This window comes from Acomys russatus, chromosome 16, assembly GCF_903995435.1.
Source record: "Acomys russatus chromosome 16, mAcoRus1.1, whole genome shotgun sequence".
Taxonomy (NCBI): Eukaryota; Metazoa; Chordata; class Mammalia; order Rodentia; family Muridae; genus Acomys; species Acomys russatus.
In genome coordinates, this window is record NC_067152.1 from 21,947,504 (window position 1) to 22,018,472 (window position 70,969).

The 70,969-nt window shown below is 51.5% G+C and overlaps 1 protein-coding gene across 1 annotated transcript; it reads right to left on the minus strand.

Annotated features, from left to right (window-relative positions):
• Positions 1-25,898: 25,898 nt before the first annotated feature.
• Positions 25,899-42,589, minus strand: Ngfr (nerve growth factor receptor). Its single transcript, XM_051158374.1, has 6 exons — positions 42,383-42,589; positions 35,999-36,140; positions 32,641-33,000; positions 28,988-29,240; positions 27,091-27,251; positions 25,899-26,468 (listed from the first exon to the last, which is right to left on the minus strand). The coding sequence occupies exons 1-6, from the start codon at positions 42,455-42,457 to the stop codon at positions 26,173-26,175; spliced, it is 1,287 nt and encodes a 428-aa protein (XP_051014331.1). The 5' UTR covers positions 42,458-42,589; the 3' UTR covers positions 25,899-26,172.
• Between the last annotated feature and the right edge of the window lie 28,380 nt (positions 42,590-70,969).

Below are 70,969 nucleotides of genomic sequence, written 5' to 3' on the forward strand. Positions count from 1 at the left end.
CCAGATCCTGTGGAACCGGAGTCACAGATAGCTGTGAGCTGCCATGTGGGTGCCGGGAACTGAACCTGGGACCTCTGAAAGAGCCGCCAGTGCTCTTAACCACTGAGCCATCTCTCCAGTGCCCCATTACTACCATCTTAATTCAAGCAGCTGTGAGTCCTGTACGAGCACCTGAGCAAGGCCAGGCCTGTTGATGGTTCCCTAGCAGAAGGAGGCCATCAGGGGTCAGTAGACCCTCACTAGAGGTGCCAGCTATTCCTTTGCACTTGAACACTGGCCCCTCCCAGCTATCTCACATGGTCTGGGAAGATGCTAAAGTGTAGGAGACGGGTGGTTAACTGACGAGAGATCCCCATCTCTGCACCTGTGAAGCATTTGATGAAACACTTGTTTTAATCCCCCATGCTCCCAGAAGCAAGTCTTTAATGGCGCTTCTGAAGGTGTCTTAGGTAGGGTTCTATTGCTGTGAAGAGACACCACGACCATGGCAACTTGGGGCTGGCTTACAGTTTCAGAGGGTTAGTCCATTATCATCATGGCGGGAAACATGGCGGCATTTAGACAGACATGGTGCTGGAGAAGGAGCTGGAGCAGGCAGCAGAAGAAGACTGTCTTGCTGGGCATGGCTTTCGCATAAGAGAGACCTCAAAGCCTGCCCTCACAGTGACACACTTCCTCCAACAAGGCTGCACCTCCTAACAGTGCCACTCCCTAGGGGCCCAGCATCTATTCAAGCCAGCATAGAAAGTACTGCCAATAAATTCCTTGGTTCGCATGGAACCGTTTCTATGGTTTGTTGTTGGTGCCCAGTGTGGGGTGGAAAACTTTTCCCCAGGAAAAGTTAATACAAAAACTTTAAAATCATACTAAGCATTTACTCAGCTGATGTGAAATCATATATCCTCAATGCACATGTTTTTATCAACTTTCTAGCCATCAGGAACTGGAAGCAGCCAGGATGTTTTTGTAGGTGAATGAAAAGCAAACCAGGTACATTCATTCAGCAAATATTATTCAGTGATAGGGCTGGAGAGATGGCTCAGCGGTTAAGAGCACTGGCTGGTCTTCCAGAGGTCCTGAGTTTAATTCCCAGCAACCACATGGTGGCTCACAGCCATCTATAATACAGGCAGAGCACTGTATACATAATAGTAAATAAATAAATCTTAAAAAATATTATTCAGTGATAAAAAGACACGGTAGGGGGAATCAGAATGGGTATTTTTTTTTTCTTTTTCTAATTTACTATTTATTTATTTTGGTTTTTCGAGACAGGGTTTCTCTGTGTAGACTTGCCTGTCCTAGACTCACTTTGTAGAGCAGGCTGGCCTCGAACTCACAGTGATCCGCCTGCCTCCCGAGTGCTGGGGTTAAAGGCGTGTGCCACCACACCAAGCTTGGAGACCACGAGGGAGAACCCGATTGTGGCGATGTAGTCCAACTATCACAAAGAGGAACCGCCCCCACTGAGGAGGGCCAGAGCAAAGATGCCGGTCCATGTGACTTGAGAAATGAGCAGCTGCAAAGGGGAGAGCTCACTCATAAATGCTGGTGGCCTTTAGCTGACGGAGTATTTGCCATCAGCTGTGGGCTAATATTCTGATACTGCCCGCCCCCCCCCCCCACACACACTGGAGCTAAATAGTTAAGCAAGGGATTAGCAAGTGGCAGGAGCCAGGTTTCTTCCCGTGTGGTGGGAGGAAGGAGGCGATGGAATGGCTGATAGATTAGATGTAGATTACACAGCGACGTATTTACAACACACATTTCTATGTTGCATGCACTAGCGCGCACACGCACACACACACACACTTTCTTGCTCTGTAAGCTAAGGCCTAGGGTCCATCACATCCTGTAGGATATGAACATACTTCATGCCTACATCTTGGTTTCTAATAGTGAATTCAGCAAAAGGACCCAGGAGCCCTTAGAGAAATGGCTGACTTCCTTAGGATTTCAGCGAGATGATCCTGGAGTTCCTGTAAGCGCCAGGGATGAGCGCGTGCTAGAAGCCGGCAGACCAGAGCCCCACAGGGATGCTGCGAGGCCACAGGAAGTAACTGAAGGAGCTTCTAAAAGGAAGCTCTCATGGGTAATCACAGACGATTCGCCCCGCCCCCGCCCCCGCCCTCACCCCCTTCTTAACCTTTGAGGCAGGATCTCTCTGTAGCTTGGGTCGGCTTTACACTTGTGATCTTCCAGCCTCTTGCCCTCTTACTTGGGATTACAGGAGTGCACCAGCCACCACACCCTAGCCCAATAATGGAAAGATGAAAGCAACAAACTAAAGTAGCGTTGGGTGGAGATACTGCTTACCCATCAGGCGTGGAGGCCCTGGCTTTGACTCCCAGCTCTATGTAGATTGTGTGTGAAGACATAGCCCAGCACTCAGGAGGTGGAGACAGGAGGATCAGAAGTTCAAGGTCATCCTTGGCTGCATAATGTGTTCAAAGAATGGGCTGAGATGTGTGAGACCCTTTCAAAAAATTTAAGTAGTATTATGATAAATCGTATCCCATAGTATGAAATAAAACATCTATGAGTCCACAGTGACACAAACAAATGATGGGACAGGCACGGTGGTGCACACCTGTAATCCCAGCATTCAAGAGGTAGATTATCAGAGGGTCACAATTTTAAGGCTTGCCCAGCTTACATAGTGAGTTTCAAGTCAGCCTGGGTTACCTAGAAAGACCGAAAAACACTAAAATGAAATAAAACAAAACATAGTGAGTAAATGGAGAGCAGACATAGCTGGGGTAGAATTCCAGATGTGCTCTGTATAGTCTGTCGTCTGTGTCCATGATTCCACATCTGTAGATCCAACTAAGTACATGCCAGAAACATCTGGAGATGAGGCAAGCATGCCTAGGGGTTGAGGAGGTAACTCAATAGTTAACAACACCAAGGGCCCAGGTTCAATTCCAAGCACCTACTTGGTGACCCCCTCCTAGCTGTCTATAACTCCAGTCCTAGGAGATCTGACACTCTCCGAGGACATCACATGCACGTGGTTCACATGAATACAGGCATTCAGGCAAAACACTCATATAAATACACACAAAAATAAAACAGATAGGAGGCTGGAGAGATGGCTCAGTGGTTAAGAGCACTAGCTGCTCTTCCAGAGGACCTGGGTTCAACTCAGAGCACTTACATGGCAGCTCACAACTGTCTCTAACTCCAGTTCCAGGGGATCTGACACCCTCACACAGACATACATACAGGCAAAACACCAATGCAGTAAAATTAAATTAAAATAAAACAAATTAATTTGTGAAAAGTTAAAAACACTTTAAACAAATAAATTTTTGAAAAATTATAAAAATTTTAAGGAGACCCTGTTTCAAAAACAAAGAACTTAACAAATTTTTAAAAATTAAATTAAATAATGACAAAGAAGCTATGGACAGCAATACTACACACATGTAGGACTTGTATCCATAAATATATGAAGAAATCTGAAAATTCAACAACTAAAAAAGAAATATTCTATGTATTAACTAATCAATTTAGTAATTTTACAATTTTTTTCTTTTTTGTTTTTTGAGACAGGGTTTCTCTGTGTAGCCCTGGGTGTTCTGGGACTCTCTTTGTTGACCAGGCTAACCTTGAACTCACACAGATCCACCTGCCTCTGACTCCCAAGAGCTGGGATTAAAGGCATGTGCCACCACCACCTGGCCATAACTTATATATATATATATAATTGTTATACAGTATAAATATATACAATTTTTGCCAATCATATCCTAACAAAGATAAAGGGAAAGTAAATTTAGACAGAAAAAGGCTTCTTTGTTTTATTTTGTCTTGTTTTGAGATAGGGTCTCACAGAGGCTGAGATGGCTTTAAACTCCTTGCATAACCTTGAACTCCTGCCTCAGCCTCCTCAGTGCTGACATTATAAACACTCACCACTATGCTTGGCAAACAACTAAATGAAAAGGCGGCAAATATGTGCTGGAGCTGGAGCCCAGGCTTGGAGCAGTTGTCTGGCGTGCTCGGGGCCCAGGGGTTAATTCTTCCTGCTGAAAACACAAGTGAGCCAAAGATCTGAGTCAATGTTTTGCTAAAGGAGATATGCAAGTGGCAAATGGGTACAGGCACAGATGTTTAACAGCATTAGTCACAGCGAGATGCACCTTAAAACTGTGCCGAGACACCCGGAACACAAACTGGTATCAACAGCTAAAAACCGAGACTGTGCACCAAGCGTCGGCAAGGGGCTGGAGGGGCTGGGACTCCCATACACTATGCGGGGAAAGCCATAAGACGGCACAACCGCTCACTCCGGAGGACTGTTTCTTACGAGCTACACGCAGGCTCACCTATGACACAACCATTCCATTCCTAAGTGTTTTCTAACAGAAAAGGAAGCGTGCATGCCCACACAGAGACTGAGCTCGAATGCTCATAACGTTACCTATAATATCAAAGTCTCCCACAAGAGCTGCCACTTACTGTTCATCCCTTCGTGGATGCTGTGTCTGTCTTGTTTTGTGCAGGCTAGGCAAGGACCCTAAAAGTGAGCTGTATCCCCTGCTGTCTTTTTACTTTTACTTTTTGAAACAAGATCTCCCAAAGTTGCCCAGGCTGTCGTTGAATTTTCTTATGTACCCCAGACAGGCCCTGAACTTGTGACCTCCCCACCTTCAGCCTCCTCACCTGCTGGGATTACAGACCTGGGTCACCAGGCTCAGCTTTGATGGTGGTTCCTAATTCTTCCCTGCAGAGGTGAAGTCACTGCTTCCGTGTCCCTTCTCTCTGGCCGCCTGGCCACTGGGGGCTGTTGTTTTTGACACCAAGCCACTAATGTTTACTTTTCATGGTCTGTTCAAAAGTTGATCTGATCGGGGGCGGGGGCCTGGAGGTGGCTCACTGTCCTTACGGGAAACCCAGATTTGGTTCCCAGCACCCAAGTTGGACAGCTCACAACCACCTAACTCCAGTTCCAGGAATCCGAAGCTCTCTCCTGGCCCCTGTGGGCACTGGAATAATGTGGTGCGTTACATATACTTAGGGCCCCACATGAAAAAAAAAACAAACCAGATATGTCTTTTAATAATAAGCATTCGATGATGTTTGTTTGCTACAAAGCTGAGCGGTGTGCTTGATTACAATGTAACTATGGCAGTGAACCCTTTTCATTTTGTGGATGGGGACACTGAGATGGGAAAGCCTCAGAATTCTACTGAAGAACACACAGCTTATGAAATGGAGGGATTTAAAAGCCTTTTTCAGAGGCCTCAAACCTGGTTACCTTTGGAGGGAGGAGACTGAGCCAAGATAGTTGTCATTTGATTTCCAATAGGAAAGAGGTGGGTCAGTGAGAGCATTGATAGAAAGTGTATACAGGCCAGTATATGTTAGAGCAACTGAGTTAATAAAGAAATTACCTTTCAAAACATAAAGCGCCAGGCCCAAATGGTTTTACTGGTGAATTCCATCAAACATTTAAAGAAGAAATTATATTAGGTTTCTACACTGTATCCAGAAGATAGGAAAATGCAATTTGATGATGATGGTGGTGGTGATGACAACGAGGATGATGGTGATGACAGGGTCTAACTATGTAGCTCAGGCTGTCGCGGAACTTACTTTGCAGACCAGGCTGGCCTTGAACTCACAGAGACCCACTTACCTCTGTATCCCAAGTGCTGGAATTAAATGTGCACACTACCACCCTGGGATAGAAGAGGGAAATTATTCTTACTCCAGTAGGCCAGCATTACCCTAATAGCAAAATATTATAAGAAACTACTGGCCAACATCTCTATTGAACTAATATGCAAACCCTCTCAATAATACATTAAAAAACTGGATCCAGCCAGGTGTGGTGGAGCACACTTTTAATCCCAGCACTGGGGAGGCAGAGGCAGCTGGATCTCTGTGAGTTCGAGGCCAGTCTGATCTACAAAAGAGAGTCCCGGACAGCCAAGGCTACAAAGAGAAACCTTGTCTCGAAAAAACAAAAACAAAAAATTGGATCCAACAATACATTAGAAGAATTATACTCCACAGTCTGGTGTGATTAATACCAGGGACCCTCTTCCTGATTGGAAATCAATTGACGGGACCCATCATCCTAACAGACTAAGTGAAAAAAATCAATCATATGATTATATCAATAAATGTGGAAAAGGCATTTGACAAAACCTGATGTTTGGATTCAGGACACAGCTCTATGGTAGCATACTTATGCAGCTTACCCAAGTGTTTGTGTTTAATTCACACACACACACACACACACACACACACACACACACCTCATTTATAATTTTTAAAAAAGTCTGTCTAAAACCAGAGAACTCTTTCAACTTTTTTTTTCTTTTGGTTTTTTTCAACACAGGGTTTCTCTCTGTAGCCCTGACTATCTTGGACTCACTTTGTAGCCCAGGTTGGCCTCAAACTCAGAGATCCACCCGCCTCTGCCTCCCCAAGTGTGGAGATTACAGGCTTGCGCCACCACACCTGGCTCCTCTTTCAACTTTATAAAGAATATCTGTGAAAACTTACAAGTGAGGAACTTTGTCAAAGCCTTTGTTTTAGTTAGGGTTTCTATCACTGTGATAAACACCATAACCAAAAGCAACTTGGAGAGGAAAGGGTCACTTTACACTTCCAGGTAATAGTCCATCACTTAGGAAGGCATGCCAGGACCTCAAGCAAGGCAGGAACCTGGAGGCAGGAACTGAAGCAGAGGCCAGGCCATGGAGGAGCGCTGCTCCCTGGCTTCTTCCCCAGGGTTTGCTCTGAATGACTTTTCTACAACTCAGGACATTTTTTTTTTTTTAGTTGAGGTTCCTCTTCCCACGTAATTAACTTGTGTCAAAAGTTTTGCTTGACAAAATAAAACAACATCACAACAAAACAAAGCAGGACACCTTCTCGCCTGAACTAAATAAGCAAGAACATCCTCTCCCTTCTGCTTCCCCCTCCTTCCTTCCCTCCCTTGCTCCTCTACCTCCCCTCCCCCTCCTCTGTCTTTGACTTTCATAAGGACAGGGTGTCCTTCCCAGGTAAACTATCTGTGACACATCCAGACAACAACATAATATTCACGGCTTTAAAGAAAGAAAAAGAAAAGTCATATTACTAAGAGACAGAAGACAGAAGTCAGGGCTGGAGAGATGGCTCAGAGGTTAAGAGCACTGGCTGCTCTTCCAAAGGTCTTGAGTTCAATCCCCAGCAACCACATGGTGGTTCATAACCGTCTGTGATGAGATATGGTGCCCTCTTTTGGTGTGCAGGTACACATACAGGTAGAACACATAATAAATAAATAAATAAATCTTTTGAGAAAGAGAGACTCTCTCTCCCCCCTCCCGAGATCTACTCCAAATAAGCCTGCATTTATATACTTTATCTTGTCTTTTTTAAAGATGTATTTATTTATTATGTATACAATGTTTTGCTTGCATGTACCCCTGCAGGCCAGAAGAGGGCACCAGACCTCATTATAGATGGCTATGAGCCACCATGTGGTTGCTGGGAATTGAACTCAGGCCCTCTGGAAGAGCAGACTGTGTTCTTAACCACTGAGCCATCTCTCCAGCCCATGCTTTATCTTGTCTTGCATTAGCTCATATTGCCCCTTTCAATGAAGTTTATCAGCTAGAGTCTGTAGGATTCCAACTACGTGACATTCTGGAAAAGATAAAACTATGGATGTGGGGGGTGGGGAAAGGATCAGAGGATGCTGGGGAGGGAAGGGAAGAGGGGAAGGCTGGGAAGGAGGCATGAGTAAGTGGAAACAGAGTTTATGTACTACCATGGTGGTGGGTGCAACTCATCATACATTTGCTAAAACCCAGAGAACTACAACTGCCCAGAGAAGATCTCTCTGGGGATGGTGTGGACTTTATAGCTGTGCTGTGTCGCTGTTTCCAGAATTGAAACACTTCCTTCTGAAGGACCGAGGACTCAGAAGACTCAGCAAGCTCTGAAAGTGAAGGCGCAGGAGGCACTGCTCCCCAGGCTTGTATAAGCAAGAAGCAATTTGCTGAGCAATTGGGGAGATTCTTCTTGGAGCTGCCTGCAAGTTGAGCAGTGAGCTCCATGCATGCGGCTGGGGTGGATTTGTGTGTGTGTGTGTGTGTGTGTGTGTGTGTGTGTGTGTGTGTGTGTGACTTTGGAGCCACCGATGCTCTTGCAAGTACTTCCAACCAGCCCATTGGTCTGCATAGACTCGGGTGGGATTGTTTCTCCCGTTTGTTGTGCAGCACTTCTGGCAAGGAACATGGTGTTTTGGATGCATCTAAGTTTGAGGGTGGTAAAGGCGCCTTATGTGTCCAAGATCTAACTATGGAGGACAGATAGTATGTGGAAACTCTCTCTACTGCCTGCCTGCCCAGGTCTCCGGAGACCCTAAAACTTCTCTAAAAAATAAAACAAAAGTTATTAAAAATAAGCTAACCACAGAGCTCGGCGGGAAGGAGCGCTTGGTTTGTTTTGAGAAGGGTCATTCACTTAGAACACGGAGTCTCCCCGGGCAAGCTGGGCAGGCCTACACAAGGCAGCATCTACACAGGCCAAAAGGAAAACAGGTCTAGGAGAGAGGCCAGATAGTAGGCTTGGGAGCCAGCCCACGGGTGAGCGCATAAAGGTTGCTTAGCTTATGTAATGGTACAATTCCTGGGGAAGGACCATGAAGGACTTTCCCCCACACTACCGACTTCTGGCTGTGGCCAAGGAGAAGATGGAGGTGGTGATTTCATGTCCTGTTGCGGGCTCAAGATCCACCGCCCCCTGCCCCCATCCCAGCCCCGCGCGCCCTGCATCTTGCCCACTATGGTCACAGAGAGGCTAAGATGGTGGCGGCGGGGTGGGGGTGCCCTAGGAGCCACAACTGGAAGAAAGCCAACTGGTGTAGCAGCGAATTGGATGTAGGGCCTTGGGGCACCCTGGGGCTGTGGACTCAAGAGACAAAGGGGTACACTTTTTTCTTTTTAACCTGAGGCTTGTCAGGGCAGAAGGGCAAGGGGACAGAAGTTTGAGAGGGGGCTTGCTCAGAGGTGTTTATGGGGTGAAGGAACTAGAAGGGCGTTTATAGACTAGAGGGAGGAGGTAGCGCTCAGAGCGGAACAACGCACAGGTGGAAAGCCGCAAGAGCTTTTCCACCGGCTGCTTCAATCTAGTCTAGAAAATGCATTGCGCTGCTGTGAAAGGGGGAAGGGGCTCAAAAACACCTTAATTCCATCTTTGACTTGGTCAACAGCTCGATTTCCTTATGAAAAGTTTTTCTTGGCGGGGGGAGGGGGGGTTCAAGGAGACGCAGGGTCCCAAGACCTCAGCTTGCTTGGAGCCAGAAGCCAAGGGTCTGAAGACCTGGCCCCCGCTTAGGTCCCCATCCTGAATCCCATTGCCCCACTTTTCCCTGAGGCCACTATCCTTAGGACCCACCCCTGACTTCCACGCGTGGAGGGCGTGGGACTGGGTCACAATGCAGTACCATTGAGGGAGGCTGTGCTGTAATTGAATCCGGGGACCTTGAGACAGGCAGAGGCCAACGGCTTTTCCCAGCCTAATTAGATGTATGAGAAGGGGGAAAAAAATACACAAAACCTAGGAAACAAATCCATATGGTCTGTGATTCTTTGCTCAGGCTCTTTACCCTCCTGAAGTCGTAAATGTCGTGGGCTTTTTAGCACCAAGGGACTGGAAAGGGGGAGGGCCCACAGGCTAAGGTTTCTCTGCTGTAGCTGAGTCCAGAAAATGAGGTTTCAGCGCCAGGGTCCTTCCGCACCCCTACCCCAGCCCCTGGCTCTCTCTACGCCTGGCACACAGCCGCCATCCCTCACCCACGCAAACCTCCTTTCTCCCTCAGGCCTCTCGGCCCAAGCAAACTCTTCCCCAACTCCACAATCGTCTCCCCCGACCCTCACAGCCCGCCCGCACCCCCTCGCACCCCACCCCCGCTTCCGCAGTCCAGGCTGTCTCCCCTCCACCCGTGCTGTGGCCTATTCACACACCTTCCTCCGGCCCCGTCCTCAGCATCTTCCTACACTGATGGAAGGGCCACAATCTTCTGTCAGTCTTCCCGCCTTTATTCACCACCAGGCTGGAAGTTGATCAGCGACAAAATGTAGGTCTTTTCCATCAACCTGGGGAGGGGGCTAGTCCTTAAAGTTGCCCCAAGCAATCTTCATGTGCTGTAAATAGGAAGCTTGCAAAGCCGGCCTAAAGGACCTGCAGGGTTTAATACATATGGGGACATCTCCCATACACATCCGAAGGGGTAGGAGCTGGAATAGAGCTGTGGACACCGCCCTCCAGGCTGTGTGTCTGATGCTTGCTCATCCCTGTCTGGGCTTTTTTGTAGGACCAGGAAGATGCAGGGTTCTGCATTTAAAACCAGGAGGGAGGCTTCTGGGCTTTGGTGACTGAGTGACCACAGAGCAGAGCGCTGGAGGAAGGAGCGTGCTCCCTGCTTCTCGGAGCCCAGCTTTGGAAATCTAGCTCACAGTGTCTTGCCACCCACCCTCCACCCCGCAATGGGGATTGTGGGAGAAATTACAGGCCTGTAGTCCTTTGGTGTCCACAGGGGTTTGGTTCCGGGACTCCTTTGCATACAAACCACAGGTGTTCACAGTCTTTTTTTGTTTGTTTGTTTGTTTGTTTTGTTTTTCCAGACAGGGTCTCTCTGTGTAGCCCTGGCTGTCCTGGACTCACTTTGTAGACCAGGCTGGCCTCGAACTCACAGCGATCCACCGGCCTCTGCCTCCCCGAGTGCTAGGATTAAAGGCGTGAGCCACCACTGCCTGGCACCACAGTCTTGGAAAGAGAGTATTAGCAAATACCAAACCTGCATGCTTTAAATGACCTCAGGATGACTTACAATAATACCTGGTTCATTGGAGATGTTGTGTAAATGGTTGCTATACTGTACTGCTTGGGGGAATAATGACAAGAAATTATGTACTAAAAAAAAAAAGAAATTATGTACTTGTTTAATACAGATGCAATTTTTAAAGACTTGTGTGTGTGTGTGTGTATGTGTGTACACTCTTGACACTTCACAAGTGTGGAGGTCACAGGGCAACTTCCAGAAGTTGTCTTTTTCCTTTCATTTTGTTTTTGAGGAGGGGGTCTCTCTTGTTGCTGCTACAATAACCTGTGAGTTTCCAGAGGATCCTCCTGTCTCTGCCTCCCACCTTGCTGAGGGAGCTCGAGGATTACAGATTCAAACCACACTGAGTGCAGGTTTTTAGTAAGTTTTGTTGTTGTTGTTTTGCGGGGGGGGGGGGGGGAGGTTCAAGACAGGGTCTCTCTGTGTGGCCTTGGCTGTTCTGGACTTGCTTTGTAGACCAGGCTGGCCTCTAACTCACAGAGATCCACCTACCTCTGCCTCCTGAGTGCTGGGATTAAAGGCATGCACCACCACGCCCAGCCCTTTTAATTTGTTTTTAACGAAATGTAGGTTCCGGTGTCTGGACCTAAATCCACACATACTTTTACTCACTGAGCCATCGCTGGCTCACAATTTTTATTTTTAAGGCTTTCAACTCATTATTAGTTGAATCTGTGGCTGCAGAGACCACAGATATGGAAAGCTGATTGTATTTGGAGGCCCAAAGTCTCAAAGGTGGCCTCACCTCTGTTGTGCAGCCATCTTGTAATATTGTGGGAGTGTGGGGGGGGCTTCTTTGAGCCTCAGTTTCCTTGTGTACATTTGGGGTGACTGTACAAATTGTTGTTCATCGGCACAGGCCAATTAGTAAGAGCCCAGCCTTTCTCAAGGAGCCTGTGGCCCAGGTGAGACACAGAGGGGCATCACTGAAACTTCAAAGGGGGTTGAGGGATGTTTGTGGGGAGAGCCACCCAGCAGATAGGCAGGTGTCTGCCATCTACCCTTCAGCCCCATTCAGGGTCAGCCTCAGCCCAGGCCAGCAGTCAAGATCTCTTTCCCTCACTTCCCACACTCAACACACACATTCTCTCTCTCTTTCTCTCTTCTCTCTCTCTCTCTCTCTCTCTCTCTCTCTCTCTCTCTCTCTCTCTCTCTCTCTCTCTCTCTCTCTCTCCTCCCAGCTCCTGCCTTGGAGGCCCAGACTGGGTCTGCCTAACAAATTGGTGCCTGTGGGTGGCTTCTCCTTCTCCATGTCAGCCAAGAATGGGGGAAGGAGCAAACTGCTGGCCTTGCTGGAGCCTGAGGGACAATCATGAGTAGCTTTTGCCAACCGTGTCAGGCTAGATTAAGTCACAGGGCTGGCCCAGTTACTGTGTTTCTCTCTGCTCTCTCACTTTATCTGTCTCTGTGCACAGTTGGGGGTCTGGGTCCTCCTTGAAAGGCAATCCTGGTCCTTTTGGCTGGAGTTGAAGTTAACCAAGTGCGTGAGAGGGAGCAGGCTGCTTTAACTGTGGTGGAAGAGAACCTCAGAGCAATCCCAGGGTTCGAGCACTTAGCGTGGGGGTGGAGGGAGTAGTGGCTGTGAAGAGGGTCTCAGAGATGAGTAGGCCTATCATGTTTTTCTTGTCTTTCTTTTCTTTTCTTTTTTCTTTTTTCTTTTCTTTTCTTTCTTTTCTTTTTTTTTTTTTTTTTTTTGTAGTCTTGGCTGTCCTGGACTCACTTTGTAGACCAGGCTGACCTCGAACTCACAGCAATCCACCTGCCTCTGCCTCCCGAGTGCTAGAATTAAAGGTGTGTGCCACCACACCCTGCTACATTTTTCTTTAAATATTTATTTATTCATACATATGAGCACTCTACTTGCATTTATGCCTGCAGGACAGAAGAGGGCACCAGATCACACTATAGATGGTTGTGAGGCACCATGTGGTTGCTGGGAATTGAACTCAGGACCTCTGGAAGAGCAGCACCTCTAAGGCATCTCTCCAGCCCCTGGCTTATAACGTTTTTAAAGATGTATGTATGTATGTACGTACTTCGAAACAGGATCTCACTATGTAGCTGTCCTGGAACTAACTCTGTAGACCAGGCTGGCCTCAAATAAACATACGGAGATTCACCTGCCTCAGCCTCCTCAATGCTGGAATCAAAGGCACACACCACCACACCCAGCTTTTGTCTGTTTTTGTTGCTATTTTGAACTATGTATAAATATGCGCACATGAATGCACAGTGCCCACAGATGTCCTGGGCTGGAACTGGAGTTACAGGCAGTTGTGAGCCACCTGACATGGGTGCTGGGAAGTGAACTCAGCTTCTCTAGGCGAGCAGTACGTGCTCCTAACCACTCAGCCATCTCTCCAGACTCAGCTTATAGTGTTTCCAAACATATAAATCAAGAACCCAAATTCGAATACAAATTACTGAGGCCTTCTGAAGCAATGTGACACGGAACCCTGGGCAGGCAGGCAGAAGGATCCAGCTGGTGCCAGGTAACAGAGAGCAACCCTGTGGGCAGCAGGTTGCAGTTGGGGACCTCATGCCCGGAGGAAGTACAGGATGTACTGGGATGGGGAGTGGGGGGTCTGAGGGAGTGGGAGGGCTACAAGTCACTCAGCCAGGCTGCAGTGGCAGGTAGAAGGAGGGCAGGGTGGGAGATAGGCTGGAAGGGCAGGGTGAGGTTCCTTGGAGGGAGGGGGGCACCTCTAATATCAGGATGGGAGAGACAGTGACTCAAGGATAATTTGATATAATTATATTCATAAATATAATTTAACAGGGCTGTGCTAGATCTAGCCTCGTGCACACAGGACTAACGTTAAGTGGCACAGCAGATTGCCCAGTTAGGAACTAATTATCCCCATTTTACAGGCTAGGGAATAAGAGCACAGATAGGATTTGGGACCAGTTTCCCCAAAACCCCAGAACTAGGAAGTGACAGAGCCTCGCTTTAAGTCCAGGGGTTTGGCTCCAGCTTTCCTCTTATAACCCAAGGGATATAATGGAAATTAGCCAACAGACACAGTGGCGAGAATGTTCTGGCAGGCAAGCCTGGAGGCTTCTTTTTTGAACCATTGTGGAGCAACATGGTGGGTTCCAGCAGAGACCAAACGAGGGAGGAAATCTTCTTCTTCTTCTTCTTCTTCTTCTTCTTCTTCTTCTTCTTCTTCTTCTTCTTCTTCTTCTTCTTCTATTTATTTATTTATCGTCACATTATAGATGGCTGTGAGCCACCATGTGGTTGCTGGGAGTTGAACTCAGGACCTCTGGAAGAGCAGACGGTGCTCTTAATCACTGAGCCATCTCTCCAGCCTGGAGGGAATGCAGGATTTCTAGCTAGGCAAGATGGAGCAAGCCTGTAAGTGATCCCAGAATTTGGGAGGTAGTAGGAGAAGGATCATGAGTAGTTAGAGGCCAGCCTGGGCTGCAAAGTGAGATTCTTTCATAAAACAAAACAAAACAGGGGGTGGGGAGATGGCTCCATGGTTAAGAGCACTTGTGCTAGTCTGGCAGAGGGCCTGGGTTCTGTGCCTAACACCCACAAGGTGGCTCACAACTGTCTGTAACTCCACTTCTAGACACCCCTTTCTGGCCTCTGAGGGCAGGAGGCAAACACATGGCGCACATGCGGGCAAACCATTCATATACATAAAAACACAAATGCTTCCCCCCCCCCCCCAAGAGCAACTTTTCTAAAAATAAAATCTCAAATCCTTGGCATCCAGTGTGGATAGGCAGGGTGGTAAGGCAGTTGGAGATGGATGGCATGGTCCAGACAGAGTGCCCAGAGCAGACCCAGTCTGCAGCATGATTCCACTATCTTCGGGGCCCTGCCCACCCCCCAGGACTGGCTTGGATGGCTCTATGCCAGGTTCCCAGCAGCCCCAGCCTGCTGCAGCCAGGGTTAGGGGCTGGGGAGCAGAGGGGAGGAGGTCCTGGTGGGCGTTAATGTTCAGACTCCAGGCTCTGAACTGGGATCCCCCTTTTTCTTCCCCTGGTGGGCTCCAGCTGTGCCTGCCACTCTTTGGAAGGGGACAAGAGGTGCTGGAAAGAGATCTTTTTTAGCAGCTTTGAAGGTAGGTCAATTTATCCTCAATCTCCATCCTGCTCCTTAAGTTACAGTTTCCACTCTAGTCTTTCTGTATCTCGAGGCCCACTCCTTGCTCCCTTACTCCATCCCCACCCAGCACCTCTGACTCCAACCTCAGCCTGCTGGTAAGCATATCTCACCTGGGATGGCCCCAGCACAGAAGAAGGCTCCGAGGGGCAGGTGGAGCTCTCACATGGCCTCCTGCAAAACCCTAGCTTTCTCCACTGTCTGGTCTGTAAAGTCAAGCTTCTCATGCGGGGCCAAGGAGGTGATTATGTGGAAGGGCAGTTATGCCCAGGCTTTGTAAGTTTCAATGTGCTGGACAAATGGTGTCTGATGTCATTAAGTACTAATGTTCCAGGGGTCCCTGATGAGCAGCTTTGTTAGCTCAAAGTTTCCTATGGTCCTTTGGAACTTCCAGACTTAGTTTGGGACCAGACTCTGGATTGGTCCAGAGTATAGGAAACAAACTCACTGATGGATACCCTTCATCCTGTCAGGCTAGAGAGCAGGTCACCCACCAAGCCCAGAGAGTGGCTGCCCCTCTGTCTCTATGTAATGGCTTCGTTGGCAGGAGACTACTGGGATAGGGGCACTGACTCCTTGTTGGGTCTGCTTGGGACAGCCTCAGCGCCAGTATGCCAAACAGATTTCCCTGCTATCCCCTCCCCTGTTCTTGGCCAACCAGGCACCTGGACAGGTGGAGTGCTGCAGTCTGCTCTGGATGGGAGCCTCCCTCCCTCCCAGCCCCCACCCTCATCTGAGTCACGGTTCTGGGTTTACCCAGCTGCGGGGCTTCTGGCAGCCTGTTTGGAGAGGCATGTGACAGGCCCCAGCATGACAGGCATGTGGCACTCTCTGGCACGTGCCCAGTCCATGTGTTGCCCTGTGAAGGAGGAGCTGGGTGCCCTAAACTGCTGAGGTGGTTTCTGTGTGTGGACGTGCTGTGACTTTGGCCTCCTGCACTGGCGTCTCTAGCCAGTCACACACAACACTCCCATCCGCACCAGCGAGTGTATTAACGCACACACACCAGAGGGGATGCTATGGGCATTTTACTGGTTCCCAGAGTCTGGTATCTGCTTCCCCAAGTCTCAAGGAGACAGCATTTCGACAGGAAATCTAGGCTGTGGCTCTTGAGACCGAAATCAATCTCACAGAGACAACTTCGCCTCCGTTTTGACCAGTCTTGGAGAGGAAGACACTGACTCGTGCTGACAGGGTGATGAGGCCTTAGCCAGCCTCTTCTACCAGCCGAGTGTGGAGACCTTTGAAGCTATGGAGTTTCTGAAGCTGCCACAGTTGGAGGATATAGGGTGGATTTCAAGGTTGCCCCGCCATACAGCTTAAGGCTCCAGACCATGGGGGGGACCCCACTGTCCCTCGTGCAAGACTTCCTGTTGTTTCCGAGCAAGTTCTACCTTTCTCCTTCCCTTCTCAGCACAGTTTCCAGGAGACTTGCTCGCCTCTGACTGCCGCCTCCTGTCTCTCGCAACCTTGACATGATCAATGCAGTGGCTTACCTCAATCCTTCCCCCTTCAGGGTCTCTGGCCTGGTGTTCCAAGCTACCCCTTCTAGAAACCTGCTAATTTCTTAAGATTCCCCAGTTCAGATCCACACCTCAAAACTCACTGCCCAAGCCTTCCAGACCTTCTGCCTCACTCACCCTTCCACTCTGCTCATCTAAGCAGCCGCTCCACTGATGTCGGGGTTCCTGGAAATGCTATGGCCGGCAGAGGAACCGATTTACATGAGGCAAGGAATCCAGTTCAACATGACTTAGCCGGATTTAGTCCAAACTTCTAGATTCTGACCCAAGCAGTTTATTTTTTACATATCTAAGCACAGTTCAACCTTGGAGGCGGAGGGGGGGGTTGCTGCCTTGTGACAATTATCACAACAAAGCTTAAGATATGGCTACATCAAAATCCTTTTGCCAAAGGTGGATCTCTGTGAGTTCCAGGCCAGCCTGATCTACAGAGTGAGTCTAGGACAGCCAAGGCTACACAGAGAAACCCTGTCTCAGAAAAAAAGATTTTTTAAAAATCCTTTTGGAAAGTACACATCTTTCCCAAAGTACTTGTGACCTCTTCTATTGACCAAGAAGCAGTGCTCAGAAAAAGGGTGCAAGGAGGAAGGGTCTGAAGTAAGGATAACAGTAAACTCCTTTGCAAGGTACATAGGGCCTCTTTCATAAGAATGGGTAATTTAGGTGAGGGCTGGCTCTACAGATAGTAAAAGATCACCAGGTTACTAACTATATCCAACCCCAGCATTCTAGATGGAAAACAGGTGTAAATTCCTTCCACTGAAGGTTTACCAACTCCTGGGTTCTGTAGTGCTATCCCAGAGCACAGGGACCTCTCAGGCCCTCCACGATATGGACCTCTCTTCCTGCCATGCCCTCCCTCAGTAGCTGACTCAAAGGTATTCCTCTTGAAGGCCAGAAATCCCCTGAGCCTGACATTCCACAAGTTCATCTGATCACCACCTCAGGGTGGAGTTCCTGAAAGCTGGCTCTGCCTCCCACCTGGCTGAGCAGCTCTGTCAGCCACAGGGTGGCCCAGGCTGGAGTCCAGTCTCACACCCCGACTCCCCACACTGCCTTACTGCTCTGTTTCCTCTTTGTTCTTTTGAGACGGGTCTCAATGGTAGCCTAGGTGTTGGATCCTCTGGTACCAGCTTGATTACTTGGTTTGCAGGAATCGCCACTATGCTACATCTGACTTTTCACTCCACCCTCCGCCTACCTCCTGCCAGTACCTATGGTAGAGGCACTCTGCCACTGGGTTATGTCCTTAGCCACATTACCTCCTTATCTTCTTTGTTTGTTTGCTTGGGTTTTTTGTTTGTTTTGTTTGTTTTTTGTCTTTTTTTTTTTTTTTTTTTTTTTTTAGACAGGGTCTCACTATATAGCTCTAGTTGATCATTATGTAGACAAGGCTGGTCTTGAACTCACAGAGATCCGCCTGCCTCTCCCTCCCAAGCACTGGGATTAAAGGCATGCACCACCATGCCTGGCTAAATTTGTATTACATTATTTTACTTATGCATTTGTATGCATGTGCACATGCACCGTGTAGGTCCCAGAGACCAAGTTCATGTCATCCAGCTGGGTGGCGGGCATCTTACCTGCTGAGCCATCTCACTGGTCTCTTAACTATTCTTTTTATTTTTTATTTATTTTTTATTTTTATTATTCTGCATGCGTGTACACCTACATGCTAGACGATCACATTGTAGATGGTTGTGAGCCACCATGTGGTTGCTGGGAATTGAACTCAGGTCCTCTGGAACAGCAGTCAGTGCCCTTAACCTCTGAGCCATCTCTCCAGCCCTCTTAACTCTTTTTAAGGCTGCCTGAATTGTTTGTCCACCTTCCTTCCCACTCAGGGCTTCTGCAGAAATCAACGCATCTCCTTGCTCCTTCCAGAACATTTTCTCACTCAGACGACCTCAGTAACTCTCCATTCAGTCCACATTCCTTAGCCTGTCACCAAATGGCCACTAGAGCTGGCCTTGTACCTCCCCTTGTTCTCCCGAGTGTTCCTGGGGCTCCAAGTCCCCCCTCTTTCCCCCCCTGCCTTCCCCCTCCTTTCCCCGCTGCCTTCGCTTCAGCTGTTTCTGGTCTTCATTTGCTCTCTTCAGCTCTTCCACCTCACAATCTACACCCTGTCTAGACTTTGGGACTCAATTCAAGTGCTATCCTGATAAGACCCTCAGGATTTTTCAGAGCCCAAATTCCTGCTGAGTGCTCCTGCACCACAGTACCTACTTTTTTCCTTCCTTCTTTCCTTCTTTCCTCACTCCCCCCCCCCCCCCATGAGACAGGGTTTCTCTGTGTAGCCCTGGCTGACCTGGAACTCCTGTAGGCCATGGTTTCAAACTTATAGATTCACCTGTCTCTGCCTCTTTAGTGCCAGGATTAAAGGCATGGGCCAACACTGCCTGGCTCCACCCTTTTTTTCCAAGTGATAGGCTTATTCAATTTCTCTCTCTCTCTCTCTCTCTCTCTCTCTCTCTCTCTCTCTCTCTCTCTCTCTCTCTCTCGTGCGTGTGTATGTGTGCATATGTGTGCAGGCCAGTAGAGGGTATCAGATTCCCTGGAGCTAAAGTTATATAGGCAGTTGTAAGCTGCCAGATGTGGAGGCTAGGAGCTGGAACTGAACTTGGGTCCTCTGCAATAGTAGCAAGTGCTTTCCATTCTCAACCCATCTCTCCAGCACTTCTTGGTGATTCCTTCTCAAAATTCACACTGGGGCTACCTGATGAGGAAGTGGGAGGGGCAAGTGTTGAGCCAGGACGAGATTGCATTTGATATTTTGGGAGACCCTTTTAGCAGTCTTATCCCCTCGCCCTGCACCACACACACATATAACTCTCAGTCCCTTGCTTCGGGTGAGATAACATTCCTGCCCCACGGATGGAGCACTCAACCTTCACCTTAGCCCATCTGTGAGCGTCTTTAAGGAACACAAGAATGGCCCAGTCAGAACCAAAGACCCCAGACAGCACAAAGGTTACCGAGGGAGGGAAGCAGAGGGTGGAAATGGAGAAACTAGGTTCATGGGATGCCCTATCCTGGCCTTCTCACTTCTGATGATAGCGTAAATTGCCTCACTGGCTTGCTTCCTGTTGCAACACAAAAGCTCTTGGCTACGGTGTCCAGGGTTGAGGAGAAGAGAGCTCATTGAGGCCCAGGGACTCTAAGAGGTCATGGCACGGCCCTCTGTTCCTAGCACTGATAAATGGCGCCCGAGTTGCCCTGTGCCCCCCACCCCCACCCCCGCTGGCCGGCACATCCTGTGCACGGTGCCAACACCCAAGGCCTGGGGGAGTAGAATGAGGACCATCTGGACCACTGATGGGAGCCTTAGCCCTGGGGTAGGGCTAGATCTTGGGGGTGGACGCTGAGCCCTAGGCCAAAGGTTTTTGAGGTGAGGCTTCAGGGTCCTGCTGGATGACTCTCGCGGGGCTCTTACATTCTGAGTCACCAGGCTATAGGGGAGGGGAAGGAGGGCATTCCTAGATTGTTTTTCCCCCCTAAGGGAGTAATCCCAGCTTGGGGAAGAGACCCTAACTCACCTCTCCCCAAGCCCTTTGGGAACGTTGCTGGAATAGGGAGTGGCAGGTGGGCGGGGATCGCAGGGAAGGAGTGGCACCGGCTCTGGGAAGGTACCGGCATGTGACCTGAAGGGGTACCATTGAGTCCCCGGGGAGGGATGAGGAATGAACTTTGAGTGTTCTGCGTTCCTGGCCTCATCTCCTGGGTGGCTAGTAGGGCTGGGAAAGGCCTAGGTGGAGCATGCTGGGAAATGGGGATTACTTCCTGGGCCTGGGAGTTCTCACCCTGTATTTGGAGCTGATCATAAGGGTCTGAGTTGGGGAGCCTATGGGAGCACGTTGAACGAGCTGGGCGGAGAGCCGGATCCTAGGCATGGGCGAGGCAGGATAGCAGAGGGGTGTCTGGTGTGTCCAGGAAGGGTTGGTGAGCGGACAAAAAATCTGGAGCAGGGAACCAAAAAGGATAGGTGGCTAAAGGTAGACTGCGCCTTGCCTCTGTTGTCTGTTCTTCTGTCTCCGACGCCCGGGGGCCCAGCCTTCTGCCCACCAGCTGCCACAAAGCTGAAGCGGGTCTGCTTTGAATTATCGGAGGAGCTGGTTCTTCTAAGTCATGTGGTCAGCAGACCCTTAGACAGAGCATCACGGAAAATGCCTTCTGTTGACCTCAGCTCTGGTCCAGCCCCTTCTTCCTGCCGGGCTCTACCACAGGCCCAGGGTGTCCCCCCTACCCCCCCCCCGCCCCCATGGCTCTCTCTGCTGGATGCAGAGGCCTCCTACGGGCTCGCTTTGCCCATTGGCTGACAGAGAGGGGAAGGGGTCGGGCAGCTGGGCCTTCAAAGGATGGAGGAATGGGACAGCATGAAACAGGCTCTCGGTGCTGAGTTTAGAGGAGCGATGCCTTGGGAGTATCGGGAAGCTTGTAGGAAGCGAAGACGGCGGCGTGCTAGGTCCAAGGTCGTCGAGGACAGAAGCTAACGGTTTTAATTCACCCTCTGGAACCCGTGAGGACTTGGAGTAAGTCCTTACTCTGGAGGTCCAAATCCCTACAGCTCAGCTCAGTGGCCCCATGCAGCAGTCACTAGCCATTTATGGTCACTGGCGGTTGACATGTGGCTGGTCTAAAGTGAGGTGTGGTAGAAGAATAAAGACACACAGGAGCTTGGTGTGGGGGCGCACGCCTTCAGTCCCAGAGTCAGGAAGATCTGTGTGAGTTCAAGGCCAGCCTGGTCTACATAGCAAGCTCCAGGACAGCCAGGACTGCATAGAGAAACCCTGCCTTAAAAAAAAAAAAAAAGAGCCTGGCGGTGGTGGAGCACACCTTTAATCCCAGCACTTGGGAGGCAGAGGCAGGTGGATCGCTGTGAGTTCGAGACCAGCCTGGTCTACAAAGTGAGTCCAGGACAGCCAAGGCTACACAGAGAAACCCTGTCTCGAAAAACAAAAATAAAATTAAAAAATCAAAAAAGAGAGCCAAGCATAGTGTCACATGCCTGTAATCCTAGCACTAGGGGAGACAGAGGCAGGTGGATCTCTGCTAGTTTGAGGCCAGCCTACCCGATCTGCAAAGTGAGTCTAGGATAGCCAAAGCTACATTGAGAGACCTTGTTTCAAGAAACAAAACAAACAAACAAAAAAAATCAAGAAAGAAAACCAACAACAACAAAACCAAATAAGAATGAGATAACTTAGTGGGGAAAAAAAAGTCTAAAGTATTTCATTAACAATTTTAAATATTGATCACATATGTGGATGATACTGTATTGTATTGGGCTAATCCATTGGTGAGGTCAGCTGTTTCTTTTCTTTGTGTAAGGTGGGCACTAAAAAGCTTGCAAGTCCACACATGTCACGTGACTTCTGTGGGTACTGGACAGAGGGAACTCATCACTCACTCATGTGATCAGACAGTATGTCAACCCTCTACCAGGCAAGGTGCTGAGCGTGGAACAATGAGCAAGACCAGAGTCTGTCTGCTTTCCCGGAATTTATAGGAACCGATCAATCACTCAGAGGGGTGCCTAATTACAAAGAGGACTGAGGTAGTGTAAAGAAACGGAGGGACAAAAAAAAAAAAAAAAAGAAAGAAAGAAAGAAAGAAAGAAACGAAGGGACTGTGGGCCTTTCTGAAACTGGAACCTAGAAAGTTAATTTGGAGCTGGATAGAGTGGCACGTGCCTATAATCCCGGCACTTGGGGTGTGGAGGCAGGAGGATCAGGAGTTTAAAGTGTTCTTGGTTATATATGGAAGTTCAGGCCAGTTTGAGTTATAAGAAACCCTGTCAGAAACAAAACAGATTAAACAAAATACAACACACACACACCCACAAAGAGAGAGACAGAGACAGAGACACAGAGAGAGAGAGACAGAGACAGAGACAGAGACAGAGGTGACAGAGAAAGTAATTTGGACCCAGGCAACCAGTAAGACTTCCATAAAGATACACTGGGCTGAGGCAACTGGGTAAAACATTGTTCTAGATAGGACAGCACACACCAGAGGCCCTGTGGCTAAAGGGAATAACAAAGCTTTCAAGATTCTTGAGGCTGTGTTGGAGGCACACAGAGGGTAAGGCCAACTATTGGATCAAGGCAGTGAGTCTGGGGGACTTGGGAAGGGTCCCACACAGCCCTGCAGGACCACGGTAGGCATGAGGAAGCTGACTGTAGCAATTTAACTCTTGAGGTGGAGACAGGGGGGATCCACACCAAGCCTTTCCCCTCAGTGTCGGGAAGGGATGGGAGGCGTTTCAAGTCCTCCACAGCTTCCAGAGTCCTGAGAATATAGTCCAGACCACGTCAACTGACTCCACAGGCGCTCTGGCCCCTGTCTGGTTCCGCCCCCCTCCCTCTCTCCCTTCCTCACTTTTTTTGGGCTTCAGGCTCCAGTGTTTCTCCAGGCTGGACTCTGTTCTCCTGGAACCGCCACCCCGTGCACTCCTGAGGGCCAGCTTCTGTGTCCCTTCCCTGACCTCTCTTGGGCTGGTTGGGCTTGACTGGGTCCCTGCTTATCCTCTGTATACTAGCTAGGATTGCCTGCTGCAGCTTCTCCAAAGAAGGCAGTCACTGAGGCTGGGGGACTCGTGTCCCTTATTTGTTCCCACCAGACAGAATCTGGCTTTTCCACCTTTAGGGTGAAGGTGGTATTTTTTTCATCAGAACGCAAATCTCTTAAGATAGCAGATATCCCTCTTTCCTCATGGTAGGAATCTAGTCTTCAGACAGCAGCCCCTTAGGAGGAAGATGGGCCCCCAAGCCTGAGCCCATCTCCACCAGACAGGGACTGGATCCACTGTTACTTTCCCAGGGCCAAGATCATTCCTCCCATCCCCTCTGAATGTCTCCTCCCCACCACCGTGCCGTCCTCCCCATCCACCCCATCAGTGGGGGTGAGAGGCAAGAAGGCTCCTGTCTCCCTGATGTCTGACTCTTGGCTGGACCCCACTGGCCCTGCTTCCTGGGCTTGGAAGTCTAGCGGTTTGTTCACTGTTCTTCCTTCTCCTGCCTTCCAGGGTGACCACAAACCACTTCTACTACAAGATCTGGGACAATGGGCCACTAAAGGATGGGCACTTCTGACCACCTGCCTCACCAGCCTCAGAAGGGGCACAGCCTGAAGCCACGGGTGGTAGAGTCAGTCTACGAGGGAGGCAAGAGTTCTGCTTAGAGTCTCGAGGGAGGGGGCCTGCCTGATTCCTGGCCAGGCCAGCCAGTCTCCTGCCGGGGCCATCTGGATTGTGATCTTGTGTGCTTGTGTGCCTTACAGGCCATGTGGGTGGCTGGGAGCTGTGGGGTCATGACCTGGCCCTCCTAGGAAGCCTCTGGCTCCCCTGTGGTCAGTTTCACTTCTGACATCTGGTCAAGTTCACAGCTGGCCAGCTTCCTGCATGGCAGTTTTTTGTTTTTTTTTTTTTAACTTTCCCTCTCTGAGATCTGGCAGCAAAGGGCTCCCTATTCTTTTCCCCCACACACTTATTGACTACACATGTGGAGTTGCTGGATTCCTGTGAAAAACGTCCAGAAAAACGGACATTCGGAACTAAGTGAGAAATTATAAAGGCTGGGAATTTTCAGAGAGGGACTCAGATCTATACATTCAATCACAACTAACAAAACATGGGTGTTTCCAGAAAATTTCTTGGCACCATTTTTTTCATTTGTTTTTCTTTTTTGCTATTTAATGTTCATCTCATGTTTTATGTGTAGGTTTCAGGGAGGGCCCAAGAAATGATTACACGGGATGCAAGGGGAAGGTGACAGGCAGAGTGAAGGGGTCTGGAGCTCAAAGTCGCCAGCTGAAGGGCCAGAGGTTCCATCTTGACCCAAAATAAGGCTGTAGAGAGACCCCAGAACCAAACACATGCTAAACTGCGCTTGCAGCTCCCCACCGCTCCCCAACTTCTGGGAAGAAAAATAAATACACAACAAATGTCTCATGTCTCACTCCCCAGGTGCTTGGGGAGGGCCAGCAAGTGAGGTTGCTTCCACTCGTTGCAGGTTGAGGTCCATAAAAATACCACCCATGTACAACGGCCCTAATCTCTTTCCAGAGTTGGGTGGACCCTGGGTGGAGAGGGATGGTGGTCATTCTGTGCATACCCTGCCTGGGGCTCCTTCATGCTAAATAGAGGGGGAGCCCACTCATTCCAACAGCAAGCAAAACAGAACAGGCCAAGGGGGGGGGGTGAAAACACCACTGAGACCCCAGGCCCCTTCCTGGTGGTGCTCAGGAAAGCAGTCCTTTGCAGGGGTCTTGAGGAAACCTGCCACTGCCCACGGGCCAGCATCTGGTTTTTTCCTTGCTATGTTCTCACACCAGCCTGCTCTTCATCATTGTAGACTTCTGGGCGCAGCCAAACTGGGACTCCAGGATGGGGAGGAGGGAGAGCATTCCTCCACGCACAGGCCCTTGGAAGACAGACGCCAGTTGAGACCGTAGCAGTCCTTGGCCTGCCAAACCCGGGCGCGAGGAAGACAGCCCCATGAAGCTCAGCTCGGTTCCCTCCAATGTTTCTCTGGCAGTGACCCCCCCCCTCACTCCTCACCACCAGCACCCGCCCCCCCCCCCCACACACGGGATCTAGGCTCAGCCCAAAAGGAGGCATGGAAAAAAAACAAGACATCTCATCATTAGTATGTGTGTGTGTGTGTGTGTGTGTGTGTGTGCGCGCGCGTGCGTGTGTTGTTCAGATGTTTTGTGGGGTGGGAGTCCTTGGTGCCTGATCCCTAGGGCTGATTCTAGGGCCTAACGTTGGTTTCAGGCCTACGCCAAGAATGAGGGCACGAACAGATGCATCCCTCCACCTGTGTGGATAAGCCTGACAGGGTTGGAGGAGGGCAGCACCCGACTCCCCCTAGCCTGACTCCATCAGAATGGACCAAGGGACCAGGTCTTGGACAAACTTTGTCTGCACAAGGGTTGGGTAGAAGCCTGGAGGTGGCAGCAGTAGCAGGTGGGGCAGATTTGACTTCCAGATATAGCCCTGAAAAATCACTCCATTCCCACCAGCAAGCATACCTGATCTCCTCACTCAGAAAGGAGTGTGTCAGCCTATGTTTGATCTTCCTGTTGCCTGGTGGCCTAGGCCAGTCCCTGCCCCTCTCTGGGCTTTTCTGTCCTGTGTGTAAGAGGGGAGTGTGGACTGGATTCCAAACCTGCTTTCAGCTCAGCTAGGCCTGTAATCCTCTTCATCTTTGGCCAGAGGGGAAAAGGGAGTGGGTGTCTAAGGAAGGTCTAGCCTGCCACAATGCCCCCTGTTCTCCAGTTCACAGTGTGGAGTCTGTGGTTCTGGTTCTTCGGTGCCTCCTTCGTCTCTGGGGGCACCCCTGTTACCTATTCTAGTGTCAAACCCCAAGATCTGACACAGCTAAGGTGGGGGGGTGGGAGGGAGGAAAGGCCTGAGATGGTAATGGGGCGAGACAGGCTTGGAGCAGTCCTGTCTCTCACTGGAGAGGGAGTATTGTGTGGTCAGAAGCAAGGCCCCCTTCAGGAGCAGCAACAGGGCTATGGTTTGGGGAGCGGGGCTTGGAGGCCCTGCACAGAGGAGCTCGGCTCTGATTGTTGGGCCACCCCAGGAGTGAGGGAGGCAGTTCTGGGGGGGGGGGCTGGCTAAGAGCATCAGTCATCGGAATGTGGGGCAGGACAGGGATTTCTGGTCTGGGAGCTCCTCACACCGGGGACGTGGCAGTGGACTCGCTGCACAGGCTCTCCACAATGTCAGCTCTCTGGATGCGGCGCAGGGCGGCTAAAAGGGCGTCGAGCGTTGCGCTGTCCTGGGCAGCCCAGCTGGCCAGCAGAGCTCGGACCGGGCACGCCTCATGGGTGAAGGAGTCTATATGCTCAGGCTGGTAGCCCAGCTCGCCTGCCAGATGTCGCCAGGTGTCCCCTGCGGAGCCATTGAGTAGCTTCTCTACCTCCTCCCGCTTGGTCAGGGGCAGGCTACTGTAGAGGTCACCCTTGAGGGCTGCAGGGAATAGGAGTGTGTCAGTCCCTAACCCCGAACCCTCTTTCCTCCAGTGCACATAGAGACTTGGGCTAAGACCCCAGGAGGCCCAAGGGACACTCCTCCAAGTCTAGAGTTAGAGGCAGAAGGATGGCCAAGGTGAGGTCCTCGATGGGGGCCTGGGCTGGAGGGACCTGGGTCCTGCTGACTCACTGTCCCTTCCTCACCCTTAGCTCTGGCATCACCTTTTCCACTAGCGTCCCCTCCCCCCAGCAAGCAATCATCAAGGCTGAGACCGGGAACAGAACACTTCAGTTTCAAAACAACTCCAGCAAGTGTCCTAGAGCCTGGCTATGGGCTGCTAATTAGGGTCCACACTTAACTACTTGTTTCCTAGAAGTCCAGGGCAGGAGGCTAATTGCAGCTACTTTGGGCAGTAATTAACCCCCAGGGGGGACAATTAGCCTGATGAGTCTGGATGTTCCAACTTGTAAAAGCCTGCATTTCCCAAGTCATCCCAGGGGGAAAACATTCCCTTTCTTGTGTCTCCCACCCCACTCAGCCCCTCCTACCCTGCTACCCAGCCAGTTCCTCCTATAGTCTAAGCCACAGCTGATCCTCGGTCTTCTGCCTTCCTACTCACCCTGGCCTGAGGCAGTCTGTGTATGGGTCTGCTGGTCGTGCAGGCTCTGGCTGTCCACAGAGATGCCACTGTCACTGTGCAGTTTTTCTCCCTCCGGCGGGGGTGTCTGGTTCACTGGTCGGCTATTGGCTCCTTGTTTATTTTGCTTGCAGCTGTTCCACCTAGAGCCCAAGGACAGGCCAGGATGAGGATTGGATCAGTGCAGCAAACATCGCTGTAATTACGGTTGAGGCCAGGCGCAGGGCAAGTGCTCTCCAAAGGCTCTGAGGACCTTATTTATTTCGTTATATGATCTTATCCAAAAGGCTGAGAAGTGATAGGGTGCTCATTTCTGTGCATGCACACACACACACACACACACACAGAGAGAGAGAGAGAGAGAGAGACAGAGACAGAGATACAGAGAGAGAGAGACACAGAGAGAGAGAGACACAGAGAGAGAGACACACACACATAAATTTTTCTCTTGGCAATTATAAGCAATAACAAAAAAAACCTGAAAATAAACCAAACGTCCATCAAGAGGGGACTGGCTAACTACATTACAGTCCAGGCATGTTGTTGAATGAGAGGCTGTAAACAATCAGACAATCTGTGTTCTTAGGAAAGCTCTCCTGAGGCGGATTAGGAGGGAAAAGTACACTGTAGACGGTGAATGGTGTGTTCCCATTGAGTCACTAGAAAAGCTCTTCTTGTCCACATATAATTATAAAAAATTCATGTGTGAGCATTTATATTTAAAAAATGCACTTGTAAACAGCTGGAAAAGCATTATCCCGAAGAGATTTCCCACAAGTCAGGCAGGATTTGAGGAGATAAAACGAGGATTTTTGCCTTTTGCTTTAGAGGATGTTTAGAAGTCTTGGGGCCGGGGCTTTGCTCACTGGTAGTAAGCTGGCCTCACATGTTCAAAGACCTGCGTCCCATCCCCGGCACCACAAAACAAATTCAGTCTTGTCTGCATTTGCTTTTAAGAAGCATATATCACTTTGAAGATTTTAAAAACAAAATACAAAAAAAAAAAAAAAAAAAAAAAAAAAAAAGAAAGAAAGAAAGAAAAGAAAAAGAAAGGGACACGCATTCGAAGTTGAAAATGCCTTCTGCAAGTTCTTCTCTGTCTTGGATTCCTTGATGTGGGTACCATTGGAGCCCAAGGGTAACATGGGAGTTTGAGGGTGACTTGAAAGCAAGGGTGACTTAGGAAGAGAAGAAACACATGCACACTCAGGGAGCCATCGAGTAAGTGGGGTTGAGAGTCAGGGTGCAAGCAGCCAGAGGTGGCAGGGCTAAGAAATGAAGAGCAGCTTGGGAGAAGGGAAGGGCTGGAGCCAGAGAAAGAATGGGAACACTTTACACACACACACACACACACACACACACCACCACCACCACCACGACAACAACACACTCCCACACACACCACAACACACTCCCACACACACCACAACACACTCCCACACACACCACAACACACTCACATACACTCACACACACCACAATACACACCATAAAACACACACACACACCACACCACAATACACACCATAAAACACACACACACACCACACCACAATACACACCATAAAACACACACACACACCACACCACCACACATACTCACACACACACACACACACACCACAACACACTCCCATACACACAACACACATACACACCACAACACACATACACTCACACACACCACAATACACACCATAACACACACACACACACACACACACAACACAAGGCAACCTGCCACACACACCCAAGAGAGTCAGGCCTGAGATAATGAATAAGGAGGAGTCTAGCGATGGATTAAAAGTGTAGGTTAGGTGTGTTTTCAGGTCAAGGTCAGAGTAGCCGTCTTCTCCATGCTCAGTGTGTCCCCTCTTACCTCTTGAAAGCAATGTAGGCCACAAGGCCCACAACCACGGCAGCCAAGATGGAGCAGTAGACAGGAATAAGGTTGTCTGTGGTGCCTCGGGTCACTACGGGCTGGGAGCTGCCCATCACGGTGGTCACCATATCTGCCACCGTGCTGGCTACGAGGTCTTGCTCTGGAGGTTCCTCAGGCTCCTGGGTGCTGGGGGCCATGCTGTCAGAGCCCTCTGGGGGTGTAGACCTTGTGATCCATCGGCCAGGGATCTCTGGGGAACAGAGCCAGAGGAGTGAGGAGCTCCCCAGGCCTTCCCCTTAGCTCCGCCTCTCCAGAGCTTCATCCAGAGCCTCCTCCCCTGGTCCTGGCCCATAGGGCCAGGCTGTTATGAATTGCGTTGGGGGCCAGGACTGTGCACATGAGTCAGGTTAGTGAGGAAGAGCCAGGGCTGCATGACAGGAGACTTATGTCAGTATGGGACCTTGTTTTCCCCATCTGAGAATGGGCTCTCTGAAAAGAAATGGTCCTTAAGGAACTTTTTGACTTGGGCTGTGGAACCAGGACATTCGTCTCCCATTCAGCAGCCAGGCGTGAGGCAAATGCATCAAGAAACCTGAGCTGTAGAGATGCTTTGAGCTGGAGCAATGCTTTCCTGCTTGGAGGGGTGTAATTTCTCTGACCTAGTGACCATGTCCCTCAGGAAGGATGGGGCACTTGGGTGCTGTCCTGCACGTGGCCTTCAGCTCTCTTTCCTGTCTCAGATGCTCCAGGCTCTAGGCAGCCACTAGCGGTGGAGAGTATAAGTGGCTTGCTTCAGTGGCTCAGTGGCCAGCCTTGTTTCAGTGGCTCAGTGGCCAGCATGTTTCTTGTACCACCTGACCCTCTCCCCACCCCACCCCCACCCCGCAAACAACCTAGCCCTAGCATCTAGAGAAAGCTGGTTCAGACAGCTGGCATCCTTGTTAGCAGGAAGCAGACGGCTGGTGGAGGGAGGCTCTACGAAGTAAGCGCTGCCTACTGCCTCAGGAGGAGCAATTCTGTGCTTGGCCACCCATCTAGGCCTGCTCATGCCATTTGGGCATTGCCCACCTCCCTGGCAGAGGCTCCAGCCCCTCCTGGCACTAGTTGGGTGGGATTTTTCCATTCTGCCATCTAGCCAGAGGCAGTGCTAGGGGTTGAGGGCTCTGGATGATGGCCTGGGGGGTACTTGTCTGGGCAAAGCAGCTTGTCCCATCCATTCTCACTTCCCACGCTCGGGGGCAGGGAGGGAAAGCAGACAGGGCATGCTCGTGAGGTTAAGGGGAGGGCACCTTGCTCCTTGCTCTGCCCCGCCCTGTCTACACTGTGCCCACCCAAGCTGCAGTCGAAGCTGCCCACTAGTTCTCTGGGCCTCCCCAACTCGAGACAGAGATGCTTCAAAGGCCCCATTTTCAGCACTTTCTGAGGGGTAAGGCCCCCAGATGTGAGTCTGGGATCCATCTGGCTGGTGGTGGGGAAGAGGTTGCCATCTGTAGCCCAGCCCTCCCCCTCCCCCATCCCAGTCTTCGGCTGGAAGGAGTGGGGTGGGAAGTGGAAGAGGCAGTCCTGCCTGAGTATTGGACTCTAGAAGGACCTTCTTGGCATTTGCTAGGGTAACAGGAAAGGTTGAGGGTGTAGCCTGAGTCCGAGGCTGCAGATCTGACTCAGTTTAGATTGACAGCCCTGACCCAGAGGTTGACGTGGGTGGGTGAGCAATACAGAAATGAAGGAGCCTTGGAGAAGAGCTGAAGACAGTGTCGAGTGTCCAGGGCACCTTCCCTCACCCACTCCAGCCTCTCTGATGGGGGCGAAGACGAGATCCAGATGTGGCCCTGTCCCCTAGCATTCCAACCTGAGGAGCCCTTGGCAGGTCCTGACAGCCATTTCCGGAATGGGAGCTATCAGGAGGAAGAGGGAGCAGGTGACCCCTCCTAAACTTCAATGCAGTAAGGAGGCGGGGCGTCTGCCCCAAGGCTGGGTGAGTCACCATGTTGACACCTGAAATGTATATGCAGGCAAGTATGCTACCTTGGACGAGAATGAGGCTGCCAGCCCGAGAATCAAATTCCATTTCCTGAAAGGGATGCTTGGCCTCAGGGCCAACATTTAACCCTTCAGAGGTTGGAGCAGAAAGAAAACAATACAGGGATAAATGTTCCTCAGGGGGTGTCTCTTGCCAAGATAGCTGGGTAAATAGGATGGCTGTGTCTGGGAAGAAAGTCTGCCCCTTTTCCAACCAGGTCCTCCCTTTGCTCCGGTTACACCCCTAACCTGGTGCCCCACTGGCTGATCCAGACTTGTCCACAGAACTGTGCTGGCCTCTCCCTGCTCAGGCTAGCTTCTGAGGCCATTTGCCTGTCTTGGCCCATGAGAATCTCCACACTGAGGCCTGTGCCCCATTCTGCTCCACTTAGTCAGTTAAAAAAAAAAAAAACAACAACACTGCAAACATATTTAGGTCTCAGTGCAGTTGGTCAGCCTTCTATAATCTGCTACTAGAGCGAGCTCAAGTCTGGGTACAGGAGAGGCCCTTGCTGGCTGTTAGGACATTCCCCTCCCCACCTCCCCTCACCCCAGGACAAGAAATCTATAACTTCTACTCAACAAGATGCTTCTGGAAGGCAGAACCGCTGCTGCCTCCTTTAGAGTCCTGAATCTCCAAAGCTCCAAAGCCGGGGGTGGGGGTGGGGGTGTGGGGGAGGGACCTTGGCTCTGATACTCCCCTCACTGGACCAATTTGGACCAGCAGCATCCCTCTCTGGGAAAACTAGGGGCTTCCTGAAGGTGGCGCTCTTCTTGCCTGCTCAGTGTGAGGGTCACTTGAGGTTAAAGTTAAAAAAAAAAAATGGGTCCGTGAGTAGGGTCACCAGCTGATGGACAGAATAGAAAAGCAACCCTAACCTCCCCAGCTCCTCTAAAATGAACACTGCCAGAGATCACGGTGGCTATGGCCTGGCTCCCAGGTGCCGCCTCCTGTCCTAGAATCCTCTAATCTCGTTTGAGCTCTGTGGAGAAGGCAGGCCCACAGTCTTACCTTGTCTACAGCCCTCAGTAGATAGGAGCCCTCTGAGCAGACCCCACTTTATCCTACCCGCTCCCTGAGCTCAGGCTTACCTCTCCTCCTGTTCCACAGAACTGCTTCTCTCATGTACCTGGCTGTTTTCTGCATTGTAATAGCAGCACTGCCACAATGCTTCCACCTTGTCCCCAGACACCATGAGGGGAATGGGTCACTCACCCTAACAACCCTATGGTGACCCTACGGCCATCAAAACACTTAGGTCCAGAGAGACAGGAGCGATGACCCTGATGCCGCGCTGGACTGATTTGGTTTGGGTTGCTACAGCCATCATCACCTGCATCTGAAGGGTCCTCACTCCTGTGAGTGCCCAACCCTGCTCCAATTTGGGAAACCTGCCTCAGGCTGGAAGGAGGCTGACTCTAGCATCTATGGCTCCTTCCAGGTGCCGTTTGTCGCCCATAGAATCACTGGAGAGGAGTCAGGATGACTTCTTCCGGTGAACTTGGACTGGCTCAAGGAGGGTGCTTGTGGGATGAAGGCTAGCCGGGGTTCTTATGACCCCTAGAGGGCGCGCTTCCTCATCAGTCCAAGCCCTGCACCCCAACACCACCCTGCCTGGAACCATGCTCACCCTCGCATTCAGCATCAGCCCAGGGCGTGCATTCGCGTAACTGGCGCTCGGTGTCCTCGCACACCGTGCAGGGCAGGCACGGGTCCACGTGGTTGGCTTCGTCTGAGTATGTGCCCTCTGGGCACTCTTCACACACTGTGTTCTGTTTGTCCTGGCAGGAGAAGACGAGCCCGGAGCCCACCTCGCACACGCTGCACGCCTCACAGCGGCCAGTCTCCTCGTCCTGGTAGTACCCATAGGTGCATCGGCACACTGCGTCATCTGCCTCCACGCAGGGCGCGGACATACTCTGCAGGCCCAGGCACTCCGTGCAAGGCTTGCACGGCTCGGTGGCGCTCACCACATCAGAGAACGTCACACCTAAGGACAACAGGACAGATGGGGCTAGCATCAGCCTCAGAACTTAGCCATGAGGACGGTGTTTGGCCAGGTGAACACAGGGCTGGAGTCCCTCCGATGCCAGCGAGGACTATTGCTCTGTCTTAGCTTCACCTTCGTATTGACCCCCCACTCTCTTTTCTGGGGTCTCTTTACTCTCAGCCTGTGAAAACTGGTTTGACAGCTGGCAGGAAAGGAGACCCATTCTCCAGGCCACGGAAGCCCCCTGAGGTCCTAGCTGTTCAGGTAGATTCCTTGGCAAACCTCAGAGAGTTCTGAGACCTGTACCCTAGTTCCCAGCGCGATTAAAGAAAAGTGTGAGCTGGAAGGTAGTGGCATACTCCGACTTTAATGCCGGCACTTAAAAGGAGGCAGAGGCAAGAGGACCTCTGTGAGTTCGAGGCCAGCCTGGTCTACAGATAAGAGGTCCAGGACAATCAAAGCTGAGACATGGAGAGAGAAAAAAAAAAAAAAAAAAAATCGAGGAAAAAGACAAAAGACTAGTGTGAATGGTTTCCATCCTGCCTCTCTCCCATACTGGCCAGAGGTGAGCTGTGTACCCAAGAAGCTCTTCCTGCGTGGTCCTTCAGGCCCTCTTCCCATGAGGTGGGAGAGGGTGGCTCATGTTGGGTTGAACTGGGAGTGACAGCAAAATTTCCAGCCAATGGCACCTTACCGTATTGCCTGACCAAGGGCCTGCATGGCTCCTAAGAACAGGACCATGCTCCAAGCAAGCAGGTCAGGTACAGCAAGAAAGACAGATGCCAGCAAGCGGGAAGAACTGGCATGGGCAGTCGGTCCCCTGGCTTTTTCAGTATCAGGGGGCAGTTTGCAAGCTCAGGCAAAGGCCAGGGACCAGAAAGAAGTGCATGGGACAGGAGGGACAGAACAAAAGGGGAGGGGAGCCTGGGTGACACTTCCATTTCTAGTCGGTTCCTACAGAGGTACCCTGATTCCTTTTCCTAGGGATCAGGCAGACCTGGCTTCAGAACTCACTTCCATAGCACATTAAGCTCTGTGATTTGACATTTCATTTCCCTTTCTTTGTGAAATAGGAAATAATAGCCAGGTATGGCGGTGCACAGGAGGATCATGAATTCAAGGCCAGTCTGCTTTACATAGTAATTTTGAGGCTAGCCTGGGCTATTATAGTGAGTGTGAACCTGTCTCAAAACTAAACAAATAGCAGCGTGGTGGCGGCGGCATACACCTTTAGTCCCAGCAGAGGCAGGGGGATCTCTTGAGTTTGAGGCCAGCATGGCCTACAAAGGGAGAGCTAGGACACGCAGGGCTGCACACAGGGAAACCCTATCTCAGCAAAGAAACAAGCAAAAAACCGAGAACAAACAAACAAACAACAACAAAAACTTAACTAAATAAGTAATATCACCCCTCCCAGGGTTGCGATGAAGAGTAAGTGTTGGGCCCCGTGGATGAAAGTGGTCTTTGGTGGCTGAGATACAGACAGCAGTATGCACGTGGCAGGACCTCTGCTGTCTCCAAATGAGAGGATGCTAGGTGGGGGTGGGGGTGAGGACTAGTCACCCTGGACCGAAAGAGCAAGCAGACTCCTGGGAAAATACAGAAATTAGCCGGAAGACTTCTGGGAGTAGGTTTGGGAGGGTGTGAAAACCGTGGTCTTTTCTGGCAGAGCATGAAGGCAGGCCTTTTAATAGGCTTCCTAGTGGAAAGGTTTTTTTTTTTTTTTTCTTTTTTTGAGGATGGAGGGAAAGTCCACTGGGGTCTCCAGCCCATAAAGCAGGCTTGTAAAAGCAGCCTGTTAACACAGCTGGAGGGGAGTGTGGCAGGGGGGAACCACCTCAGGAGGAGGGAAAGGGGGGCGGGGAGAGCTGCCTGAGCTCCCTCTGAGCTGCCCTTAGTTCCTGTTGGTTTCCTCTTTCCTAATCCCCAACATGGCTTTCCCCTGAGCTCCCAACCTACCAGCTGCTGAAGAAGAGTGCATAGGAGAGAGACCAGGGCGGGGGGGGGGGGGTACAGCCTGGGACATCAACATCCAGGCAGTAGGAGGCAGACTTTGGTGGCTGACGTGATCCCGCCTTGGAATAGAGAGACCCTGGGAAGCCAAGGCAGGTCAGGTGCCACCTTCCAGGAGAGCAGGGCCTTCCTGTCCAGCCCAGGTGTCCCACTGCCAGGGACAGGGTTATGGAAGTCACAAGCACAGAGAGATACCTGTTTGAGAGCACTAAGGAGTCAGGGTTGTCTGAAGGTTGAACTGACACGGGACGGAGCATACAGAGGTAGGAGTAGGTTGGCTGGTAGGCTCAGAGTTTCCTTCCCTCCTAGTGGGAACTGAATGGCTGGCAGATGCAGGATCTTACTGGCGGGGTCCCCAAGTCGGCATCAGAGCAATGAGATGTCTTGCAGACCAGAGTCTTCGGGTCCCACGGGGCCCGGAACTCACAGGAGGATGGGAACAGAGCTGTCCCCTTTCTGTCCCCCTTCACAGTGCCTCTGCTGTTCCCACCACAGGTCATCCCATAGTGAGGACATCCCTATGCTCCAGCCCCTGTCCCTCCTGGCATCAGAATGGGTGGCCTGGAGGAGGAGAAGCCACACCTCCCAGGATCCCCCAAGGTCAGTTTCCAGGGCGGCCAGGATTTGCTCTTCCTCCCCCTCCCCTGCAAAGCCACAGAGGGTAGGTCGCAACCATTGATCTTGCAGTGCGGAAGGTATTTTTAGCTGGCCTGAGCATCAGCTTCTTTTCCCTGCCTGGCTACACTCTTCTACCAGCAGCCTCTCTGCTTGGGGCTGGGGAAGGGGGGCCCCCTCTGGGGATCCCCCCCCAACCAGGTCTCCCTCCTCCTTCGTGCCTTGTCTATTCAGCCTCTTACATATTACATCTCACTCACTTCTGGTGACCATACAGAGGTGGGTAAGGAACCTTCCAGGAGGCAGAACGCTTACAAGCTCTGTCGTTTATGCGTGCCACACCTTCCCTCCTTTGCCACCCCATACTCACTGTCCAGGCAGGGTTCACACACAGTCTGGTTGACTCCACAAGGCTGGGCCACACCTTCGCCCAAGTTGCAGGCTTTACAGCACTCTCCACTGTGGGTGTACAGGCCCGTGGAACACGTCTCTTTGGCACCTCCAAAGGACACCTAGGTGGAAGGAGATCAGAGGTTCAGCCTGGCAGGAGAAAAGGGGGTGTCCTCCAAGGGATCAAACGCCTCCCTCTTAATACCTTCTATTGGAACCACCTGGGCTGGGATGAGCTCACCCGGGAGGCATTAGGAGGATCAAAGCTGGCAGGAAGGAAGGCTGAGGAAGTTGGGGGGGGGGGGCAACTACAACGACAGCCTGCGCCCTTGACTGCTGCTGGGGTGTGAGGTCACAGCCTCAGTGGCTAACCTTCTGCAAAGTTCACCTTGGGGTTACAGCGGAGTCCTGAGGATACACCACACGGGGGGGGGGGGGGGGGGGGACATCCAGCATGGCTGGACGGGTTGCAGCTTGCACAGGGCTCCTGGCCAAGGAGGCCAGTGGAGCTGAAATCTGGCCCAAACTCCATTTGCTAAGCCTCACACCTGCAGGGCTGCAATTACCCAGAGGCAGGGCCTTTTCCTAACCAAGGGCAACAGGGCCCTTCTTTTCTAGGTCTCATCCCACATATTAAATACCAAAAGGGAGTTGTCTATATTTAAGAGCAGAAGGCAGAATCCTGGGTCTTGGGTTCAAATCTTGACACTATACTGGAGGTTTCTGGCCGGCCCTGGTTTGCCCTTTTTGGAGTTTTCACCTCTCAGCAGATAGATACAATAACATCTTGGTGCCAGGACAAAGGAAAGGCTGATGGGCAGGTCTGGAGGCAAGCAGGGAGAAAGGGATGCCTGTTATCAGTGGACGCTCTCTCTCCATCCAGCATCTCTGTCCCACCAGCATTGACTTCCAGTCACTAGCCTGCCTCCATCCCTTCCCCTCCCCTCCCATGTGGCCTCTGGGAACAGAGCTGAAACGGGGGAAAGGGGAATCAGATTCCTGCCACTAAAGCATCTTTGCTCATGGATGGAACAACTTAGCACCAGATTCCCCAGAGGGAGGGGCTGCTGGAGGCTCACTTTGTTTCTGTTCCTTAAAGAACAATCTTAATGTCTAATAAAACTCCAAAGCCTTTTCTGAAGGCTCCAGACCTTACACACACACACACACACACACACACACACACACACACACACACACACAGCCCAGTTGATGCTAAGCAAATTGGGCTCTTGTCCTGAGACCAGGGAGTTTTACAAGGTGGTTTGAGCATTCCTGTACAGCTTCCATGCTGGACAGATCTTTGCCAACACACACACACACACACACACACACACACACACACACACACACACACACCACTGTGGTCTCACCAGAGTTTCATGGGGAAGGAAACATGGAAGGGTGGTACACTAGATGATGCTTGAGAGGCAATGTGGTCTCCATAAGCCCAACAGGGAGAGTGCAGGCAGCACAGGAAGTTGCCACCATCTCCCCCAGGTGCCAGCCGTAGGAGCGCTGGCTGGCAACATCTGCAGACCAGGAGCCCTAAGGCACCAGAGGCAGGCTTCTCCCAGGAGCTGCGATTTCACAAGGGTCTGTTCTAATTTCCTTTCATCACTTAGGGCTCTGCTTAAATATCACTTCCTCAAGGAAGTGCTCCTACCATTCCCACCCCTCCCAGATTAGAGAGGCAGAGTTCTGACTGAGGTTGTCCTGGTATCTCCTGCTTTATCTGTTACATAGTGTGGTTGGAGGGGGGTAGGGGGAGTGGTAATGTACATATTTGTGTAATTTAAGAACAGGAAACCATCATGCGCCTTCAGTTACCCAGAAGTCTGGAAGGCTGACTTTGGATGGTTATGTGACCTCAGGGGCAAAAGTGTGCTGCTGTCATGCAGCCTGTTTCTCCTTTACCTGGGGGTGGCACGCCCCTCTGCCTCAGCAATTTCTCCATCGCTGGGGCTTTGGCATTACAACTCAGAGCTGCAATGCCGCAGTGCTCTCCTGTTCTTGATCTCAGATGAACACAGTTTTGTCATTTTGTCAGCTTTTCAATGGTTTTCCTGTCCCTTCTCTTCCTGTCGGGGTATCGGTTGTCACTTCTTGCTCCTATCACAGTATGACCGGAAGAATCCCTCTCCCAGAGTCATAATTTGTCAGTTCTAATGGAATCTTTAAAAATGATGCCATTGAACCGGGTAAGAAGCTGGCTGGGAGCCAGGTGCACACAAGCCTGTGATCCCAGCAGAAGGGAGGCCAAGAGAGGAGGACCTGAGTTCAAGGCCAGCCAGGGCTACACAAGGAGAAATGCTGATGAGGGGGAGAGAAGCAGGAAGAAAGGAAGAAAGAAAGAAAAAAGAAAGAAAGAGGGGACATGACTGAGTAGGAGCTGGCATGGAGGGGCAGTATTCTAGGTCAAATATTTGTGCATAATCACTGCCCATATCTTCATCACTTAGGGCCAGAGTGACAGGCAGGTTTTTAAATTTCTCTGTGCCTGTTTCCTCCCAGCATGTCATCACAACAGCTCCCGCCTGGAGCGGCTGTATTCAATGAGTGGGTGAGTGTGGGGCCAATGTTTCTCCCTACCCTCACATGTGTGTTCCCTTTGTGGTCCTAGGGTATATACCACCACTCCACTCAACCAGTGTCAGCAGAGAGTTGGGAGAGTGTGTGCTGGTGGGGGCAGCTAGGGCCTAAGTGATCTTTGTGGGAGACACAGTAGTTTTGGGCAAGCACCTCTGCCAAGAACCTGCTCTTCCCATTCCTCCCAGGACTTCTGTAGAGAGGCAAGGTAAGGCCACGTAGTCAGTATTCACACCTGCACTTGGCTTTTGTCCCCTCTGTCATAAGTTCCTAGATGTGCTGCAAAGTAGTCTGCGATTTTTTTGAGCATCTTACTCTTCCTAAATCTCACTCCCCCTGTCCCCCCCCCCGTGCCCTCTAAAACAGTGCGCTGGGTATGAATGACTCCTGCACTGCGTTGCTTGGAGAACTGGATGGAAATAACGTATGCAGCTCAGTCAGTGGTAGTTCTTGAGGAAGTAGCATGTCTTCAGGAGTCTGAGCTGCTGATCCCAGGGAAGACAAAGCAGAAAGGGAGCCATCAGCAGAGCAGGGACGTGTGACTAGCGTTCAGGCTAATTGCTCCAAAATCCCATCCAAATTGATCAATTTATCAAAATGACAGACCCATTTGCCTGATAGTTATATCTATTACATTTATTCATTTCAAAGCTGAGAGCATGACTTCTCCATTTTTCAAAATGTTTACAATCTATTTTTGTCGTTGCAGGACTGGCTTTCAGTGCTCAGATGAACTGACTTTCCTTCCTTCCTTCCTTCCTTCCTTCCTTCTTTCTTCTCTCCTTTTTAAACTGGACAAAACGGAAAACACGCCAGTGTTTGCAACCATATGGATTCTTCCATGAGCTCGATCCTGACCGTTCACAACAGCTTCAGAGAAGGCTCCTTATTAGAGAGTACAGCCTGGTCACAGCCAGATGGGGCAGTGGGGGGGGCGGGTTCCAATATCTGGAAAGCCTTAGATAGATTCAAACCCAGGGATAGGCATTGACTTATGGCCCCACTCCTCACTCCTTTGGCCAGCCACTGAGTCATGAGTAGCCAGCTGCCTTGTAGAGACTTTCTGAAGAGAAGCTGGGATTCTGCCCACGTGAGGCAGGGGAGTGGCTCTGTTCAGAGGCACAGGGCAGGGTCTAACCAGCCAGCGGCAGTTCAGGACCACACCCCCTCTCATGATCTGTAAGTTAAAGGGGAGCTGAAAAGGAGGGGGGAAGACTAAAGCATTGACTTCCTAACTGGGGGAACCTGGTGTCCTAAGTTTCCTGAGGATCAGCTAGCTGCCTCACCTGTAAAGCGAGAATAACTACACTTATCATGCTTGGGACCTAAGGAGTGTATAACGTACACGTTATAAGACTGTGCAGGTCACGTAGTAGGCACTTCACAAATTTTATTATTCCCTCCCAACTCATCGGCTACTACGGAGGAAGCCTGGGTGCTGGAGCCAAACTGGGCCGGCCAGGTAGGGTGGAGGCTTTACCCTCCCGGAGCCACCTCACCACCCACCCTCCAAGCCAGCCCGGACGCTCACACTGCCCATTTGCTGCCTACGCTGCTGCCTCTCTATTAGGAGCATTAGCCAGGCCGGCAGCTCCGGTTACAGACGTCTGAATGACAAAGTGCCTCCATTACCGGCGCGGCCAGCCAGCCGACTCGCGGGATTGTGCTCCGGTTTCAGCACTCTCGCAGCGGCGCAGGAAGAGGGCTCGGACCGCCGCGGAACGCAGAACCGGCTCACACCATAACAGCCTGGGCCGGAAATGGAAACCAGAGCCACGGGGGCTCAGGTTCGAAGGTTCTGCGCCCCATCCACCTTGCTTAAGCCTCGACGCCCAGCTCTTCCCCCTTGGCGTGCCAAGATCCAGAGGCCACGCCCTCACCCCTCCAGGATCTGAACCACACACCGCCTCAGTCCCTTTTCCCCAGCCAACCTTAACGAGGACCAAGAAGCACCTCTAACGGGATGCTTTAGTCAGCAAACACCCTTGAAGTCACTCCCAGTTCCCCGGAGGATGCTACAGGTACTGACAGCTCCGGGGAACCAGGTTTGAGCTTTGAGGATGAGACCGGAGCTTGGAGTTTTCCATCTGCTCACCTTCATTTTCCACCTCTTGCCTATCCCTTGGGAAGGTGTTACCAACATCCCGGCTGTGAAGCGAAGTCGACCAGCTCCCCGCACCCCCCACCCCAGCTGTACTCTTGAGTAGAGAGAGTTCAGAGCTGAAATGAGGTGACCATTCAGGCACAGGACTCCGGCCCAACGTGCCTGTGAGATCTTGGCCAACTTCTTTAAACTCAAAAGCCTTCTTATCAGTAAGGTGGAGATTTGGGGGGGGGGGCACGGTGCTCAAATGAAGAGAAGGGTGGAGGGAAGGGTGGGGACGCCACTTTCATTGCCAGCCTTCCTTAAGATCTAGTCAGAAATACCGAGAGTTCTTAGAAGGAGGATCTGATGACCTTAGCCAGAGTTGGTGCCACTGAGCAACAATCTCCAGAATCCGTGGCATTCCAAGCGGCCGGTCTCATCTGAGAAAAGGGTTCGTTGACTTTTACAGAAAGCCTGGCCAGGTGTGGGCGGGATGATAATCCTGTTAAATTCTGGACCGGAAGGAGCGCGGAGGGCGCAGAGCCGCAGCCGCTTAACTTAGAACAGACTCAGTGCGCAGCCCCAGGCTTGCACGCAGCTCCCAACAGCAATCCCGCACCTCGCAGTGCCCCCTGCGGGTCGCCTGGGATTTGTGCAACCCTGAGTTGTGGGCTACCGGAACCGTCGCAGCCTTGAGCGTCCCAGCGCTTCACGTCCTGAGACCCGGCCGGCGACAGATAAGGTAGGGGGGGATGCCTGTTCTGTCTTTCCCGGCCCACTGCGTTGCTTCATACCGTGTGAAAGGCTTACGGAGAAACCACCCTGGGAGCGGACTTGCCACAGTGACATGGGCGCTCCCTTCCCAGCCTGGGATGTTCAGTCGCAGTTCCCGGACTGGGCGAGGCAGCGAGAAAGAGCGCTAGAACCCACGCGGGAAACGTCTGTATCTCAGCTATCCTCATCCTTACCATTCTTGAGTAGACAGGGGGGGACCCGAGTACTTGAGGGTACACACCCGCTTTCCTTCTCTCTATCTCTTTTGTGGCTGTCTCTTTTTTGCCCTCCTTAAAGCCTACTTCTCGCTCTTCAACCTCTGCCACTCCCGAATCGCTCCTGTCGACGCCCCTCCCCCCCATTGTCTGGCCGGTCCCCATTGTCCATGCTGGGTCCCCTCTGCCTCCCAGTCCATCCAGCCGCTCCCCCATTGTTCCGCCTCTAGTCCCTCACATCTCTAGTGCCGCTCTTATCTCCTTCCTTCTCTTGTCCCGATTCTGTCCTGCAACTCCCGGGGGACTAAGATGCTAAAGGGAAAAGTCCTCCCTCGGGATCCTAGAATTCACACGCCGTCGTCAAAAGAAACCAGACGCCTTTGATTCCCAAACCTCCTCCCGAGAGACCTCCTCCCAACCCCCTACACCGCACCCACCGCAGTACCCAAGGATCAGGAGGAGCAATCCGTACAACAGTCCTGTCCGCATCTCTATGCTGGGACTGGGTCGCCTCTGCACTCTGAAAGTCCCAGAAGCTAGGAGCGCCCCTGTGGGTCGCGGCACCGCAGCTCCTCCGCCACCCGTTCCCAGTATCTAGGACCTTGACGTCCTATTCTGTTTCCTGGGTGGAGGCGCCCGGAGCCCCTTGGGCTTCAGCTCTTGGAAAAGGATAACAGGCGTCCCTCCTGTTACCACTTACCCCTAGCAGTAGCAGCAGCAGCAGCAGCGGCAGACGCAGCCGGTCCATGACGCTGCAGGCAGCACCTGCCCTCATCTCCCGCCGCCGCCGGCAACAGCGCTCGGCTTCTAACTCGGTCCGCTCTGCGTACGGATGGGGCTGCGCTGAGCTGCGCTGCGCTCCAGCGCCCGCTGCCCGCCGGAGCTGGCGGAGGCTCCCCTAGCTTTGGCTGCGCGCGGGCGGGAGCAGCTGGATGAAGGCAGTGCAGCAGCCCCGCCTCCTCCCCGCCCAACTCCCCCCACACACCCCCACCCCTCCGGAACCGCGCCCGCCCGGCCGCCTCGGGGTGGGGAGTCCGGAGCAGCCAAGGGAGACTGCGGGGAGCCGCGCCCCGTGGGCCCGCTGCGACTTCTCTGCCGGCTGTCCCACGTACCCAGTGCACCGCCGATTATACAGAGCATCAGTCCCGGATGCTGTGGATCCAGCGGGGTGGGGGGGTGGGGGGGGAGCATTGCTCTCCTACTGATAAGGCTTGCTCAGGGTCTACTCTTTCTCAGCCTCTAGTCCCCTGATCAGCCCTTATTCCAAGAATACGGCTGCCCTCCTTTTATGTGTAGGTGAACACTTTATTCCATCCTGTCCCCTCTGCTGCTGCCCGCTTGTTGTGAGAGGCATTCCTTGGGGGCATTTGGACTCTCTCTCTCTCTCTCTCTCACACACACACACACACACACACACACACACACACACACACACAGAGGATAGAACCTAGCCCCTCACCACACATGCCAAGCAAGCGTCGTTATTGCTGAACTCTATCTCCAGCCTTTCATGAACTTGAAAGGAATCACAGGTACACACATAAAACCCAAGAGTATGCACAGTCTCAAGCACACCTGTACATGTGCTTGTGCACTGACAGCTGCCCACACCATCCTCAGAGATTCATATAAACCCACTTATCCTACAAGGGTTCCTAATGCAGACCAGACACACATCCACCCCACACATGATGACATTCACACACACACACACACACACACACACACACACACACACTGACACATGTGTACAGCGCATAGTTGTACTCACACAAGCCCTCAAACTCATGAGTATACAAACCATACACAAACACGACTGAATGAGCTTCTGAGCTCCCTGCAGGCAGGGACAGTGGTCTCTCCTCTGGGTTCATTAGCTGTTCAGTAATGGTCTACAGAGGGTACTTGGGGGGGGGGGAGAGGGTTAGACTCATCTGTAAACTCATCCATGTACTGTTGTAGGCCCCCCAAGGACCCCACTTGTCAAGTTCTAGAAGCTTGGCACATCAAATCACCTGTATACCAGGGAATGTGCACTTAATCTTTCAGGAGAAACACCAACCTACACATTTCTGGTTTCCAGACAGCCGAGCCCTTGATGCAGATGCTTGTGTGGGGACAAAGCCGCAAAGACTATGCCAGTACCAGATGTCAGCTATGTCTGCACTCCAGTTACCTCTTCAAAAATGTGGTCCCAAATAATAGAAACAAGGACAGACCAAGAACACTTACAAAGGAGGACTGCTCATGGGTAGATGATTTCCTAGGTTACTTAAACTTAATTCATCCATTCACGACAGAGACACACACACACACACACACACACAGAGAGAGAGAGAGAGAGAGAGAGAGAGAGAGAGAGAGAGAGAGAGAGAGAAGCTACCGAAGTCCAGCAAAATGGGTAGACACGTTCTTGAGCCACCATGGCTGGGTGTAGGAGTCTAGGCAGCAAGCAGGACCTCAGAAGTCCCCAGGAGTCCCTCCTGGATAGAGATTCCCCTCCCCCCAAAGCTTTTACAGCTCTGCCTTGCTCTCTGCTGAACTCATGGGAGGCAGAGAGGAGAAGGAAGCGTTAGTACTTCCAGAGGGCATTGCGCTGCTTACTACCAGGCTATCGACAGTGTGGCATTAATTTAAATACTCCCGTTATTAATTTATGATCCCAGTTACTATTATTGCCAAGGTTATCCATCTCAACACAATTTAATATGACCCCCACCACCATGGCTGGGCCCAGGGTTATTAATAATTTCCATGGTCTTGATCATTTAAGCCTTACTCCAACAATTACAAACAGCAATTGTTACTATTATTAGCGGTATTTCTATGATTAAGCCGGAGCACGGGCCTGAGATGCATTGCTGAATGCTGGAGGCAGGAGAGTGGCTGCAAAGGGTGCAGAGGCAGGGATGGGACTCAGACAGGCCTAAGAGAGAATGACTGCCCCCTGCCCCTTTGCTCCTCCTGTATTGCCTGAGGAAGGCTACATGGCCTCTCCCGGGCCTTCACTTCCTCATCTATAATATGGGGCTTTTGAAGGATGAAATAGAGCAGCGCGGTGTTCATCACAGGAGGGACTTGGTCCTCTCCTGTTGACTCGGTGTGTATTTATGGAGCCTTGCTATGGACCACACACACTTCTAGGTTCTGGAGGCTCAGCAGTAGACAAAAGCAGCTCTGTGGAGCTGATAGTCTAGATCGCAACCTGTGGGTCGTGACCCTCTGGGAGGTCGAACGACCCTTTCACTGGGGTTGCCTCAGACCATTGGAAATATCAGATAGTTATATTATGATTCACAATGGTAAAATTATGGTTATGAAGTAGCAATAAAAATAATTTTACGGTTGGGGAATCACCACAACATGAGAAATGCTATTAAAGGGGTCACAGCGTTAGGAATGTTGAGACTCTCTGGTCTAGACAGAGTGTTAGGTATTTGATAAGAGGGTTCTCTTAGAATGTGACCCCTTAGCTTGACCACACTATAGGTAGCTCAGCTGCGATCAGAATAGTCCTCTTCTGAGATACCCATATCACCATGAGGACAACCACGTATCCCCCAAACCAGTACACACCACTATGGCCACCACTGTCGTTATCACCACCTTCTCCAACACCACCACAGTTCACACCATAACCACTGTCTTAGTGAACCCCAGCCCTGTCGTGATCTCCCCAACCCACATCCCCCCCTCCCCAAACCATCGTGACCCTGACCATGGGATAGCTAACTTTCATTGTCAACTCGGTTGGACTTAAAGCCCACCATAGAGGCAGTGGCATCTCATGAGCTGGGGGGGGGGGGTCCCAGAGGAAATTCAAAGGAAAGCAGGTGAAGCACCTACATTTATCTCTCTCTCTCTCCCTCCAGGCTACTGACGCAGTGTGACCAGACCCCCTCATGTCCCTGCTTCCAAGCAGTGGTGGCTTGACTGAGATTCCTCCATAAGTCTCAGGCATTTTAATACTTGGACCTCAGTTAGTGGCTGTTTGGGAAGAGCTAAGAGGTTTGTCACTGGAGGTGTCTAAGGGCTTGAAAAGCCTCCCGGCATCCCCAGGCTCTGTGCCGTCTCTGCTTCCTGCTTGTGGGTCTGAGATGGGAGCTCTCAGCTAGCTACCACTGCAGGGCCTTGCCATGCCTGCCTGCTTGCTGCAAGGCGCCCCATGGAGATGGTGTTGGATTCTAATCCCCCAGCACTGGAAGCCGCAAAGACGACGACACTCCTTCTATAAGCTGCCTTGGTCAGGATGTCCACTCATAGCAATAAAAAAGTAACTAAGACACATGCCTCCCCGAGTGACTGTACTTTTGAATGGTGAGGCAACGTAACCTCCCTTCTTAGTTTATTTCATCAGGCATTTTGTCACAGCAATTAGAAAAGTCACAGATAAACCATTGTCACCATCACCCATCACAGACAATTTTACTTTAAATTTTTTAATTAAAAAAAAAGATTTATCTATTTATTTATTATGTATACAATATTGTGCCTGCATGTACACCTGCAGGTCAGAAGAAGGCACCAGATCTCATTATAGATGGTTGTGAGCCACCATGTGGTTGCTAGGAATTGAACTCAAGACCTCTGGAAGAGCAGTCAGTGCTCTTGACCTCTGAGCCATCTCTCCAGCCCTAATTTTAATTTTTTAAATATTTACTTATTATGTTTATAGACATCATTGTAGATGGTTGTGAGCCAACATATGGTTGCTGGGAATTAAACTCATGACCTTTGGAAGAGCAGTCAGTGCTCTTGACCTCTGAGCCATCTCTCCAGTCCCCTAATTTTAATTTTAAAAAATTTAAGATTAAACTTATTTTTTCCTTTATTTTTTCCTGGTTTTTCAAGAACAAGATTTCTCTGTGGAACCTTGGCTGTCCTGGACTCACTTTGTAGACCAGGCTGGCCTTGAACTCACAGCGATCTGTCTGCCTCTGCTTCCCTTTTGAGTGCTGGGATTAAAAGCGTGTATCATCACATCCAGCCCTTAAGTTTAAATTTTAAAAGTTTTACAATTTTACAAGTTCAGTACTACATGACCACCCCCACCCGCCATAACTCTGACCTTGACCATCATCATAACGGCTTCTCCAAACCCTAGTCCCGTCATGATCACTGTCATCACAACCACCTTTGCTTACCCCTTAGAGCCTGAGTCAAACTCCTTTGTCTCTGTGACTCCTGGCCCCAAACCAAGAAGTCTTCAACTGTAAGTAGTCCTATCCCAGACTCTACAAGACTTTCTCCTCAGCCCTCTTATCCCTAACCACTGAGAGACAGGATGTGGGGAGAAGGCTATGAGGAGATGACCTGTTTGGCAGCACCATCGGCAACAGTTTTCCTGAGGGGTCTTCTAGAATTGTTTCCTGGGGATGAAGCTGAGCTGACCTTAGACATCTCTCTCTCTCTCTCTCTCTCTCTCTCTCTCTCTCTCTCTCTCTCTCTCCCCTCTCTTTCTCTCTCTTTCACTACACACACACACACACACACACACACACACACACATACTCAGGCGTCCTATACTACAGCGACTCCAAGGCCAAAGGCTGGATAATATTAGCAGAGTTCAGCATAGAACTGGGAGGGGGGCGGGAGGGGGCTGGGAAGATGCATTACCAGCAGTCCATATATGAGGGGGCAAACACTCCCCTGTTCTCCTTATCACCTCACCATCACCCTCCAAGAAGATGTCCCCTAATGTCCTCTCCTCTTCCCACTCCATCCATCCCCTCACCTGGACCTCCGAGGCCCTTCATACCGCTGCAGGTGTGAAGAACTCAGCACCGACAAAGCTCACGGCTTCACGTGCCAGTAATTCTGGCTGTAACTGTGAACCAGCCTGAAGCTATAAACCCTTTCCTTGCTGACAGTGAGAATGCTCGCTTCCAGAGCCTTCCTATAGGCCAGGAGATACACAACCTACTATCTCAAAACTGGACCAGTTCATTCAGACACAGGTAACAGGGGGACATTTTCCTCAGGTTTTGTGACTTGGTGAAAGATTCTATCATGAGGTGAATGATGAGTAAACGCGCTGGGCTTGGGGCTCCCAGCAGCCAGCTCCTCCTCCTTGACTTCAGGGGCCACCAGGCAGTGGCCCAGCCTCTCTTCTCTTCTTCCACTAGAAGGTCCCTCTCAAATTCCCACTGTCATCCTCAGCTGGGGAGATGGCTTAGTGGTTAAGAGTACTGCTTGGCCGGGTGGTGGTGGTGCATGCCTTTAATCCCAGCACTCGGGAGGCAGAGGCAGGTGGATGCTGTGAGTTCAAGGCCAGCTTGGTCTACAAAGCAAGCCCAGGACACCCAAGGCTACACAGAGAGACCCTCTGTCAAACAAACAAACAAACAAACAAACAAACACACACACACACACACAAAAACCAAACAAACAAAGAGTACTGCTTGTTTTTCCAGAGGACCTGGGCTTAATTCCCGCTGGGATTCTTTTAGTTCCCAGAGGCCTCGGAGTTGTCCCACAATTTAAAACTTTTGTAGTAGCTGCTTGTTTTCATATTTTTAAAAAAATATTTTTATATGTATGTTTGTCTACATTTATATATGTGTACCACATACATGTGTGATGCCCAAAGAAGTCAGAAGAGGGTATTGAGTTCCACGCATCTGGAGTTAAGGACAGTTGTGAGTTGGTGCTAGAAACCGAACCTGAGTCCTCTACAAAACCAGCAAGTGCTCCCCGCCCCCCCCCCAAGACAGGGTTTCTCTGTGTAGCCTGGCTGTCCTGGACTCACTTTGTAGATCAGGCTGGCCTCGAACTCACAGTGATCCACCTACCTGCACCTCCCGAGTGCTGGGATTAAAGATGTGTGCCACCACCTCCCGGCCCTGCAAGTGCCCTTAACCACTGAGCCATCTCTCTAGTCCTTTGTATATTTGTTGAGATAGCGTCTCATACATCTCAGGCTAGTCCTGAGTTTGATCTGTAACTAAGGGTGACCTTCGACCTCTGATCCTCCTGCCCACCTCTCAAGTGCTAAGACTACAGGCCTGCAGCATTGTGCCCAGTTTATGGGATACTAGAGGTTTGAACCCAGGGTTTTGGGCATGCTAAGTAAATACTTTACCAATTGAACTACACCTCCAGCCAAGACTTGGTTGTTCTGTTGGTTTATCTGAAACAGGGTTAAACTCAGTGTGTGGCCAGGATGACGCTGACAAGACCCTCCCACCTTCACCTCCCACAAGCTGGGCTTACAGGTGTGTACCACTCGTCCACCTGGATTCAGTCTTCTCTTCCTACCCTACACCCAAGGGCACGAAAGATGTTTTAAGGAAAAACGAAGGTAAGCTCTTCCTCGGCTAGAATATCATGAAGTCAGTATGAAGTCAGAGAAAACGAACTGTCGGAGGAGACCCAAGTGCCAGTCCGTTTACTTGACGGGTTCCTTGCTCTCAGCCTCTGTGTCTTCCTCCCTAATGGAGGCAGAAAACGAGAGCCTTACAGAATGAGTGGCCAAGAAAACAGTGTGGTTGAGTGTGCTTTGAAAGTCCAGGCGAGGCGGGGGGGGGCTGGGGAGGGGGCATGGAGCGGCTGGCGGGGGGGGGGAACGGGGGAGGGGACGTGGAGCGGCGGAAAGATGTCAATTAGTCTCGTATTTGATGCCGCTATTGATGGTGGCTTCTAGCTAGAAACCGGATGAGGGGTAAGATGACATTTCAACACTGGGGACTGAGCCCAGGGTCCCTCCTGCTGTAGATAAGAGCCAGAGCTGTGACAGGCCTCTGGCTTCAGGGAAATTCCCACGGGAATTAGTGGAGGAGGAGACATCCCAGGCCCAAGCTTATCTTCACTGGGCTTTGCTCTCTCCAATGTCTTGGAAAGTGGGGTCAAGTGCAATTGTCTGGGGTTGGTTTCTACCAGGGGAGGGCAAAGGGCACCGATTTGGAATCTGGACAAAGTCATGTTCTCTGTGCCTGTCGCCCACAGAGAGAAGACACCCTCTGATGGCCAGGAAGGGGGAGGCGTGTTGCTGTCTTCCCAGCCCCACCCATCAGGAGGTGGGCTCTGTTCAGAAGCACAGATCCCAAGCTGTGGATGAAGGGTGAGAGTGCCATGGGGGGGGGGGCGACAGAAGACGGAGAGGCACCAGATCTTCCCACAGAGTCTCTCTCTGTGTAGCAACCGACCACACTCCTGAGAAGAGGGAGAAACGACAGACTCTTCAGTCTCTTTTTCAGGGGAGACACAGTCTCCTCCCTTGGGAGCACATAGGTGGTCCAGACATTGGAGAGGAACTCCCTGCTGTTGCTGTCCCCTCAACTGGGCAGGGACACAGCCATGGCCTTGGCAACCTTCTTGTCTTAAGGGTTTCCCCCAACCAAACAGCAGTGTACACCTGGGATGGGGACACGGCTTTCCGTTACACATTGCAAGCTGGTAGACAGATTTCAGGGAAGTGAAAAGCTAGCTCAGAGCTAGTGACAACTGAGGAAGGTGAGGTCCAGTAGTACCCACGGCAAGTTCCAAATCTTTCCGCGGGATGGTTACCGAGAAAGGAGTGATAGGGAGGTTTCAGCAGTCTGTGAGGAGGCCTTGTCCAGATTCCTGTGTGATCTGGAGGTGACACCCCGGGCCCTCCAAGCCTGCTTTTCTTCTATGACATGAGAAAGGAAGACCTCCTCACACTGTCCTTGCTCCGGCGCCATGAGGCCAGGTTCTTGTCCAGTCAGCGGGTGCCAAGGGAAAAGGGGGCGGGGCTGGGGAAAGGGGGCGGGGCTGGAGGAGCCAGTGGGTGAGGAAATGCTGAGTTGACACTTAGAGCCCAGCCACCTGGCTGGGTGAGTTTATTCATTCCTAGCCCTCCCCTCCAGACCCAGGCTCAGCTCAGAAATGCCTTGACAGCCCCTCCTCGGGGCTCCCCCACTCAGCTGGAAACTCTTAAGCAAAAAGGTCGTCAAGATGATTAAATGCGAACAGATTTTCAGCTCTTTTTCCACTTTAATTAAAAATGTGCTCTCAGTTCAGAGGAAGCCAGAGACGAAGGAGCGGCTCCCCAAAGACCACTGGGCTGAAAAGTGAAGGAAAAACAGTCTGGTGTCTGAGGTTGGCCCTCAGTGACACAAGGTCAGGGGACTAGCCCAGGCTGCCATGTGTCCACAGAGCCTTCATGGAGAGTACAGCCTGGAGGCCACTAGACATGAGACAATGGATAACTCAGGTGGTTGCTGGGCAAGTCGACACCCTGGAACTAGTGCAAGCTAGAGTGGGAAAGAGAAGCAATTTTATTTATATACCTGCACTACTGAGGAGGTGCCAGTGTAGAGAAAGGGACCAAAGGCTGCAGTCTGACAGAAAACTCAATAAAGAAAGTGGATGGCTAACTCATCCTCGCCCTGCACCCCACCCCTGACAAGCACAAGGGTGGCCCAGGACACCAGTGTGCAGACAGCAGCTGAAGGAACACAGTGCCCAGAGAGGCAGCGAGAGTTAGGATGCCAGTGTGGGAAAGGCAGGTGCCTGGGAGGGGGTCCTGCTGGGCAGGTGGATGAGGCTATGACAAGGGCTTGGTATGCAGCCACAGTGGCTGTGTTAACAAGATGGCAGAAGCCAGCAGGGGGATGAGGCCTCCACCACTGTCTTCTCCCTTCCTCTTGGGGACCTGCAGCTCCAAGAGAAGTGGGGTGGGGGCAGTGGGAAGGGATTTTGTGGGGACACCTGAGACCATCCACAGAGGGAGGAGATAAGGCAGGGATGGGGGCAGGGAGCTGGCACAGGCTTCGGGAACAGCATAGCCTGCTTGGTCACAGATCCTGTTTCCTGTCTGGCTTCAGCCCTTGGCAGGCCCTGTGTTGGAGCTTCCCTCAGAGACTACAAGACAGACATACGGGATGATAGCGTTTGAAGTTGCTCTGCATGTTGGAACGCCTCTGCGCTATGCAGGACAAAGACCTCCCACCATTTCCTGGTCCTGCTCCGGTGGTCCCAAATGTCCCTTCTTGGCATGGAGGAGCCTGTCCTTGTCCATGTTTGGGTGAGGCACAATGGTGCTCCTGAGTTCCGCTCATTACGACCTAGCTCCGAGGTGAGGAAACAGCTCCTATCCCCTCCAGGGAAGGGATCACACTCCACAGAGAGGTGTGTTCAAGAGCCTTCGGAATCCAGCCTGGCGTCTTTCCACCATCTTGGTTGCCACCGTTTGATGGTTCCACCAGCCAAACTCAGGGGGCCGCCAAGAGAGCAAGGCCACCAACTCAGCAGAGGTCAGAAGAAGCAGCTGAACCCTCTGCAGGGAGGGAGTGCAGGTTTCCTAGTAGAGGGAGACCATTTGAAAATGTAATATAGAACAGGGGTGTAGGAGTGGAACCCCGTTCAGATGTATCTCGGCTTGAGGACAGCCAGAGAATGAAGGAGCAATGGGCACCGATGGAGCCACTCAGACACACGGGGCACAGACTCTTAAAGTCCTGTCCCTTTTAGGTGATGAGGTGACCTCTCCCTCTTGGAAAGCCCTTTCTGACTCAAGTCAAAGGCTTCTGCTTCCCCAAGCAGGAGTAGCAGGTGGTCCTTCCCTGGCCCTGTCTGGCTCCTGTGTCACCTGCATCATGTTCTAGCTTTCTGTTTTGGTGAAATGGAAAGGCCCTCTGTGTTTAAATCTGGGGTGCAGCCTCTCTGGCCCTGCCCCTCCATTGGCCTGGTACTAGGTGGACCAGTCACCTGAAAGGGACTCCTGACAGTCTTGAGTCCCCAGTGCTTCCTGCCTCTGGCCTTCCCTCATTTGGTTTGTTCCACTTTTAGAGAACCCCGGGAGTCCTCAGCAGGCAGCAGCCTTATTTTGCCAGGATCCACACAGAGCTGCGCCTGGCACAGTAGCGGTGAAGCGGGAAGTGGGTCTCTGTTGGCGGGCACCGTGGTGCCCGGAACTCGCTTTTCCTCCCCAGTGTTAATTATCAAAATTAACCGAACACTATAAATAACCCAACTCAGAGAGTCGAAGTGCCTCGCTTCTAATTAATTCATTTCCAATCAAGACACTTCTACGCCCCCCTACCCTAGAATCCGAGGGACGGGAACCTCACTGTGCAGCTTTTTAAAATATCGACCCCTGATAAGCCGTCCCCCTCACAGAGCCAAGAGCTCATAGAAAAGAGGGGGGGGGAGGAAAAATCAGCCTGCTTTCTTGGAAGGTGGGGGGAGCCTATAAATAACCACATATTGGTGCGTTTGATGGACGACATTCTCATGGAGATTGGCTTTTGCTGGGATGAGGAGACGTAGGGGGTGGGGGCGGGGCGGCTGAGACTTCCATCTGCCGCTTCGTTTACTGGGCAATAAATTTTAAAGTAAGACTGTGAGTACCGTCCAAGGCCTTCATGCTGGCTAGAGCTGGGGGGACTGATCGATAGAAGAAGAAGGGGAGGACAAGGGGGGGCTAGATAAAGCAAGCTCTAGGATAAATGTGAGGAGGAGGAGGAGGAGGAGGAGAGAGAGAGAGAGAGAGAGAGAGAGAGAGAGAGAGAGAGAGAGAGAGAGAGAGAGAGGGAGAGAGAGAGATCAAGGAAGGAAGAGTGACAGGGAAGGGGGAGGGGTGTCTCTAATCTCTCCTTGTCAGGCGGCCCATGGCTGCTCTAGGACAGTCTCCTCAGACTTGTATGCAGCTGCTTCCTCTCAGGGACCTCCATGAGTTGTGGGTGTCCTTTGAGAGACTAGTTGTTAATATTGAGGCCAGACTAAGAGGCTACAGAGTGAGTTCAGTGCCAGTCTGAAATGAGGAGGAGGAGAAGGAGGAGGAGGACAAGGACACCTGGGGAGACAGTTCAGTAGATAAAGGACTTGGTCTTACAAGCATGAGGACTGGGGTTCAGAGCCCCCAAACTGACAAAAGCAGGGCAGACGGCAGCTGCCCTCAGAGGACACGGGATCCCCAGCCAGGCTGGCCAACTAGACTGGCCAGAATCCGTGAAAGACTCTGGCTCAATAAATGAAGTGGGCAGCCAACTGAGGAAGACATCTGATATCTGATGTCAACTTCAGGCCTACACACACACACACACACACACACACACGCACACGCACACGCACACGCACACACATACACACACACACGCACACATACACTTGCTATCATCAGGAATAAGGCCATGCCATAGCAGTGCCCCTCCTGGCTCTGTCTCCTCTGTCTTACCCCTCATTGTCCCCTAGGACAGGGTAGGTGTCCATCAAGTGGGGAATCCCTCTGCGGTCAGTGTCAGTGATTAGCCATTCTAGCCTTCTCAGACCCCGCTGTCACATGCACGGGACAGGTTTCTGAGGGACTAAGAGACCACCTGTAGACCCCAGGGCCTGAGAGGCCAACGCTAACTCCAGCCTCCAGCCTACCTTTCCCTCCCTCAGTTCAGCTCAGACCCAGGTGGGGAGAGTGACCATGTGTGTCCTGTCTTGGGCTCGGCTGTGAGTGCTTCAGCAGGATGGGGCTGAGGCAGGGGGCTGCCAGGAGCCAACCCCTGGGCAATCTGATCTGCATTAGTCTTCCTCTGCTTTTTATTACTGCAACCAGGCAGCTTCAGGAACACGCCGTTTTGCCCCCCACCCCCACCCCAGCTCTTCTCTCCTTCCTCTTGTCCCAGGGTTCTTGTCCCATCCCTGGCTTCCTTGGAGACCATCTGCCTCCTCCAGTAGCCCAGCCATGGTAGTATGAAGCCACCAAGCCCCTGGGGCTGATGACCTGGACCACAGACTCAACTCAATTCAGTCTCGGGGGCTGGGGGAGACATGCAGTTTTACCACTAAGCAAAAGCAACCCTTCCTGTCTCACCCCATCTTTCTTGGGTGCCCCTTCTTCATGCTCCAAAGAGTCTGTGAGGAAGGGCTGATGACTGCCCCCATCTTCTCTAGCGATCCCTGTGGGGGCTCTGCAGCATCCAGCTTTGTGCCACCCACTGAGGGTACCAGACCAGGAATGAAGGAGCATAGAAATGAATGAAGACAAGGGCGGGGCGCAACCAAAGAGCTCAGCTAAGGAAGTGGGTGGGAGCCGAGACTGTCCACGGGAGTCCACTCTCCAGCCCCACCACTCCCCCTGCCCCTTCTAGACTGCCTCCTCTTCTCATCTGCCCCTCATAACACTACAGAAGTGTCACACCCTCCAGAAAGCCCACCATTGCTCAGGCATTGCTCAGGCTTTTTTTTTCCCCCTTGTGCTTGTCAACAGCAAGCTTGGTCACTGCTTTTCTTTCTTTTCCACTTGGGGTGCTGACCAGCCCCCAAAGTGTCTGTGGTTGCTCCTTAGAGTGCTTTTTCCCTGCCTGGTGCAGAGTGCTCATGATGCAGAAAATGAACTCATGAATACAGGAAGGGCCAGATTAGGAACAGCTTAACTGGCCTCTGGTAGAGGGCGCGGGGGGGGGGGGGGGGGGGGGACACAGAAAAAAAGGGAGCCAGCTATATAGCCATCACAAAACACCACTGAGAAGCCAGGGAGAGAGAAATAAGCTGGGGAAAGTGGAGTTGCAAACTCTGTCTAAACTCATCATGTCACATGTTTTAAGAACCAGGAGAGAGGTTGTTCTTTTACTGTCAGATTGTGATGGTTACCATTGACAGGTAGCTTTAAAGGCCTTTCTGGGTGTGAGAGGAGGGGAGACAGCTAGGATGAATGGGAGAGGTGGTGGGTGGGCTCCCTTATCACCGCCTCCTCACAGCCCCAGCTCCCCTCCACTCCCACTCTCCCCTAGGGCTGCACAGTGGCCTGGGATCTGCCTGGGGAAACTTGCAGGAGAGGGCAGCTTGCCCAAACAGCCCTCATTAAATGTCTAAATGGACAGGCCTGGGTAGTGCCCAGATGGAGTGTGGCAGACACTATCCCTGCCCTCTGGGCCTTCCAAGACGATCCAGAAACACAGATGGGGACAGCCATGGATGAGCAGCCAGGAATGACTTTCTACCTTACCTTCACCTTTCTGCACACTCCAGGAGTAGCCATGTGACCAAAGCATTGCCATGGGGAGATAGATATATCATTAACTCTACCCATTTGGAGTCCTCTGGGCTTTCTTCTTGCTGAGGGTGCAGTGTTGGATGTTGTAAGCCTCCTCAGGGACAGTGTGATGGAGAACATGGCCAACCTGAGAGGAGAGCAGAGCCAAGAGATGCTTGGTGGGCTTTGTCGTCCGCACTTTAGACTTTATCTTTGCCTAGACGGTGACCTTAACCCTGGCCCCAGGAAGCTTCAGTTACATTGAACCATAAACTCTAACACACACTCTTCTCTCTCTCTTTCTGTGTGTGTGTGTGTGTGTGTGTGTGTCTGTCTGTCTGTCTCTGTCTCTTCTCTCTCTTCTCTGTCTCTCTCTTCTCTGTCTCTCTGTCTCTGACTCTTCTCTCTCTCTTCTCTCTCTGTATGTCTGTCTGTCTCTCTCTCTATCTCTGTCTCTTCTCTCTCTCTTCTCTGTCTCTCTGTCTCTGTCTCTTCTCTCTCTCTTCTGTGTGTGTGTGTGCATGTCTGTGTGTCTGTCTCTCTCTCTGTGTCTCTGTCTCTGTCTGTCTCTGTCTCTGTCTCTTCCTTTCTGCTATTGACAGCCCATAGCTCTTAATTACCACAGGATTCACTGACCACACTTGCACCTTGCTCCTGCTCCCCGCTGGACCCAGCACAGGGTTCCAGGATCCACAGACTCACATCTCTGCCCTCACAGAACTCAGGTTCCTGAGCCTGTCCTCTGGGACCACTTGGCACATCCTGTCCCCCCAGCCCCAGTCTGACACCAGAACTTTGTTCTCACTATTGATTTTGTAGATGCACTGGCTATTTACTACATGCCAGGCTTGGTAGCTGTTCCTATTGGAATAGACTGCCTGCTTCTGCCCTTAAACCATGAGCTCTCTGTGATGGGCACTACATTGGTGAATCTCTGTGACTAGGCCAATACCTGGCTTATGCCAATTTTTTGTGTTTGTTGAATAAATGAATGAATGAATGTCTTTATCTATGTTTGTATGTGTTGGAGTAAAGGAGCAGACATCCAAGAAGGATAATATGATATAGAATTTATAGTTGAGAAGAGGGTCCTAGAAGGTTCTAGAGCCAGCGAGAGCTCCACCAGAAAAAACAGACCGTTGCTCTGATCAATTCAATGAGCCTTCTGGAAAATTCATTCCTGATATTGGCTTAGCAAGTATGGCTCTCTGCTCATCTTCTTGATGCCTGCCCTTCTCCAAGACCCACAGATGTCAATGGGCCACCTCCCCCTGCCTGTACCTGGGAGTCCCCCCCCCCCAATCTGGGACTAATGAGCCATTCTTCATACAGTTCTCTCTCTCTCTCTCTCTCTCTCCTCTCCTCTCCTCTCTCTCCTCTCTCCCTCTCCTCTCTCTCTCTCTCTCTCTCTCCCTCTCTCTCTCCCTCCTCCCTCCCATTTGGGGAGTGGAGGGGAAACAGGAGGACTTGTGGATTAAGAGCCAGGCCTGGGAGAGTTCTGCCATCTTAGAGATAAATATCCAAGTCCTCCCATGAGATAGCCTCCAAGGGTGTGCCAAGGAGGCAACCTCCAGTTTCCACCCTGTGAAGGTGGCCTCAGCAGCACCATCTGTGTCTTTCTTCTTGAGCCCAGTTCTCTCTCATCCCTAGACTGAGGGCTGCTGAAGGCTGACTGCAGGCTCCAGAGCTCACACTGCTCCCGGGCAAGTGGAGGGCAGAGCCATTCTTCCTACTCCACCACTGCTGAGTGCAGCCTGCAAAGTGGCAAACCCAAAGTATGCAGGAGAGCCATACTCTTCCATGCCCACAGACAGCCTAAGGCCACAGAGGTAGGCTGCCCCTCTTCCCCCAGCCCCCCACCACAATCCTCCCCATGGGAGTAATCCTAGCTACCTCTCCCAACAGTCTCCACGATCTGCTCCCCCTCCTCTGAGCCACAGAGCCTGGGCCCCTGTGTCTGGCCACCCTAACTGGGCTGTATAGTTCCACCATCTCCCAGAGCTTTCTCCCTCCACCCACCCTGTTTTCTCTCCTCTACCCTTGCTTCTTCTTACCCTTCCCCTCCTCTGTTCAGAGCCAGCCCGGGGTCATTCAAGGTTAAAAGAGTCTACTGGCTATGAAAAGATACTGATGCCCCGTTCCAAAGCTAACTTCCTCCTTTCAGCCCTGCAGATGTTATTTAGCAGGTTAGCTCTGGACTTTCCGAGAGATAGTTAGCTAAGATAAGATAGAAACTGTTCCGAGATAAACCACAGGATGTTCCGCTGATGGTATTATCTAGAGACATTCTCGGGCCCCTCCTACTGCTTAGTTCCTGCCTCCACCCCATATAAGCTTCTGTTTTTGATTCAATAAACGGACCTTGATAGGAACGCTACTTGGTCTCGCCTCTTTCTTTCCTGTCCCATCCCTCAGGTATGGCTCCCCTCTCGACCCCGTAATTACTGGTCCCGCTGGACGGGACACTCCTCCAAACACCTTCCTCCTTCTTTTCCTTTTGACACCCCTCCCCTCTTCTCTGCTCCCCTCTTTTCCCAGCCTTCCTTCTTCACTGCCCCCCCTCCTGCCCCCCACCTCAGTCTCTTGCTCTCCCATCTTCCCACGGTGTCAGTCCTCCCAGCCCTCGGTCTGCAGCTGGGTAAATTTCTATAAACAATCAAATTTGTAATACATTCAACTGTATTACATCCTTATTAGGAGCTTATAGCATTTGGGAAGAGGGACTCGGCGGCTAAGAGGCGGAGAGCTCTCTGCCAGCCGAGTGCCTGGAAGTGGAGTGCTCCCATTTTCAGATTAGCTCGAGCACCATGTATTTCATTATCTTCCCACATTTCCCAGGTCAAATGATCCCAAGCATTTCTCTTTCCTTCCTCTCTGCCTCAGAGTCTCTCTGCTACCTTTCTGCAGTCCCTGGAGAATCGCTATTACAACAGGAAAGATGCAGAACGTGCAGCAAGAGGGACTTCCCAGCTGATGTTGTCTTAGGGCCTCCATCAGTGGGATAGCTGTGATCGTGGACAGACGAGAGGACGGACAACCCTGGTCCCAAACCCAGGTGTCTGGGACCCACAGAAACGTCTGACAGGGGTCTCCAAATCCAAGCCTCTGGATGGCAACAGCTGTGCACATCTGGAAGAGGCTTGCCAGGCTCCATCAACCCAGGCACCAGCCTGTGCTTTTGATGTTTGATCTTGCCCTGGGCGAAGGGAGGAAGCCAATGAGATGTCAGAGACCACTCATAGAGACACCCCCTGTCACCAGCCGGGGGAGGGGGGAGGCTCCTCAGACCCTCCCTCCGCAATAGCCCAAGCTAACTTCCAAGGCCAGAAAACCCTAACACCGACACCCCCACCCCTACCACAGCAGAGCCAAAGCCAATTTCCTGGGGGCGGGAGTGGGGGTGGGGCAGGGTGCTGGAGCCTCTTCCCTGCCTCCCCGCCAGCCTGCATCCCTCCCCACGGCCTTTCTTGTCTTTCCCAGACCCTGGGAGAGGGGCCGACTGCCAGACCACAGTCATGCCTCATTTTGATTGCTTTTTATTTGTTTGTTTATTTATTTATTTTGCAGAGGGCAGGTAATTGACAAAGAGGTTTTTTTGTTTTTGTTTTTGTGTTTTTTTTTTAAGTAAGGGTGGAGAGTGAACCTCCAAGACTTGATGAGGGTAACAAGGGCATCAAGTGTCTGTTATATACAAGCATACAGAGACGCATAAGAAAGCCCACAGGGGAGGCAGGCAGGCGTTATAGGCAGACATAAGGAAAGGCATCCATGCAGAAAACAAATTCTGCTGAAAGAAGATGTTTAGAGCTTCGTGGAGGAGGTGACCCTTAAAGTGTGCTATGATGGATGAATAGGAGCAAGCCAAGCAGAAAGGAAAGGGAAGAACCTTCTAGATAAGGTTGGGGCAGCATGAACAAGATCACAGGGTGTTTGGGCAGGGCGAGTGTAACCTCTGCAGCAGCAAAGACATGTTAGTATGTGGGGAAAGATGGGAGAAGTGGCTGTCAGTTAGCGCTGAATCTATCTATACAGGATGTCACAATTTGTCAGGTGCTTCTCAAAGTCACGGTCTCATTGAGTCCTTGTCAGAAACCAAACAGATTGTTTGTTTGTTTGTTTGTTTGTTGGATGGTTGGTTGGTTGGTTGGTTTTTCGAGACAGGGTTTCTCTGTGTAATATCCCTGGCTATCCTGGACTCACGTTGTAGACCAGGCTGGCCTTGAACTCACAGAGATCCATCTGCCTCTGCCTCCATGAGCACCAGAATGGCCCGTTTACACAGTCCTGGGGGGTTGAGCCCAGGAATTTGTGCATGCTTGGCAGTACTCAGTACTGACTGAGTTAAGTCCTCTGCCCAGAAAACAAGATTGAATGACCGTTGAAGGAATAAGGAAACTGAGGCTCTCAGAGAAATGAAGTGATTGGCACAAGTCACAGCTGTCTGTCGGGGCTACATGTGAACTGAGAGTGGTTCCTTGGTCTCCTGGGCCCAGCCTAGACCAGGAACAGAGAGATGGGGGTTCCTCATGGGGAAGTGTGGTGTTGGGCTGGGAGGATGAAGCAGGGGACTTGCCTGAAGGTTGGTGAAGGGACTGGCTGCAGAGAACATCTGCCAGGTGCAAGGAATAAGAGTGAACAACAGTGGGCGGAGCTGAGGGTGACGACAGAGCTGAGGGAGAAAGCTCTGGAACTGCAACACCCGCAGGCAGCCATGATGGCCTCACATGAAGGAGGTGTGGGAAAGTGGGCCAGTGTAGACCCTAGAGTGGGAAGGGGCTGGCTTCCAGTGTCTACTTCAGCTTTCTAGAAATAACTGCTTCAGAAAGGTATGTAAGTAAGTGCCCACTTGGCACAGTCCCTGGCATGTAGCATTGAGTGTGCACTCCATGGCATCTCCCAAGACTTTAGTAAAGGTGAAAACAGTTTTGGAGAAATTAAAAAAAAAAAATCTTTCTACATCTGGGTAGTGCTGCCTTAATCCTAGTGCTCAGGAAGCAGAGGCAAGTGGATCTCTGTGAGTTCAAGGCCAAGCCTGGTCTATAGAGAGAGCTCCAGGACAGGCAGGGTTACACAGAGAGACCTGGTCTCAAAAAGAACACCACCACCACCACCACAAACAACAAAAAACCCAAAAATCATTTTACATTTTATTGATTGTGTGTGCATGTGCACATGTCACAGCCATGCATGGAGGTCAGAGGTCATTTCACAGGAGTCGGTTCTCTCCTTCTACCACGTGGGTCCCAGGGATCAAAGTCAGGTCGTCAGGCTAGGTGGCGTATCCTGTAGTTCAGGCGGTAAACTATCTCTCTGGCCCTTGTCTATTTATTTGGAGTCAGGTTCTCACGTACACCGAACTGGTCTCGAACTCACTATGTAGCAGAGGGCGACCTTGAACTTCTGACCCTCCGCCTTTCTCCATCGCCTAGTACCGGGGTTATAAGCATGCGCCGCCACTGTGTCTGGTTCTCGCAGTACTGGGGATCAAGGCCGGGCTTTGTGAACGCTGGGCGAACACTCTGCCCATTGCGCTACATCCCCTGCTTGTAAATATTGACCGACTCCTGGATGCTGAGAGCTTTGGAAGAAGTTTTGCTGAGACTAAAATTTTCCAGAGTCACATTCCATGAGGCAGGCTGGGCAGCTCAGACTCTCTAGGAAGTCCCGGGGAATAATTGAGTTAAGGCAAATGTGAGGCGCTCTAACAGGTGAGGGGAGCTAAGGAGAATGAGCCCTAGGGTGGAGTAGGCAAAAATAAAATAAAATAAAATAAATAAATAATATATATATGGCGGGGGGCCCAAGGCCCTACTGAGGACGACAGCTGCTGAGGTGGTCCAAGCCAGAGGGGTTAAGGACTTTTGGGGTCTATTAGTTACCTATTACTGGAGAACAAATTGTACCCAGATTCAGAGGCCTGAAGAATTTCAACCATTCAGCCCTCCAGGCCTGTAACCTCAGCTCATCGGGAAGTTGAAATTGGACTGGCAATCTAAGGCCAGCCTGGGCTACTTAGTGAATTCAAGGTTAACGGGAACAACTTAATAAGATCTCCCCGACCCCACCCGACCCCCACCCACCACCCACCCCGTGTCTCAAAATAAAAAGGAACTAAGAGGGCCGACTGTGCTGCCTCAAGCCTTTCACCCCAGCACTCTGGAGGCGGGAGAGTTCAAGGCTAGCCTGGTCTATGCAGAGAGTTCAGGGTAGCCAAGGCTACAGAGTGAGATCTTGCTCCAAAATAAATAAGCAAGTAAGTAAACAGTGGTAACGGGAGTGGGAAATGTAGCACAGGGTTGTGTGCCATCTACCATTCAGGAGGGCCTGGGCTCAGCTCCAGTACTGGAAAAATAAGATTGCGGAGGGAAGTCACCCCGGGCTATTGTCACATGTGAGTAAGATACTGGCTGTGGCTACAGCGGGGGTTCTCGACTGCCCTAATCCTGGCCGCCCTTTAATACAATTCGTGTTGCATTCTTTTTGTGGCTACGTCATAACTGTATTGTTGCTACTGTTATGAGCTGTTATATAAATATCCGATAGGCTGGATGGTCTTAGGTGACCCATGTGAAAGACCCACAGGGGGTCACGACCCACAGGTTGAAACCCACTAAGCTAGAGGCTTCAGTCCCTCAGTATAGAGGTCACTTGAGCATATCCTCACATGCCAGCTGGGTTCCCCCAGAAGAAGTGGCCTAGGCTTAAACAAGGAGGAAGCCACATTGTCAAGATCTGACCTCAGACCTCACATAGCATTTCTGTAATATATTACATAGCGTTTCTGTAATATATTATGATCAGTTACACACATTACTGCTCTACAATGGGGACACAAAGCATGGAAATCAAGGCTTATCATAGACCATGTTGGTGGCTGTTTACCACAGATCTGGACACCTCCATCTTACAGATAGGACAACTGAGGGTCCCCTAATTAGTTCAGGTAACCCAAGGTTCATTCTAAAACTCTGATCTCTATCTACGCCAATTCTGCAAGTCCCCACGACCCCCAACTCCTGGGAGGAAAAATACCAGTGGTAGAGAACCCAAGTCTACATGACCCCAGCAGGAAGGAGTGGGGTGGTGATAAGCAGGCCTCCCAGGCCTGTGAAATAAATATAATCACACGTTTGCCTTGCAGAAAGCAAGCTCCGTGATGCGTTCTGGGATGGGGGGCGGGCGGGGGAAGGGTATCTGAAACAGGCTGTGCCTTCACAGGCTCGTGTTTCCTACTTAAAAACCACACTTGGCTGAGAAAATACGCCTGATCCCAGCGCAGTTTTTGGAAATTCAACCTGCTGGGTTTCCAACCCCTTCTCTGATGACCCTAAGAACAGGCTTTCAGTACCCACCACAATCTTCGTAGCCCACTCCCAGGGTGGTCCCAGCCCCTGGATCACCCTCTCCTGAGCCCTAGGAGGAGGAGACCGAGGCCAAGTTGCCTGGGGCTGCTAAACTCTGTCCTAATGTCAGCTGATTCTCAGGAGTCAGGAAAACCTGGGTCTAGGAAACCTGATTTCAACAGGTTCTGAGGACAAGGTGAGCATCTCCCTGCACATACTTGACTGGGTTCCCTCTGAGACTCCCTTCCCAGAGAGAAGTCACAACCTCCTTCCTCCGGCTTGGGGAGTTGGGAAGAGATGGCTAGTGGGTGACTACTCGAGAGGACTGAGGAGGGTTCTAGGGTTCCTCTCATTCCACTGCAGCTCTGGGATTTCTCCTCCTCCTCCTCCTCCTCCTCCTCCTCCTCCTCCTCCTTCTTCTTCTTCTTCTTCTTCTTCGAGATTTCTTTATTTATCATATACACGCAGTGTTTTGTCTGCATGTACACCAGAAGAGAGTACCAGATCTCATTATAGATGACTTGGAGCCACCATGTGGTTGCTGGGAATTGAACTCAGGACCTTTGGAAGAACAGCCAGTGCTCTTAACCTCTGAGCCATCTCTCCAGCCCGGGGATTTCTTCTTTCAGCTAAAAGGTCCACACACTGAGGAAGGGGAAGGCAAGTCTGGTGGTTGGCTGTAGTGTTAACTTGCCACAAATTAGAAGCACCACCTGGATAGGGGTCCTTGACTGTTGTAACTGACCTGGAAGAGTGGGCAGTGCTCCCTGGCAGCAGCCCTGTGAAAACGGTCCATGGCAGACGGAAGGTTACGCCGGCCTACTGCCCGCTTGGCCTTCCCTCTTGCTGCCCAGTGGATTTATGCTGTTGCTGCTGCTGCTGCTGCTGCTGCAGCCTTCACCACTAACATCAGAACCAGTTTCCAGGCTTCCACTTACTGAGGTTCAGATGGGACCTACTGAGGCAGCCAGGTTTGTTAGCTGAGTGGCTACCAGCTTGTCAGCCTCTCAGGTATGAGACAACTGTTGTAACTATTTTGGCATAAGTTGAGTAAAGTGTGTGTGTGTTTGTGTATCCTATAGGTTCTGTCCTTCTAGAGAACCTTGACACAACATATGGAAGATCAGAGTGACAATCCAGAGTGATTAGAGCCTGGAATGGTCAGCCTTCAACCTGCTCCCACCCTGGACAATCACACACACACACACACACACACACACACACACACACACACACACACGCACACGCACACGCACACGCACACGCACACACGAACGCGCGCGCACGCGCACACACACACCATGTGTGCATGCCATTCCCAGCTAAATGAATAATACAGAACAAAAAGCTCAAAACTAATAGGTACCCTTGGCTCATTATTCAAATAGGGAAACTGAGCTTCAGAGAGGAGACTACCAGGGAACCCACTGAACTGGCTACGGAGGTGAGCTGCCATCCTCATAAGTAGACATCTGGCATAGACCAGTGACAGTGGCCACGATCCAGGTCACAGACACTTCATTCAGGAGACCTAACCACCCAGGACGAGGGAGCAAGTGGGAAAGGACTAGGACTTTGGAGGTGTCTCAGGATACCCATATGGAGGGAGTCTATGGTGGAAACCAAGGAAGTTGGATCTCTGGGGTAACAGGAAGCAGGAAGAACCTAGTGCCCCGGGTGCCTTTGCGCAGGTGGACTTCTCTCCAGCGTGCCTTCCAGAATATGACATTTCTTCCTTCGCTCTGGTCCCCGCTGCCGGCTGTAACTCAGAGTCTTTTCCTACTGACCCTGCCCTTGGAGCATCCAGAACATGAACTTGGCCTCCCCACCACCCCCCCGACCCCCCGCCGCTGACTCTTGACCCCCAGCTTCCTCTGTGGTGGGGCAGCAGGAAGAGAAATAAATCCTGTGAGGGGATCAGGGTCACTGAGGTCACTTGAGAGCTCAGATGGCAGCTGAGTAGATGGATGCTGGGGAAGAGGGGCTTCCTGGGCTGTCAGGGAGGGGTGCCTACAGAGTGGCGGGAAGAAAATCCTCTCCCGGGGTGATCCCTATGGCCTGGGTCCCTCCCTGGGTCAGAGCCTGTGGAAGGCCCTGTACTCTGACGCAGCCTGGAGGCTCACCCCAGAACTACAAGGCGGGCATGGAGGAGACAGAATTTCATTGCAAAAGAGAAACATTCACTAGGCCAGAGTCAATCCTTGGATGCTGGCAGAAACTTAGACACTCCCACAACAGCTGCCTGCACAGCGGGGTCTCAGGAGACAGGACCATAAGAAAGTGGAAGCAGATATTTAAACAAGTGTATGAGAATTCAGTCGGTTGGGTAGTACATGCCTACAGTCCTGGCACCCAGGATGCTGAGATGAAAGGATTACTGCAAATTTGAGGCTATCCTGTGCTACAAAGTAAATCTGAGGGTAGCCTGGACAACATAGTGAAACCTTGTCTTAAAACAACAACAGCATCAAAATGAATGAGAATTTATCAGATATTTTGAAAAGAAGAAGAAAACAAAGTAGGTTGGTATGCTAGGTGCTGGGGACTATGACAATAGGACAGGAAGGACATCTCTAATGAGGTGACGTGTGAAGCCTAAGAAGACTTTGGCCGGGTAAAGAACATGGGCAAAGCATTCTGGAAAGAGAGAATTATGGATGTACAGCCTTGATGTTTGCTGGCAGATTTTAAACTGGAGCACAGTGATGGGAGATGGGCTGGGGTTGGCATCATAGAGATGGTTGGGGGCTGATCACACATGGCCTTCTAAGAGAAGCAGGGAGCTTGGGTTTTCTGCCAACAATGGGGCTTAAAGCTGTATGGGGCATAAAGAGACCTAATTTATGTCTCCTAACACTGCCTGACTGCTGAGTGGAGAGTGGGTTGTAAGCGCTAGGGTGGTGGCTGGTGGGGAAATCAGATCGGGGAGGTTGTAGTGTCCAGCTACGAGAGCTGGCGGCAGCAGACACAGGGAGCAAAGCCCGATTCCGGATTGGGTTTCGAATTCAAGCTGGCAAGCAGCACAGACAACTGCATAAGGCTGAGGGTCAAAGGGAGCCGTAGAAAATGACAGCCAGGCTGTGGTGGCGCTGCCAAGAGGCTGGTGTGCTCTCCATTCATCAACTGCCACCACAAGCTGAGGCTTCCTCTGTGAAGGCTGCAGGATACTTGTCCATTCACAGATTCCAGTGGAACGCCTGGCCCCTTGCAAGCCCCAGTGTGCCCTGGCCAGACCTTGCCCTGCATCTGCCCTATTCCTGAAAGAAAAGTGAAAAGCCCATCTACCGGGCTCCAGTGCATGGGCGTGGCCTCGTATGCTCCTTCGCAACGTGACAGAAGTCACTGGGGGCTTGGTGAGCTGAGGTGGCCTGGAGGAAAATGTGGGTCCTACCCATTCCTGTACCCAGGAGGTCTGGCACCAGTGGACATCTTTTGTCATTGTTGGGGTGTAATGAGTGACAGCCGATGCAGAGGAGGACCTAGGCATTGTCAAAGGATGGCTCCCAGGAGTGCCTGTGCCTGCGACTAACCGTCTTCTGCAGGCTGATGCTGTACTTGGAAGGCTCAGACTGCACAAGTGACTTCCAGAAGATCGCACAGCAAACAGTGCCTCAGACAAAGCCTTGGGTCTCCTTTCTTATCAGCAGTTTGAGACAGAGCTTCGTAGTGTCATGAGGCAACTCTCAGCCCCCAGAGTCACCTCACTTCTCCCAGCCCATGGGCTCCTGTGTCCAAGTCTTTACGCAAACCTTTCTCCTGCCCCAAAGGCCCCTCCTGTATTTCCACCTGCAACCCAGCTGCCGTTAAAATCATCACTCACACCTACCATTGTTCTCTGGGTACCTCCCAGCACACAACCAAGGCTCTAGCTGCCTCTAGACATGCCCCTCCAGGCCCCCCTCACCCCCCACCGTGGCTTGGGTACCTAGGTAAGGTCCACAGCGTCAGATGGCACCCTGAATTCTCAACCCTGCCCCGACCCTAGAGCTCCATTCTGTCAGCAGTGATGGATGCTGGGCAGTGGTCCCTTGGAACAGATCCTGGATCTAAAAGCCTCATGCAGCAGAGATCCTGGACAGGAGGCTGGGAGGAGTGGGGGAAGGGACACAGGGGTCCCCCAGAGCCCAGCTCCTTGCCATGAATCAGTAGGCCAGCAGAGCCAATTAGTGCAGACAAGAGCTGGGCGATGAATCATGGGCCCATTAGTTCCTTGGCTTGTACCCTCCCCCAAAGTGGGGTCCTGGCCCTGGTGGGGGTGCTGCTTCTCTCTCTCTCTCTGGGTGGACTCTCCACTCTAAGGCCCCTCCTTCTCAGAACTGCTGAAAACACCTCCTCTTGCAGAGCAAGCCCTGGTGGCAAGAATCGCACTTTGGGTCATTTGCATATAATTTGCATGGAGTGAGAACACTGGACATTCCTGGATGTGGAACCCTCCCACCTTTACCCTCTGGGCTCACCTTGCCAGATTACCCATTCAACAAGCGAAAAAACACTGTACAGAGCTCCCCTTAGCCACGCGGGTGCATTATCATGCCCTGTCAGGCGGCCAGTGTACCCACGACTAACCAGGCTGCGGGCTCCCACCTGTAGCAGGCGATATCGATGCAAGAGATTTCCGCCCCTCCAAGTGACACAAGGAGGTAGAGGAAGAGAGGAAGCCAGCTGGGAGCAAGGGGGGTAACCAAGTCAGATGTCAACACCTTGTCAGAGGTAGATGGCCTGAAGTCAGTTCTGAGCCACACAGCCCCTGATTCCCTCAGCCTCATTCCAAACAGCTGTCCCGTGGGACCTCTAACAAGGTGTTGAAATCTGAGTTGGTTATCCCTTACTCCCAGCTGGCTTTTTTTTCTCTCCTTGGGAGAAAAAGTTAGCGGAAGACTGCCCAAAAGCCAGAGACACAGGAATAGTCCGTCTCCAGCTCTTTCTCTTCCACGCTGGACTAGGCATGTAAGTGAGTGTGTAGTGTCCTTCCTTAACTGGCCCCTCGCTGGGTCCTTACTGTCCAGCCATGTATTGGCGTGGGCTTTGCTTAGAAGACTCCTACAGTCTCCCACCAGATCTGGGGCCCACATCCCTTACTTCCTCCTGCGTCTTGCACATCCTTTGCTTCCTACCTTAAGTAGGTTGGCCTCCTACTACTCTCAGGGTGAAACATTAAAAGACCCTCACAGTGGGCTTAAAAGACCTTTCCAGACCTACCTCTGGCTCCTTCCTGTCAAAATCCAGTAAGCTACTAGCCGCATGAGACTCCTTGCCTTGCCTAGAATGTACTGTTGGCTTTTACCCATGCTGTCAGCCCTGATGTTCCTCTTCCCTGCCCCCACCTGGCAAACCGTCTTGTCTTTCCATGATCAGCTAAGATCAGTTAAAAGGCATCTCCTCCGGGAAGCTGGTCCTGCCCACCTCGGCAGGATGGATGACACCATACAGCCCTGGGCTCAGACTGCTAGGCCAGCGTTTTCACACTTCGCAGCAGTTAGCAGCTGGCCATCCAGCACTTTGCTGAGAAGCCTGGGACAGGATCCGGGGCGTGCTGACCGCTGCTTCTGTGACCTGAGACATTTAAGATGTTCAACGAAGGACTCAGGAGAATTAACCTCCCCAGTTGAAACCATGAGAGACAGGAAGGAGTCTCACTGAGCTGTCCCGGAAGTTGGCTGTGGTCTATGTGGCCCCTGGACTCAAATCTGTCTGGACACCAGATGGACTGCCACATGGGTGACAGAGTGGAGCCTGGGGATCAGACTCTGGGTCAAAGTGGGGGCACTATAGATGCTGTTAGTGGGCCTCATATTTCCTTATAGTTACCTGTTAAGTGGAGTGGTGAGTTCTTGCTTCTGAGTATAATATGGCTTGGGGGTTCTGTGACCAGGTCTGACACTGTGATGCCTGCATTTAGTGTGAGTGAAGACAGAGTTTGAAAGGCGACGGTCTAGGGCAGACATGAGCTCTCCCAAGAGGTGGCTCCCCAGAGAATGAGGGTCGACTCCGAGAGGAGGTCAGGGTAGACACAGGGAGGGGGGTGGCTCTTTCAGAGTCAGTAATTGTGAAAATCAATGGTGTGGCCGGAGGCAGGAGACAGAGGAAAGGCCTGGGGACTAGACTCCCAGGAAATGAATTGTGGGGGAGTGCAGTTTCTTTTCTGCCTCCTTCCTCGGGAGGTTCGGGAGGAAAAAGAAATGCGAAGCAAAAGCCTAGCATTAGAATCTTGGGGAGGTGGGCGAGGAGAATTTGGGTGCAGTGTGAATGCACACGTAGGCAAATTCAAGAGAATCTCAATCGTCTGTGTTTAGACAGATGCATTGTGGTGCTGAAGCTGACCTCCACCTCCCAGTCCCAGTTAGACCTGGGCAGTAGTCCTGGCACTGACATGCGCATGCTGGGGCTGAACAAGTCCTTCTGTACCTTTAAGCCCCCGTTCTCCACCTGTGAGGTGATGGCTTGTCCTTGAACATCTCTAGGAGTCACAGCAGACACAGATGTCCCTTCAGTACCCCCATAGGGAGGCAAGTTTATTTCTAAGCCCTCTACTGCCAGGCCCTGAGTTCCTTCCATACCGGCTTTGTCTATGCTTTTCCCCTCTGTGTGGCCCCTGCCTCTCTGTTTCATGGCTTCCCACAATGCACTCCTCCAGCCTCTCTCTAAGGCCCTGGTTTGGCAACTCCAGGCCCCTGGGAGCAGACTGTGGGAGGCCAGGCCAGACCTCCCACCCTTTCTCCTTCCTCATCACCCAGTGACGCCACACTAGCCCACACCCGTCCCACAGGAGGAAAACAACAGACACTGGGGGTCTTGGGGAGGGAGGAGAGACAGGCCCTGTGTGGGATCTGAAGGGGTCTTGGGGTAGGGGTTGGGGAGAGGAGGCGGAGGAGGGAGGGGGTACAAACTATTTCCTAGCAGGAGCTGCTCATGGGCCAGGAGGTGCCAGTGGTGACCCAAAGCTGGAGAGCACTTTCATCTGGCCCACCCCTTTGATCATCCCTGGCCAGCTCCCTGGGAGGCTGTTAACATCTTTCTTTATGAGCTGGGGGCGAGCCAAGCCTCTCACCTCATCTGGGGCTCCCTGGCGGCTGCCTTTGGTCTTCTCACCATGCCAGGCGCCTGCACTGGGGACCTGCAGCTCCTCTCCACACGCCAGCCAGCAGCTTCAGGCCTGGTAAGAGATCCGATGGAAGGGCCAGCCTCTGCTCCCACGTGCGCCTAGGTGAATGACAAGCAGGTAGGATAGCGGTGGTGCCCAACCTTTCCAACCCTTGGAATGGGTTGCGACCCACAGGTTGAGAACCATTTGTCTAGAGCCCAGGCTAGTCAAAGGGAGACAGTGTTGAATGAGCTCTTCAGTGGGCTTCCTGAAAGAGGCAAGGAGAGGGCAGAAGCTCTAAAGGCAAGAAGGAAGGGAAGTGGGCCAACATGGGATGGAGGTGAGGAAGCAGGCAATCTCAGAAGCAGACATGATGCCGCCCCTGAGCCTCAGTTTGTTTGTCTGTAAAAATGGGCCAACACCTGCTTCCCTAGTTGCTATGAGCATCAGCCAGTACATGAAGGGCCCCAGTTAGAGATCACACTGCCTTCTCCTTCATTTCCTGTACCTTCTTCCTCTCTGGGACTCGTCCAAGTCCAGAAGGGCCAGCCCCTTCCCTGGACCCCACTCTTCAGCTGCATCCAGAAACATCTGCCTCTCCTGTGAGAAGTCCCCACGAGGCTCCGGAGGGAACAACAGTGGAGGGCAGGGCGGGAACAGCGGCTGCATGAAAGGGTGAGGTGCATCTCCCCACAGCTTGCTGGACACAGAAATCACTGCTGTCTTCCGGCTGCCCGAGGCACACCTGCTTTCCCTCTCAGCTCCTGGGGTGGCCCCTGCAGGGCCTCCAGGATGGATCTCCACTTCCTCCCGGCTTCCTTCGCTGGCTGCCCCACAATGGATTCTCCAGTCTCGTTTCCAAAATTCTAGCCAAGTTTTGTCCTCCCGGAGCTCGTTTCGCTGCACAATGGATTCTCCAGTCTCGTTTCC

Coding starts and splice junctions, on each gene's coding strand:
- Ngfr (XM_051158374.1), bottom strand. CDS start 42,457: ATGAGGGCAGGTGCTGCCTGCAGCGTCATGGACCGGCTGCGTCTGCCG. Junction 36,141..42,382: donor TGCTGCTGCTACTGCTAGGG/GTAAGTGGTAAC, acceptor CCTTCCACCTAG/GTGTCCTTTGGAGGTGCCAA. Junction 27,252..28,987: donor GCCTACATTGCTTTCAAGAG/GTAAGAGGGGAC, acceptor CTTGGGCTCTAG/GTGGAACAGCTGCAAGCAAA.